The sequence below is a fragment of the Symphalangus syndactylus genome, chromosome 11 (genome assembly GCF_028878055.3).
Source record: "Symphalangus syndactylus isolate Jambi chromosome 11, NHGRI_mSymSyn1-v2.1_pri, whole genome shotgun sequence".
NCBI classification, from domain to species: Eukaryota; Metazoa; Chordata; class Mammalia; order Primates; family Hylobatidae; genus Symphalangus; species Symphalangus syndactylus.
Window position 1 is genome coordinate 102,560,951 of NC_072433.2, and position 72,089 is coordinate 102,633,039.

A 72,089-nucleotide genomic window follows, 5' to 3' on the forward strand; every position below is an offset into this window, starting at 1 on the left:
CATGCCCAAACAGATGCTCCTGCCACTCTGAGGACCTGTGATTGCAAACAGTGGTGGCCTGATCTGCTCTCACAGGCTTTGGGCCCTTTGGGCAGGGAATCCCAGGATTCTGGGTACCCAGAGTATAGTCTGGGAGGATAGTCTAGAGAATATGGACTCTAGGTGAGCAGAGGTGAAGCCAGAAGAGAACACAGTGGGGCCCTCTACAGCCCACGGGGGCCCTCCTGTCCGGGTCTAAAGAAGATCCTGCCTACAGCAAAGGTCTGTCACACAGCAAAACTCACTGGGGCTGCATGGAACCACACTACTGGCATGAATGTCTACTGTTAGCATTGCAACAATGGGACACCACTCTCTCAAGAGGCCACGTACAGGTGGCATCATCCAATGGCCAAGCGCAAGTCACCTGTCTCCCCCAGGCTATTCTAGGCAAGAAAAGGCTTCAACCAGGCCCTTGGGCTTCCTCCCAGGACCATGACACAGAGTACAAAAGAAAATTAGGGTGCTATAAACCAGGATGATTCACTGGATAACCCTAAAGCATCAAACATTTATAGCTGTCCCTTAAGACTCCACTACTTTTTTTTTTTTTTTTTTTTTTAAATGGAGTTCAGGCTGGTCTTAAACTCCTGGGCTCAAATGATCCTCCCAGCTTAGCATCCCAAAGTGCTGGGATTACAGGCTTGAGCCACCTCGCCAGGCCTTCTGTTACTCTTCTTAATAGCTGTTTATTCTGAGCTAGATCTGGAAACATGACCATTGTCAAATACACCTAAGAAACAAATCTCTAGTTAATGTCAATTTGTGTGTGTGTGTGTGTGTGTGCGTTGGGTGGCGGGATGGGATATACCCATCCGTAAGATCACAGGACAAAAAAAACCATTTATTTTATTTAATTATTGTTGGCATTGATCTACCTTCCTACTTTTACTCATGTTCCTCATCCCACCTCAAAGATCTCTACTTGCTTGGAAGTTGTAAGTAAGCAAGAAGACAGTCATGCACCATGTAACGACATTTCAGTCAATGACAGACCATATATATTACAGTGGTCCTATAAGGTTATAATACCGTATTTGACTGTACTTTTTCTATGTTTAGATACATTTAGATACACAAACACTTACAATTGTGTTATGACTGCCTATAGTATTTAGTATAGTAATCTGCCTTACAGCATATAGCCTAGCTGTGTAGTACTTACACCATCTAGGATTGTGTAAGTACACGCTATGGTGTTTGCACAACAATGAAATTGCCTAACTACACATTTCTTAGAATGTATTCCTGCTGTTAAGCAATACATGACTGTACTAAGAAAGGTATCATAGACTATTAGATCAAAAATTCCTCTGATGGCATGAGACTCCAAGAGTCCTTTGAATAGGCAAAGAGGAAAACCCCACTTCTAGGATCAAATTGTGCTGGAGTGGGACGAGAAACAGACTCTTCCACAATGGCCCTCTCCTGAAAATAACCATCCTGGACACATGTTCAAGAGTTAAGTCACGGAGGGAAGCGACAGACAATAATTTGGAGCATCACAGAATCCTCACTGTATTAGTTTGCTCAGGTTATAACAAAATACCACAGAATGGGTGGTTTAAATGACAGACATTCATTTTCTTCCAGTTCTGGAGGCTGAAAGTCTAAGATGAAGGTGCCAGATGATTCTGTTAATGAGGGCTATCATCTCAGAAAGGGAGAGAGAGAGAGAGTTCTCTGATTTATCTTCTTATAAGGAAATGAATTCTATGGGATCAGGACACAACCCTTAGGATCTCATTTAACATTAATTACTTCCTTAGAGAGCCCATCTCCAAAAATAACTACACTGGAGGTTAAGACATCATATAGACATCATAGTAGGAATTTGTGGAGGGGACACAAACATTAAATCCATAACACTCACTAAACAGCCAGGGACCTTAAATTTTATGTTTATTCTCTTATTTATTAAAAGTGAGGGGTCCAGGCATTAATTGCACACACATAAAAAATCATTGAATGAAAGCTTTACACACAGATGCACATACAAGAGGAGGGGATAAAAACCCATCCTTTAGAAGCATAGAAAGCTATGTGTGCTGACTTACAATACTGTAATGACAAAAACATATTATTAAATGAGAAAAGCAAGTTGCCGAACATTGTGATGGATATGGTACCGACTGTGTAAAAGTAAGGAGGAATTATATATACATCCATACTTACATATGTCTGAACTATCTCGGAAGGGATATATGAGCAAACTGATAGATGTGGTGGCAGGGACTGATGGTTGGGGACTGGGAATGTAGGGACACTTTTCATCAATTTCCCTTGTGCAGTTTTTCCTGAAGGAAGTGTTGTGGAAGCAAACGAAAGTTGAGGTGCACTAGTTTATAATGTTCTCCCGCAGATCCACCAAAGAATGGAACATGTACAGGTATTATCTCTTCAAAATTTTTAAAGGGAAAAATAGAGAAATACATTGTGCAATTAAGCCAATAGGGAAGTAAGCTACAATGCAGTTAACAGCTATACCTAAACCCTCTCAGAGGACACAAGCCTTTTACCCCACTCTCGTAGAAGCAAAGTCTTAGGCAGATGAGATAGTTTTAAAGAAGTCACTGGGAAATCTATACTTAATTGAAGCCTGGAACTTGCTTCTGGAATTTGTTTCCTTTGTTTCTCTTGCTTCCTGTTTATTTCTTAAGTAATGGAAGCACAAGAATCAGCAACATTATTTTCTAACCTTTGGAGAAATAACTAAATGTGGGCAAAGGAGATCCTAAGAAGCCCAGAGTCAAAATGTCATCATAAACTTTTCGGTGCAAAGTTGTTGGGAGAAGCACAAGAAGAAGCACCAAATGTTTTAGTCAGCATTTTGGAAATTTCTGAAACATGCTTGTAAGTGTAGAAGAACAGATCTAAACAGAAAGGAAATTTGAAAGCATAGCAAAGGTGAACAAGGACCATTATGAAAGAGGAATGAAAATTCATATTTTTCCCAAAGGAGAAAGAAACAAAAAATCAAAATAATTGTGCCGCTGACCAAATACTAGTTTGTAACTGAAAAACAAAGTTGTAGGAATTTCAGTGACATTCTTCATGTATCTAAATAAATACATTTTTAACTAGTAAAAAGGTAAAAAGATGATACCTGCTGTTTGAAAAAACAGTGGAATCCTCCAACATTGTTTGAATAATTGTTTTAAAAGATTTGCTTTTATCTGTTGAAAATATGAGTTGAGGAACTAAAGCACACTTGGTGCTTAGCCCTAGAATACGTTCAGGGAGGAAAGCAATCTTTCAGAATGCCAAAATGGTAACAGACAGGAATGGCCTAACTTCCATTATCACACTTGATCTTGAGGTTCCTCCAGGATCCCTGGCTTGCTAACTGATTTCTAGCAATTGCCACGTTAAGCAAGAACTAGGGGATTTTTGAGTTCAGTATTAGCATACAGGTACCTTTTCTCTCAAAAGAAATCTACCCTGGTGCATCAGCCCTCATCATTACACAGAAAAAGAATGTGAGTACAGAGAAAAATGGGAAACAAGCATAAAGCAGAACTAGAGATGCTTCCTGAAGAGTACGCCTTCCAGAAGGAAAGAGGAGGAGGGGGCAGCAACCTCTTTCTGACACACATGTGTGCAGGCACCTTATAAGCATCGTCTGATTTAATCCTTTCAACAACTCAATGAGGCAGGCACTGTTATTGTCCCTATCTTTCCAATGAGGAATTGGGAAACCCTGGCCCAAAGCTGCTCAGCTTTGAGGGCGTGTAAATTGCTATGTTGAGCAGAGGTGAGAAAGGAGTGCTGATGGGGATTGGGGGAGCTCAAAATCTCGCGCTTGCTCATAAGCTCACTTCTATTGGGGTCAACCTAATTTCACACATGGCCTGTATTCTCTTGTGCTAAAATTAATTTGTAAGATTGTCCTACATTTTTCTTCAGAGAGTGACTCAATTTGAAGGCACTTCGTCACCAGGGCACAAACATCTTTTCTAAGTGGGTACTGTTTCTGCTAATTAAGGAAGAGCAAACACTGGAACAAGCCAAGAGGGCAGTCTCTGACTCACCCTCTTTGGCTTCATCTGTGAAAATGGACTCAGGGGATTCAAAAGAAGAGAAATGATAAAAAGCAGGGCCAGGCACGACCCTTCAGCTTGTTGGAAAACATTTGAACGTGGCTTCTGTCTGACCCAGAAATAACATTTCTACAACTGAAATCTGTTTAGACAGTCATCAAAAATATCTCTGCCTCTTCTGTCTCCCAAAGTGCCTCTAGAGCCACGGCAAATCTCAACTCAGATATTCTAGAACACCTCCTCCCATTGGCAAAGGAGGACCAAAGCTCTCTAATTTTAGGGTCTAACAGTTGGCATGCAATTAAAACTATATTTATTATGGGCCTCAGAGGAGAATAATTTATTTATGGGTAAATTAGAATCATTGCAATATAAACATGCTCCCACGGATCAGGAATTCGCTATGCTCAACTAGGGACCATAAGAACTCTGCCACTTTTACAATATGGAGCTTATTGTTTCAAAACAAGCAAAAGATCAGACATCTCTAATCCATTTTTTAACATCAGTCTCAAATGCTGCAGTAAGGCTCCAGTCAATACTATCCATATTTTAGCATTGATCATGATTTGAGGTATTTGATCTTAAGAAACTATGGGAAAAAAAAAGAAAGACAGGAAAATGTTCTTCTTCCTGAAAAGAAATTATATTGGTATTAAAGTTCAGACTGAGGGTATTTTTGGTTTCATTTGGTTTTGGCTTTGAAAACTTTGCTGACCAGAGATTTAGACTGAGATAAATGAGTCTAATTATGCTGGTTTATTTTGTGTCATGAATTTGCTAAAATAAACTAAAGGAAAACATATCTTATATTTAAACAAGGAAAAATAGAAAAATAAATAAGATTGCTCTCCTGAGAAGAGGGTTACTATAATACTTCTGTCTGCCAGTTCAGCATCACTGTTAATTTTCTCTTTAGGAGTTTTCCATCATTCTGAGAGCATGTCCCCACCTCCTACAGTGCAGCTTTATAAAAAGATATAAAGCATATAGAAAACACACAAAAGCATGTGTTGCTCCCAGCTCTTCAAAACCATATCACAATGTTCTATGTGAGGTAAGTTATTTCTTTTCTTCAACTTATTTTTGTGTTCTGCTGTAGGAAAAAAGTCTAAAACATACAGCTAGGATTTCGTTGTGTAACTCTGTTATTTGACCTATTTTTCCCAGATTGAGGGCTTAAAATTTTTGTAACCTGTGACTATGTTCTCTGGGTTATGTATTTATGCTCCTTTTCCTGCCCCCCACCCCTCACCACACTATCACGAATTGACCCTGGCATAAGTACTTACACATGATCTCTAACTATACTCTTTTGTGGTCAAACCCACTCCACAGAAAGAGAAATGAAGAGCTGAAAATTATCCCTAGCACCTCTCCTAAATGAGGACACAGTCACCTTCCCCGTGGGTCAGTCTTCAGTAAAGCACCTATTGGTTTTTCACGGAAACATTCATTACTACATAAAATAATATCATTTATTTATTCATTTACTTGTTACTGTCTGTCTCCTTTCACTGAAACATGCATTGTATGAACTTAAGAAACTTGTTTTTCTAATTCATTCCTATATCCCCAGCCCCCAGAAGACAGCCTGGCACATAATAGGGATTCAATAAATGTTTGCTGAAGGAATGAATTCCCCCAACGACTTTCAGAGTGCAAACAGTGGATCTATTAAGTGAATCCTTAAAGGTATCACTCGAGGATTTTTAGAATCATCTCGATAGAAGGAATCCCTTAGGTCATTCAGAGTTGGCAAACTTATTTTGTTAAAGAACCAGACAGTAAATATTTTCAGCTTTGTGGGCCAGATGGTCACTGCCTTGACTACTCAAGTCTGTCACTGCAGCATTACAGCAGCCATAGACATTATGTACATGAATAAGCAAGACTGTATCCCAACGAAATCTTATTACAAAAATAGTCAGTGGTGGAATGAAGCTTGCTGACCCCTCCTAGACCAGTGGTTTCCCAATAATTTTCTATGAATGAGTTTTACCAAGGACAATAAAAAGAAGACATAAGGATTTACTGTGAGATTTTTCATCAAGTAAGATTATTTCAACTTGAAAATTATTTTTTTTCTGAGTGTATGTTCTTTCCACTTTTTAGTCTTCGAAACATTTCTTTAGCTAAGTTATAGTGATAATAAATTGTGTATTGTTAAAAACCTTTCATGGAAAAACAAAATGTTGGCAACTTTAACAAAGTTCCAAAATACTTTGTTGAAATTTTACTATCCAACAAATTCAAACGTCTGCCAACTCCCATGGCTCTAGTCCATACATCTTATTCTACAGTCCAGTTCTTATTTGCTGTCAAGTGAGTCCTTTCTGTCTAGGGTAAACAAAGGGGTTCATGAAAAGATCTGAGAAGCTTATAGAATCTGGGAGGACCAGAGAGCTGAGCCCTAGGAGAAAGCCACCCCACACCACGTGACTGTTTTGGCAGAACACACACTCCCGCTGTCTGTGGCACTGCATCTACATTGATAAGGGCTGATGCCGGAAACGCTGCCTCGGCTGCCCCCAAAGAACAGATGGCTCTAGCACCATGCCTGTCAAAAGAACTGTTTCCCATCCCACTCCTATGCCCAGACAATGCCTTACTATACTCCACCTCCGAGTCTCACACAGAACCATCACCTTAGCTGAAGCAAGGTCGCATGCAGAACCCTCACTTCAGGGGATGTGGAAAAATGAATGTTTAGCTCTCTATCCTCTTTGAACTGGAAGCCAAGCTTAAAGATGGCTGGAATGGGTGCTAAGCAAAACAGTTTATAGCATCTTCCAAGAGAATCCTGAGGCCTAGAGCCCTTCACCTTCAAGGGAGGGGAGTTTTAGCCCAACGATGGCTAAACTACATTTTTGGGAGGAAAAAGTAGCATTTGGAAAGGTTGTCTAGTGATTGACACAACAGGAACATTTTTAGCCCATTAGTGAAAGCCACAAAAGTAGAAAAGTGAAGAGCTTCCAGATAACTCAGATCTCAAAACAACTTTGCCTGATCACTAAAGCAAAAGGTAAGAAACACACAAACAAAAACATCTCAATCATTCAAATGATTGCTTTAGTGGGTTTTTTTGTTTGTTTCTTTGTTTTTTTCACTTACAGGCACATCCTCAAACCCTGAAATTCAACAGGGTAGGATTGGGGTTGCTTCTCCTGAGTGATGAACCTTAGCTTCTGCAGGCACCTTTCAAATTTGAACAGTAATGTCAATGAAGCCACTCGCCCCTGAATCCAGAGAGGATTCTCTTTAAATAAAATAAATATGAGAAATAACATTAGCTTCTTTGTATCTATCAACATATAATTGCAGTGAGGTAAGAGCTAGAAACAATACAATTATACAGGAAACATTCCACTTACAACAAAAGTTGTTTAATGTGATTTTTCAGTAATCAGAGACTAAACACATCAAAATTTTAGTAGTGGTTATATGTGAATAGTGAAATTACAATGACATTCATTTTTGTGAAATATTAAAAAAACTGTTTATACTAAGTGTATAATCCCTTTTTAAAAGAAATTTACTTTCAAACAATATGTTAATGTATAGATATAATGCATTTATTATTTTTACCCTTCAGCAAACAATTATAGTTCTTTAAGCGCAGGATGTTATCTAAAACATATAAGCCTAAAAGTTATTTGTAATATTATCCCTTTCTCAAGCAGTTTATAATTAAATGATCAAAATTTATTAACAAATGATATCATCACAAATACTACAAAAGCATAAGTATTCTTATAAATACTAGAAACTTCATTTTTGAGGAGAAAATGTGAATGCTGGTGTGCACATGTAATTCTTGGAGGTACCAAGTTTATGATTCTGTGAGGGGATGAGGGGCTTGGGAAAGAGATGAAAGAACACTGCACTACAGAGGAGAAAAAAAAGACTTGCACACAGAGTGGTTCATGTCTGCTGAGAATCTCTGCTCAGTGGTGTCCTCAGTTTCTTACTAGAGTCCAGTGGCCAAAAATATCATTTGTGCAGATTTGTGTAACCAGTCTTCTTCAGGATTAAAAATACATTTTTAAAAGTTATAGCTACTGAATTTTCTAATGAAACAAATCAGGACAAAAGATGTTATTGCCTAGTCTGTGCAAACAGCAGATGTCTTAGTCCATTAGGGCTGCCATAACAAAAACATCATAGACCAGAGGGCTTAAACAAAAGAAATGTATTTCTCAGAGTTCTGGAGGCTGGAAGTCCAAGATCAAGGTGCCAGTATATCTGGTGTCTGGTGAGGGCCCACTTCCTTGTTTTTAGATGTGTCTTCTCACTGTGTCCTCACATGGCAGAAGGGGTGAGGGAGCTCTCTAGGGTCTTTTTTATAAGGGCACTAATCCCATTCATGAGGGCTCCACCTCATGACCCACTCATCTCTCAAAGGTCCCACCTCCAAATACCACCACAATGGGGATTTGATTTCAATATATGGATGTTGGGGGGACTTATTTAATCCACAATAGAAAGCTAAAAATACTCGGGATTTGCCAGCCATGTTCTGAACATTGGAGCCAGTCCCCTCCAGAATATTATTTATTAAGTTTTTCACTTCTTAAAGTAGAAAGAAAGCAAAGCTTTAAAGAGGTTGGGCCATGCGCTGTATTAATCTTCTTTGTTTTAATTAACACATAATAATTATATGTATTTATGAGGCATAAACTGATGTCTCAAAATATATATACATTATGTAACGATCAAATCATCATGTAGCATATCCATCACCTCAAACATTTATCATTTCTATGTGATGAGAACATTCAAAATCCTCTAAGTATTTTAAGATACACCTTAGTGTTTACTATAATCACCCTACTGTGCAATAGGATACCTAACTTATTCTTTCTAATTTTAACTTTGCACCTACTGGGCAAACTCTCTCCAATCCTTCCCTTCTCAGCCTCTGGTAACCCCTATTCTATTCACTATTTCTATGAGATCAACTTTTTAAGATCCAAAATATGAGTAAGAACATGTAGCATTTATATTTCTGTGTCTGACTTATTTCATGTAACATTATGTCCTCCAGGTTTACCCATGTTGTTACAAATGATAGGATTTCATTTTTTTAACGGCCAAATAGTATTCTGTTGTGTGCAAGTACTACATTTTCTTTATCCATTCATCTGTTTTTGAACATTTAGGTTGATTCCATATTTTGGCTATTGTGAATAGTGCTGCAATAAACATGACAGTGAGGCATCTCTTTGACATACTGATTTCATTTCCTTTGGATATATACTCAGCAGCGGGATTGCTGGATCATACGGTAGTTCTATTTTTAATTTTTTGAGGGACCTCCATACTGTTTTCCACAGTGGCTATAGTCGTTTACATTCCCACCAACTGTGTATGAGGGTTTACTTTTCTTCATATGCTTGTCAACACTTGTACCTTTTGTCTTTTTGATAATAGCCATTCTAACTATAGTGAAGTGGTATCTCATTGTGGTTTTGATTTGCATTTCCCTGATGATTAGTGATGTTGAGCATTTTTTTCATATGCATATTGGCCCTTTGCATGCCTTCTTTTGAGAAATGTCTATTCAGGTCTTTTGCTCATTTTTAATTGGATTATTTGGGACTTCCGGGGGTGGGTTTGTTGCTACTGAGTTCCTTATATATCCTGACTATTGACACCTTGTCAGATGTATAGTTTGCAGACATTTTCTCCTATTCTGTAGGTTCTCTTCACTCTGCTGATTGTTTCCTTTGCTGTGCAGAAACTTTTCAGTTTGATATATTCCCATTTGTCTAATTTTTTGCTGTTGCTTTTGGTCTTACCCAAAAAGTCATTGCCCAGTCTAGTGTCATGAAGCATTTCTCATGTGTTTTCTTCCAGGAGTTTTATAGTTTTGGGTCTTACATTTGTCTTTAATCCATTTTGAGTTGAATTTTGTATATGGTGAAAGACAGGGGTCCAGATTCATTCTTCTGCAAGTGGATATCCAATTTTCTGAGCATCATTTATTGAAGAGACTGTCCTTTCTCCATTGCGTGTTCTTGGCATCTTTGTTGAAAATCAGATTTTCTTGGCTGTAGATGCATGGATTTATTTCTGGACCTTCTATTCTGTAACCCTCTTTCTTTGGACTAACTTGAATATTCTCTTGTGGCCAATTTCCAATCAGAGATTTTTAAAGAGCAGCATCTACACAGTGTTCTGAAACCTGCTTCTCCATCAATATTGAAAACACTGGTCTTGTGGTAGCCTCTCAGGTGGGTTTATATTCAGGAGATTCATTTACAAAGAAGTAGTCTTGTTCATCAATGTCTAGGTTGCAATTTAATGACATTTTCATAAAAATAGAGTTAGTATTAGGACAAAGTTGTGTTCTGACAACAGGGTAAAAAGGAGATGTGTCACCAGGGGATAAAACTGGGACCAATGTGTGGTCATTCCAACTAAAACATTTTAGCCAGAATGGAGCTAATACTTACTTATGTATTTGGAGTTGGACCACACCCCTTTCTCCTCATATCTATTTATGTCTACTGATCTAAATGTAACCTGGAAAAAAAAGTGTGTCTACAGTTGGGTCCAGACATATACAGACAAGGCTGACAGCCTTTAGAACTTTGACAGAAGCCAGCTTGTGGGATCAGAGAGGCCTCTAAGAGTGAATTCACCACTTTGAGGCAGCCTGGCAGAGTTGGCAGCAAGACTTGCACGTCAGAGACAAGTGGTTTCAGATAAACAATATTTGAATCCATCCTGACCCAACTATGTGGGGGCATGTTTGTGCCCTGGGAAAAAATATCTTTGTAGTCCAGGACTGATAGAGCTGTCCCCAAACTCTGCAATGCTTCAGAACTGGCAAAGTCCTCTGCAGGAGTGGTGCTTCAGAGTTAACACATTCAGATGTTAATGTTAATGGGCTGTGCCCTTACTACATGCTAGAGAAGCTGAGGGCTATTCAGGCTTCATGAGCAAGACTTTTTCCTCAATATAATTGTTTAATAGAGACTCACATTAACAGAACTTTTTGTCTTATAATATAGTTACCTCCCCAGCACTGGAAGTATTTAAAGACTGAAAAGTCTTCATTGAATGGAAAGTTGGCCTAGCCAGCCTTAATGTCCCTTCCAGGCAGCTGTGCTTCTAGTTAAAATGTGGGCTTAAACGTGCCTTTTTTTTTTTCTTTTTTTTTTGCTGCCTTTGTTCAGCTCACATGCAAAGGACAAAGTGTTAAAATCGTATCAAGAAGCCAACTTCCCTTCTTCACTGTATTGCTATGATGGTTAATTTTGTTTGTCAACTTGGCTGGGCCATGGAGTGCCCACATATTTGGTCAGACATTATTGTGGGTGTTTCTGTTCTAAGTTGGGGTGTTTCGGGAAGAGATAAACATTTAAATTGGTAAATTTTAAAATGAGAGTGACATTTGAATTGCTGGAGTAAAGAAAATTGCCTTCCATAATATGAGTGGGCCTCATTCAGTCAGTTGAAGGCCTGAATAGAACAAAAAGACCAACTTGCCCCTGAGTAGGAGAAAATTTTCCAGTAGACCTGCCCTTGAACTTCATCTGTATCATTGACTCTCCTGGGTCTTGAGCCTCCTGACGTGCACTGCAGGTGTAGACTTCCCAGCCTCTACAATCCTGTGAGCCAATTCCTTATCACAAATCATATATATAATTATGGAATTATGCATGTATATCACATATGAGATCTATATCTATTTACCTATCTATCTAATCTGATCTCTTTCTTTGGAGAACTAACAGAATACAACTGCTTTCTCAGTCTCCTTTGTTAACTCTGGCTCAATTTTCCAATCTCTACTCATGCCTTTACCTCTGTCTCCGATCTTATATCCTACCACTCTCCCACCATGGCCTTTCTGCTATTCCTGGAAAATCCAAGCCTAGAAAATTCAGGCTAGTTCTCACCTCAAGCCCTTCACATTTGCTCTATCCTCTACCTGAAGCAGTATGTCCCCAGATCTTCACAATGGCTTTCTCCTTTATAGCATTCATGTCTCAGCTTAAATGTCACCTCCTCAGAGGGGCTTTCCCTGAATACACTGCCTATCCTCTTTTCTCCCCTACCTACATCCCCTTACACTGGTTTGATTTCTTCACAGCACTGACCAAGATCCTTCTGCAGAAGAGGCTGAGCCTCCAGACCATGCAAAGCTTACCTATTCTGCTACAAAGGAAATTGCTGCCTCATACCTGTTTAGCCCAGATAGCAAAGACAGAGAGACAGAGATATCCAGAAGTGCCTGCAGAAGGTAGGTTTGGGGCCTGACCCAGGTGTGCTTACTGCGTAGGGGGCAGGAGTGAATGGAGAACGCACCTATCTTAGAGCAGGCTGGCCAGAGAGACACCTGACAGGTCTAAGTCAACAAGCTTCACAGTCGGGTAATTATATCTCCTTTGGAGTAAGGAATGGAGAGAAGGGCTGGTAATGGAAGAAACTTTGTGGAAAGATAAAGGCTGGGGAACAGGGATCTGACAATTTAGGGTAATAAAAAATATTGCTTGAAGTGATTGGCTGAAAAGCAAGTAAAGTGACTAGTGTGTCTCTCAGAGATCTCCTCCAACCATAACTCAATGCTGGAAGAAAATGCAGCATCAGTGATGACATCCAACACCTTATTTTTTAATATAGAACATTGCTCACACTCTACTGGCACCTTGCCTATGACAAATAAAAGCAGGCATTGCCCCACGCCTAGCCCAACACCCCTTCTGCATGAACTTGGTTGCATAAGTTAATTATCTTCCTACTCCTCCTGCCATTCATGTCATTTACAACTTAGGTTGCTTTTCTCTTGAGTGGCTTTATTCTCCTTCTTTCTGCATCTCTGTGAATATCTTGTTTAAATTGTAGTTTCTTCATTTCAACCAAGGATGCAACATGAAAGCAACAGGCTTCATGTGCAGAATCACATGTTAAACGTGTTAAAAAAAATACTAGAGAAAAGTTGAACACCCTTTTCTTCTTTCATCTTCCAAAATGAGCTCATCCATCTCTGCATGGATCAGCCATCCAGAGATGTGAGCCTGGGCAGGGCTGGCCTAGCACTCCATACGTGAATTCACTAGGCCAGGCCCTGCCCAGGCTCACATCTCTGCTTGGCTGATTCTCCGTGTGTGTCTTGGCTGATCCCCCCAAGTGTGCCTTCTACTGTTTCTCTTGACAGCAAATCACAAGTGAAAAAGTGGCATTTTGGCAAATTTTAATTAATTTTGAACACTTCTAAAGACAAAAAAGGCAACAAAAACTGAATATGAACCTTCAAATACCGTATAGGACACATGGTTGTTTTAAACCATATAAAAAGAAAACTTGTAGGAATAATAGCAGCATATGTTTGAATGAACACTCATATCACACTGTGTCTCCCTGAGAAAGCCATGAGAACTGATGGGGCATCTAAAGTCATTTTTAAATACACAGATTCTTAACACAGTTACCTTCTAAAGTCTTAGCTATAACTAGGTATTTAAAGAGCACAGAAGTCTCTTCGAGTATTTTTTTGCAGAACAGTGAAAGTTTTTATTGAAGCAAGGATTTATTACTAAAAAGATAAAATTTAACTGTGTTTCAGTTAGGATTCTTCAGCTGCAAACATTAGAAACTAACCCCAGCTAACTTAGCAAATAATAGGACTTACTAAGGGCATGTGGTAGCAGATACTTGCTGAGGGAAAGCTGAAGAACCAGGTCTCAACAGGCACAGGAACCAGGCTGCTCTGGGAATCTAGGTAGTTGAAACCAATAGGGGGGATTTCTTCAAGATGCCATTGTTGAGTTGAATGAGTGCCAGCCATTTTTTAATGTTTGTATTACATCGAGATTCTAATCAGGAGATAGTGCATCTCATTGCCCCACCTTGATCAGTGTTAGCAGAACAACCCCACTAAGGCTGTAACCACCAGGGGAGGAATTAGTCTCAAACAAAATCATGAGGCTGTTTCAGGAAGCCAAGAACAGATGACGCTTGGATGGTGGTGGGAAGGAGAATAATTGTCCACTCTAGACCACCAGGTGACTCATTGATAAAAGTGTTTTCATCTCTGTCACGTACTTTTAAGTATTAATTTGATGACAGCATCTAACATAATACATTATGTCAATGTAATGTAACACAATATTGACTTAGCAATCCAGGATGACTTCTTTGCATGGTGAGTGTCATAAATTTATACCAGAAGGAATATCCTATGTTCCAATGAAGATACTGTCTCCCTTTCATTTTAGAGAGCAATGAAAAAGAGTGCATGCCATATATTTATTTTGGCATATATTTCTCACAGTGTATATGCCATATATTCGTGTTCTCTTTTTTTGTTTTAATACTCATGTGTATGTAAATTTCTGTACTCCTTGAAGACCCATAAGCTAAATAGTCTTACTTTTTTCACTTTTGAGCTATTAATATTATTTTGAGGAGACCCATGTACTCCAACCATAGATAGTTAAATTGTCTTAATATTTCCTATGAATCTCTAAATGGCCAATGTTTAACAAAAATTTTTTTCATTGTAGATTTCATTTTTCTGTTCCATGTTGCATTAGGCCATTCTTGCATTGCTATAAAAAAAATACCTGAAGCTGGGTAATTTATAAAGAAAAAGAGGTTCAATTGACTCACAGTTCTGCAGGTTATACCTCATGGCTCCAGTATCTGCTTCTGGCGAGGGCTTCAGGAACCTTACAATCAAGGTAGAAGGTGAAGGGGAAGCAGGCATATAACATGGCAGAAGCAGGAGCAAGAGAGAGCGAGGAGAGGTGCAACATACTTTAAACAACCAGATCTCGTGAGAACTCACTTTCACAAGGACAGCACCAAAACATTTATGAGGGATCTGCACCATGACCCAAACACCTCTCACCAGGCCCCACCTCTAATTTTGAGAATTACATTTCAACATGAGATTTGGAGGGAAGGGCTGGTAATGTAACATCGAAACAATATCACATGTGAACCAACAATCATATGCAGAGTTCCTTTATTTATGTCTTTGGATTTTCTTTAATTTTTAAGATTCTGATAGCTAAAGGAATATTTGCTCTTTCAGTAACAAAATTAATCTTTAAAAATTGTAAATATTTGACTATAAAAATTCCATTAGGACTCATGTATAAATATATACTGCCAGTGACTGCTGGCTGCTGTGGTTCAAAGAATGAAAATGACTGGATTATCATAAGCAGGACAGGGTTTTGTTTTATAACTATTAAGAAAGTGACAAGTTGCCAAGCATTTGTCTAGAGCCCCTGATTCCTCGTCTTCCCCTCACACTCCTCATTTAATCCACCAGCAATCCTTTAGGAACTACCTACAAGTGTTAGCCTATGTTTTTCCACTTCTTCCCATTTCCACAGCTAACACCCTAGTCCCAGTCTCCTGCTTCTTACCTACAGCAAGAGCCCTCTAAAGGTTTCAAAGCTTCTACTTGCAACAACTGATTCTCCAGGCAGCAGCCAGTTATGCTTTAATAACATGGAGTATGTCAGTTCCAGGTCAGAACCATCTCAGCTTTCCATCACACCCAGAATACAACCCTAGCTCCTCCACATGGCCAACAAGACCTGATATAATGCACCTGTCAACCTCTTCCACACCTGTGCTATGTCCTTGCCATTCCTTGAATGAGTAAGAGAGCCCATCTCAGACCCTTATGCTTGCTCTTCTCTCTGCCTTCCACACTGTATCTCCGGAAGACTGCACAGCTTGCTCCTTTCTACCTCTCAGATCTCAGTTCTAACAGCAGATCCTTGGAGAGGCCTCCGAAATCAGTCACCTCTATATTGCCACTCCAGTCCCATTCTCACTCACTCTTCATCCCTCTACATTGGGATTTTCTGCAGCACACATAATCTGACATTCTTTTTGCATGCTTCTCTTTCATGGGAAGATAAGATTCATGAGAACAAGAACTTTGTCTTAATTGCTGCTGATTCTCCAGCCCTGTAATGTCACCTATCACATAGTATACTCTCAATTAATACTTGTCGAATGAGTTTTTCTACTTCCGAATACAATATCTATTCCCATGAGGTATTTATCAACAGTTACCATAATGGAGAAGACTGATACGAGTGCCACAGAGGTGAGGGTGAAAGTCTAAAAACGTGGTGGTACAGAAACACAATGAGAAGAGACCCTGAAGATCCATAGCCTTTCAGATAACCTACACTGTACCAGACAATATTATTACTGAAAGACTGTCAGTAATTCCCTACTCTGTGTACCTTACAGATCTTTGGCAAGAATGCATATTCACCTGAGGGTGTAGGACCTTAGAGGACAAAAAGTGACGAGGAAGTGCCCATTCTGAGGCAGACAAAGGAAACCAGAAATCTAGGCCTGTGTTTTGACATTAAATAATTTGCCCAATCTCGTCTGCAGTTATGATCTAACTCTGACCCTACTTCGTCTCTGAAAACAGACACAGACACATGATAAGTGTAGTGGCAAGAACTTTGCACTTGGAGTCAGAGAGTGCAGGCTTGATGTTATGAGTTCTGACACTTAGTAACCTTGTGACTTTGGTCACGTTTCAGGTGAATGTATTCCCTCATCTGTAAAATGGAAATAATGCACCTCCTTCACAAGTTATCATGGAGAGTCCATGAGATGTGGCTGTGAGGGAGCCCAGCCTGATGCTTATACGGAAGTGCTCAGGGTATATTCATTTCCTTCCATCCTTCAAACTCTGTAGCTCTTTGCTTTTCATCCATCGAACACAAAATAATGATTTGGCAGGCCATATAGGCTTCTAGAGCATCAATATACAGGCTTTAAAGGTTTGTTTTCTGAGCTTCACATAACCAAATGTATTACATCTAATCAGCCAGAGATGCAGTCTTCTTTGGCTAGAAACAGCCTCAGATCTTGAAAATACATTGCCTTCACTGCATTTTATTCTCAGTGCATCACTAAAATGACAAGCTGCTTTCCTCAGAATGTATCAGGAATTCTGTTTCTTAGCAACACTCCTCCCACAGGCAATAAAAGACAGAACATAATTCCTTTGAGCATTAGGAGTCTGCTCATAATACTGAAAATGTGGCCAATTTCCCCTTATATGCAGAATTAGAAATCAGTTCTCCATGTTTGAAAGACAATACAATTGAGACCCTTCAAAGTACAGCTTTTGAAAAGTTTAGCAAATTTCTTATTCTAGGGCCTGCTATTTCAAGGCTTATTTTTAATGATGTTACAGAATTTTACTGTATTAGGTCATGATTCAAAATTAAGAATGAAGCATTTCTAATTCTAAGTTCTTTCCTCCTACTACCTCTCAAATTCATCTTTTGAGAAAGTGTATCAACATACTCATTTTGACTATCAGCTGCACTCTTCAGTTTTGTATTCCAGATTTCAAAAAATACAATTTTATTTTTAGTTGAGATGGGGTCTCACTCTGTCATCCAAGCTGGATTGCAATGGCATGATCACAGCTCCCTATAGCCTCAACCTCGCAGGCTCAGGCAATCCTCCTACCTCAGCATCCTGTGTAGGTGGGACTACAGGCTTGCGACACCATACCCAGCTAATTTTTAAATTTTTTTGTAGAGATAGGGTCTTGCTATGTTACCCAGGCTGGTCTTGAACCTCTTGGCTCAAGGGATCCTCCTGCCTCGGTCTCCCAAAGCGTTCAGATTACAGGCATGAGCCACTGCATCCAGCCTACATTTTTAATCAAGTATAAAATAAGCTCATTATAAAGTTTGTTTAAAGGTTAAAATCCAAATACATCTAGTATTTATGATGTATTAATGATTCACTTTTCCATCAAATAATAATACTATTACATTTATTTAGAAATTATGTGCCAGGTACTCTACTTAGCCTTTTAAATGCTTTATTTGCTCCTCATAAAAACCTTGTGAGAAAAGTATTAATTCTCATTAGCCATGGAACTGAGACTTAGAATAGTCAATTAACTAGGTCAAGGCCACACAACTAGTAAATAGAGAGCCAAGTAAATAATATATTAATCTTTACTCTCCAATATTTATTTGTTTCCTTTTTGTCTTTATTTTGTGCTCTGCTCATCACTATCTTTGACCTAGTTTGTTGAATCTAATTGAATGAATAAAACCACATGTAACTTTACACTTCTAGAAAAGGTGATATTCAGTAGTTTCCCAAGGAAATTGGAATATATCCAAAATTAATACTTAATCCTTTTACACCGTCATTATATGTTGCAAAGATCCAGAATTAACACTTAATCCTTTTACACTGTTATTGTTGGTTGCAAAGAAGGTATGTTGAATGAATTCAACGTAGTAAAAAAGTTTCAGTGAGCTATGAGTTATTTCAGATCAGGTTCTCGTCACCAGAGCCAAACTATTTTTCCTATGTTTGATAATAGGGTGATTTATCCCATCTTCTCTGTGTCTGCAATTTTGTCATGTCCTGTGGATAACTAGGTGACTAGCAAGCAAAACAAATTTGGTCACAGTTATTTAAAGTGTGTTGTCATCTGATGAATCTAGTTTTTTCTTAGACACCTGACACTTGATGGCTTGCATGTTTTATGATTAAAAACAGTCTTGCCATTATAATTTAATAAGCCACTCCTTAACTTCAACACGAGCACCCCAGCAAATGCACTATCTGTTACGCTGTTGGCACAATCCAACAAAGTGCATTATCATTTAGCTTTATATTAAGTAGTGTCTTGGGAGAGATCTCTCTCTCTTTCCATATATATAAAATATATGAGTATGTATATATAGGTATTTCTTTATATATTTACATGTATGTATATATTAAATGAAGCGTCTTAAGGATAAAAATATAATAGATATTTAAAAGAGTGCTTATGATGAAAGAATATATTAAGTACACATTTCTTCCTTTAGCTACCTTGGGGTAGTAGTCCATTGCTAGAGGCATATGACATTATTTTAAAGGGCCATTAAACATTAAATGATTCATATTTAAGCAAATAAGAATATAAATAAAAGTTGTACTTTATACACTAAAATAACACGAGTGAATTTTTCTAGCAAATTAAAGGAAATGCACTATACAAATTCTTAACCTCCTTGTACCCTGGACCTTGCAGGAAGATTTATTTGAGTTAGGACTACAGTCTGTGACTACAAAATGAAGACAGGCTCAATGGCTCAAAAGGTTCTCAGTCCCAAATCTTGGCCTCATTACAGGTTGCTCTAAGCAACTTTGTTTTCTGTTGTGGCAGAGGAATGACACTGTTCACTTTCAGAACTGAATTCCATGGGCACACCCAAGGTCACATATGATTCTCAGCACAATTATAATTCTATACTTTTCTGATCTATTAACAAAGTGTAATTAAACTTTAGGGAAAATATCAATATAAGAATGTTCTTAAATCAACTCTGATTTATAAAACAGCAACTCCCTTAATACTTGGTACTTATGATCCAGCATAGTTTGAAATGACAGTGGTGGATTAGCTTAGTACAGACTATTCTCCCATTCCAAACACGTGGAAAAGCTAGATACATGCACAAAAAAATTATTTAAGTAAATGGCAAAGCTTGAAGGGAAAATCTGTAAATCTCAAAAATGAAGAGGGTTATTCAAAGTCAGAATAGTAAGTGTATGAGAAAATACCAACTTTAGTGGGGATGAGACCATCTAATGGCTAGGGACTGAGGGTTTAGCACCTACAGAAGGCATCTCCTTGAGTCTCAGTTAAACAGAAGCTGAAACTTATTTGAAATTGAATTTCACATAATTGCAGGAACTCTGAAAAGACTATTCCTTGCGTAAAGGGGGCCAAGAAAACTTTAGTTTTCAAGTCCAGGGACACAGCAAGAAACTTCCATTGTCTGCCCATTACTCTGGGTTGGGTTAAAAACCAAATGCTCCCATTAAAAACTGGAACTTTAACCCTGCACTTGGTACACTGAATCCAAATTAACTCCATCATCTTCATATAAAATGCCCAAGATGGAAATTTAATATAAGAAGCTGATTCTGGAATTGCTGGGGCCCTGATTACTGTGATGGAATTCTCCCAAAGCCCTGGGCTTACAGATTTTCTCTTGGAGAAATGCTAACTGCTGTGCATACCTACAAAAATATAGTGACAATCTACATGAGACAAGTATCCATCCAGCAGTGAGCAGCACTACAAAAGGAGGATCAGCACTCTAAGAACTTGAGGTAGCGTAACCAAAGGAGACCAGAAAGTAGGGAAGTTTTAAATGATATGTAGAAACTGAAAACAAACAAACAAAAAAATGGTAAACTTGTAAAGAAGAAATAGAACTTCTAAAAATAAAAATACAGACATAGAAATTTAAAAAGTAATAAATGTTAGCAGACAAGATAGGAAGTAATATCATTTGTGAATAGAAGATTTAAGAAAATTAGAAACCAAGTACAGAGAGATAGAAGATATGTGAAAAATTAAGACACAAAGAATGGATTGGAAAAGTCTAACCATATGCCTAACAGAAGTTTCAGAAAGAAAGAATAAAAAGAGAGTCCATAGAAAGATATAATGAGGAATAATTTTCCAGAACTAAAAAGAAAGACATGAGTCCACAGATTAAAGAATCATACTGTGGACACAAGCAGAATAAATAGATAAATCAAAAACAAGTTTCACCATAAACTGAAAAATGCCAAAGACAGAGAGAGAATATCTAAAAGATCATCAGAAAAAAAGATTACTCACAATGGAGCAAAGAATGACTGAACTCACTAGCATTAGAGGGCAAAAAACAATAGATTAGTATCTTCAGATTAGTATCTGAGGGAAAAGTAGCTCCTGGGGCTGCACCATGGCATCCATGGGGACCCTCGCCTTCAGTGAATATGGGCACTCTTTCCTCATCATCAAGGATCAGGACCACAAGTCCTGTCTTATGGGACTGAGGCCCTTAAGTCTCATATAGTGGCAGAAAAGGCTGTAGCAAATATGACGAGAACATCACTTGGGCCAAATGGGCTTGATAAGATGATGGTGGATAACGATGGTGATATGACTGTAACTAATGATGGGGCCCCATCTTAAGCACGATGGATGTCGATCATCAGATTGCTAAGCTGATGGCAGAACTGTCCAAGCCTCAGGATGATGAAATTGGACTTGGAACCACAGGAGTGGTAGTCCTGGATGGTGCCTTGTTAGAAGAAGCCAAGCAGTTGCTAGACTGAGGCATTCACCCAATCAGAATAGCTGATGGTTATGAGCAGGCTGCCAGCATTGTTGTTGAACACCTGGACAAGATCAGTAATAGTGTCCTTGGTGACATAAAGGACACTGAACCCCTGATTCCGACTGCAAAAACCACGCTGGGCTCTGAAGTGGTCAAAGTTGGCACCAACAAATGGCTGAGATTGCTGTGAATGCTGTCCTCACTGTAGCAGATATGGAGCGGAGTGATACTGACTTCGAGCTCGTCAACGTAGAAGGCAAAGTGGGCGGGAGGCTGGAGGACAGAAAACTGATTAAGGGCGTGATTGTGGACAGGGATTTCCAGTCACCTATAGGTGCCGAAAAAAGTGAAAGATGCTAAGATTGCAATTCTCACATGTCCATTTGAACCACCCAAGCCAAAAACAAAGCATAAGCTGGATGTGACCTCCATAGATAATAAAGCTCTTCAGAAATATGAAAAGGAGAAATTTGAAGAGATGATTCAACAAATTAAAAAGACTGGTGCTAACCTAGCAATTTGTCAGTGGGGCTTTGATGATGAAGCAAATCACTTATTTCTTCAGAAAAACTTGCCTGTGGTTCGCTGTATAGGGGGACTTGAAATTGAACTGATTGCCATCTCAACAAGAGGGCGGATTGTCCCAGGTTCTCAGAGCTCACGGCCGAGATGCTGGGCTTTACCGGTCTTGTACAGGAGATCTCATTTGGGACAAATAAGGATAAAATGCTGGTCATCGAGCAGTGTAAGAACTCCAGAGCTGTAACCATTTTTATTAGAGGAGGAAATAAGATGATCATTGAGGAGGTGAAACGATCCCTTCACGAATGCTTTGTGTGTCATCAGCAACCTCATCCGCGATAATCGTGTGGCATACGGAGGAGGGTTTGCTGAGATATCCTATGCTCTGGCAGTTAGCCAAGAGGCGGATAAGTGCCCCACCTTAGACCAGTACACCATAAGAGCGTTTGCCGACGCTCTGGGGTCGCCCCATGGCGCTTTCTGAAAACAGTGGCATGAATCCCATCCAGACAATGACAAAAGTCCGAGCCAGACAAGTGAAGACGAACCCTGCTCTCGGTACTGACTGTTTGCACAAGGGGACAAATGATATGAAGCAACAGCATGTCAGAAATCTTGATTGGCAAAAAGCAACAGATATCTTTCACAACACAAATGGCTAAAATGATTTTGAAGATTGACGACATTCATAAGCCTGGAGAATCTGAAGAATAAAGACACTGAGAATACTATGTAGTAAGATCCACTACTGTGATTAAATGGATGTCTTGTGAGGCATCTACAATTATTTATTATATCCGTTTTCAGACACTGTAGATACTATAATAAAAATAGCCGTTCGGTAACCATAGTTTGACTTGTTCAAAGCTCTGTAATTGTAGGGGTACTATCTCAACAGCTTTTGTATTCATTATATTAAAGGAATCTCCTTAAACAACAACCACAACAAAAATTGAGGGAAAAGCTGTCTGAGTGAGACAAATGTAGTTTAACATACACAGTATCCACTTTCTCCTACCCTCAAAAGAAGAATATTAACAGAAGTAGCTTAGGACGAAGAAAACGTTTCCCAAAAGGAAGGAATGGGTTGCAAGTAATGAATAGTGCTATCAATAAAACTGGTAAATAAGTACGACTGAGCACAAACTAAAACAGTAACAACAAAATGAGGATGGGAGGAGGATGAAAACCAAGGTGAAACAAACATCTGTGATCTATAACAACGTGAAAAATTAGGGCAAGATGATAGGAGTTAAACCATTCCAAGGTCTGTGTTCTGTTAAGCCTGTATGCATGTTGTCTTAGTTTCCTAGGGCTGTTAAAACCAATTATCACAAACTTGGTGGTTTAAGTAAAACAATAAATGTATTCTCTCACAGTTGTGGAGGCCAGAAGTCCAAAACCAACACGTTAACAGGGTAAATTCCTTCTGGAGGCTGAGGAAGAATCCGTTTCATGAATCCCCTGGCTTCTGGTGGCTGCCGGCAATCCTTGGCGTTCCTTAACTGGTAGCTAGGACTCCAATCTTTGCCTCTGTCTTCACGTGGCTTGCCCCTTTGTGAGATTGCCTTCATGTGCCTTCTCCTTTTCTGCCTCTTACAAGGAACCTCATCATTGGATTTAGAGCCCACTCTAATCCAGGATGATCTAATCTTGAGATCCTTACCTTAATTATGTCTGGAAAGACCCTTACCCCAAATAAGGTTGTATTCTAAGGTTCTGGGTGGACATATTTTTTAAGGACCACAAGTCAACCCAGTGTTCATGTTAAAAATGTAAAAGTAGCTACTAAAAAGGTTTTTCTAAAAAGTAGAATATATACATTCTAAACAAACAGAAATAGAAATCTCCCTGAAGGTAGGAAAGAAGAAATAAAAGCATGGTGAATCATAAACCAATGTCCAAATAAATTAGAAATGATTTTACATGGAAACAAGTTAAAATGCAATTGTTAAAAGACAAATTCAGATTAAAAACAAGACCCACACACACCATTGCGTCTCTAAATATTCACAGATGTGTTTCATTCCCTTTAATACCTTCTTCAGTGCCTTAGCTTAGCAAGATAGAAGTACATTTTCATTTGTGTCCTCAAATCATTTTCACCTGTGACATTAAGCGCAGCCTACAGAGGTTACAGAGTAGAAAAAAGGAAAAAAGTCCCTTTCAAGCCAGATTTCTCCTTTTCAGGTGGTAGCCAATGAGTTAATGTTTCTGGATCAGCTTTAAAATTTTTTATTTTTGAAGTACTTTTAGATGGCTTAAAACATTAGTAAAAGGTTAAAGCCATAGGATTTATTTTTCATCCCCCAATCATCTTTATTCTTCTGCCAATTTCATGTCTTAATTACCAAAAAAATTCTTTGAAATTCCTGACTACAAAGAATAACTCTTTTTACCAAACCTGTAGACTATGACTGATTTTCAATCATGGTGAGCACGAATTCTGAATGCACAACATGAGTCAGTTTTAATGAGTTCAAAATTTCTTTTAAAAAGTCATTTGCAAACATACACACATGCACATCCAAACGGTAGCTCCTACAATTTTATCTAAGAAAAATTATGAGTTTCAAAATAAGATACAAAATACAAATTTTGAGCACAATGATGTAAAAAAGATGAAGAAAATTTCATCAATGGACTAAATGGACTTTTCCCCTAACCCCCATGTTGATGAAAAGATGCAATAGCCAGCTAGCCCTAAACAATGTGAACTCTGTTTGTTTGTTTTAAGTGGACAATGAATATAGAAGCAATTTTAATTCAAGACCTACTCCAATTCTTATTAAACCTAAAAGTCAGACTAATTCTTTGCCCTTCAAAATGTAGTTGAAAATTAGCTTTGTTTGCCTCCCCCAAAATATTGCTCTCTTCAATGGCAGGATTCTATAATTCATCTTTATATACTTGACTCACTGCATAGTGCTTGATGGTCAATAAATTTGTTGAATGTGCAAATTTACACAATAAATTCCCTCAAAACTGATTTCCCTTAGGTCATAAAGACACTTTCTCCCACACTTTCACAACATTAGTAGGCCAGAAGTGTTTATGTTCTGACAATCTGACCCCACATTATTCTCTGGACAAAGTAGTTCAGGCCTGAAGAAAAGTCAGTACATTCAATCCACAGCCCTATGAGGTATTATGAAAGTGACCAGCAATTCTAACTCTTATTTTGGTTTTTAGAACAAATTAAGGTATTTTATTATTTAAACATGGAGAATAATTTTAATAAATTATTTCCTTTTATTAAATAAGTTACTTTTAAATAAAATGTAAAAGATAATTAAAAGACATTATTTGTAAGGCCTTACTCAAAATGACAGGAGACAAATTTCACAAGTTGAAAACTTTGGATTCTATTTTAGTAATCACTGCTACATTTTAAAAATGAACTAGAGCTAGGCACAATGACTAAGTTTGAGAACAGCCTGAACAACATAGCAAGACTCCATCTCAAAAAAAAAAAAAAAAAAATTAACGAGGCATGGTGGCACATGCCTGTAGTCCCAGCAACTTGGGACTTGAACCCAGGAGTTAAAGGCTGCAGTGAGCCAAGGTGCCATTGCACTCCAGGCTGGGTGACACAGTGAGACTACAACTCAAAAAAAAAAAAAAAAAAAAAAAAAAATTATAAAGTGAGCTAGAAAGTCAAGTAAAAGCAGGGAAAAGATACTAGAGTTAGACTTGTTGAACAATTGGGTGAGACATAAAAAAGAGAACAATTTTAAGTGATAACAGACTCTATTTTAACTGCCTCTTATACATTTCCTTGTTTTGATGGAGGCAAGCTATAGCTGGTAATCAGAATCTTACGTCTCTCTCTTTGCTACCTATTGAAAAACAGTCATTTAAGAAAATTTTTGTTGGGAGAAAAAAGTTGCTGCCTTAAGTAACTTTGGAATATGTTTGGACTGGATACTGCAAGGTTAAAGATGAAAAGAAGTGTACTCCAGTAGGTAAACTTATTATACATATTCTAGGTTAGCAATTCCGCAACCACTTTATTGTGTAGTAGGGCTGAAAAAAATAGGGGCATAAATTATAGATAATGAAAGTTAAGTTTCTCACCGGCAGAGAAAGAAGTTACAAACAAACAAAGGGGAAAAGCTAGAATGAATCCTATGGTGCTGGATTAGGAGGTACAGATATCCATATAGACTCATTTTTAAATATATACAGAAATATACAGAAATCATTACAGATATGTGTGTATGTTAGTAAACATTCAGGTATTTCCTAGCTCAGTTCACTGAGGTCTAGAAGCCATGACATCCCAGTAACAATAAGCGCATTCAGCACTCAAATCTTGTTTTGTAAATACCATCATCCAATAAAAGGAACAGGGCTCTTTGGAGAAACGAATGATTCTAGGGCTGGGCAGAGAAAATAGAAGATGAGCCTGGGGCATCGTGGTAGTGCCAGAAAGTAAAAGCTAAAAAGAAAAAAAATGGGAGCATGTCAAAAAGATATGGCTCCCAATGGCCAAAGCTGGCACAATTTGAGCAACAAAACAAATAATTACAGTACTGGATAGTACGGCCGAAAAAATAAAATACGTATCTACAAGTCTACACTGAAAAATGAGTGACTAAATTGATCTCCCCTACATTAGAATTCCAAATAATGTATGTAGATACCCCTCCCAAGAAAATGGAGCTTAACTCCTCTCCGTGAGTACTGTTGGACTTAGTGACTTGCTTCCACAGAATAGAATATGAAATGAGAAAACAGTAACTTTATAATGGAGAAACCTGGCACATATCATTTTAACCAAGTGATTGAGGTTAAACTTAGCAGTGATAAGTCATGTCGATATCATGTACCTATCGATATGAGAAAGTTACCTCACTTCTGTGGTATTCTTCCATGGAAAACTATAATCCCAGTATAGTCATGAGAAAATATCAGACAAACCCACATTAAGGGATGTTCTACCAAATGTCTAACCAGTACTCTTTAAAAATGTCAAAATCTGTAAAAACAAGGAAAGACTGATAAACTGTTCGAGTAAGGAGGCATAATGATTAAATACAATGTAGTGTCTTAGATTGGGTCCAAAACCAGAAAAAGGGCATTGGTAGAAAAACTGGTGAAACCCAAATAGTCTGTAGTTTAGTTAATAGTGTTGTACCAATGTTGACATATTAGTTCTGACAAATGTTCCATGCTTAAACTATTAACATTAGGGGAAAATGAATGGTGAATGTAGGAACTCTTAACTTTGCAACTTTTCTGTAAGTCTAAAATTACTCCAAGGTTTTTTAAAGTTTTGGAGTAAAGAAATCCAAACATTCTACAACTCTTACTAATTTGTGTATTTTATCTGTAAAATAAAAAATAATTTTCATAATTCAAATATATCAACATGTTCAAAGTCAGTGATACAGGAAGAGAACTAAATACAGCCATGGGTTTCAGTCAACATTAGACTGCTCATACAATAGTGGTCCTCTAAGATTATAATGGAGCTGAAAAATTCCTATCACCTAGTATTTATTACACTACACATTTTATGATTATTTTAGAGTATACTACTACTGATTTTTTTTAAAAAGTTAACTGCAAAAACTTCCTCAGGCAGGTCCCTCAGGATGTATTCCAGAAGAAGGCATTGTTAACCTAGGAAATGACAGCTCCCTATGTTATTGTCCCTGAAGACCTTCCAGTGGGACAAGATGTGGAAATGGAAGACAGTGATATTGATGATCCTGACCTTGTGTGGGCTGAGGCTAACGTGTGTGTTTGTATCTGTCTTTGACAAAGTTCAACTAGGAAAAAAAATTAATAATAGAAAAAAGCTTATAAAAATATGTCTTTGTACAGCTGTACAATGTGTTTTAACTGATTAAAAAAAGTTAAAAAGGTAAAGTTCATAAAGTAAAAAAGTTATAATCAGCTAATTATCAAAGAATTTATTATAAATGTAGTATAGCTGTGTAGTCCAATGTTTATAAAGTCTACGATAATGCATAACATTCTAGGCCTTCACATTAACTCATCACTTCCTCACCAACTGACCCAGAGCAACTTCCAGTCCTGCAAGTTCTACTCATGGTAAGTCCCCCATTTTTTTTTTCTTTTAAACAATATTTTTACTGTACTTTTTCTATGTTTAGATACACAAATACTTACCATTGTGTTCCAATTGCCCAAAATATTCAGTAACTTGCTATACAGGTTGGTAGAGTAAGAGCAATGGGCTATACGATATAGCCTAGGAGTGTAGTGTAGTAGTGTAGACCATCCAGGTTTAAGTACATTTTATGATGGTCTCACAATGACAAAATCACCTAAAGGACACATCTCAGTACATTATCCTAGGCATTAAGTGACACAAAATAGTACAAAATACTAGTTTACTTTTAAGATGATCATCAGAAAGGTTTAAGTGCATTTTACAAATTCTGTATAACTAAAGCTTGCATCATTTCTGTAAAAAGTTACAGTTTTAGATGAGTAGAAGCTATTCTACCATCAGCTACTGAAGAGGTAAGTAGAAAGATATTGTTGCCTAGTGGCATACAATGCAGGCTTATTTTTTGTGTGTGTGAAAGATTACTCTGAAAGAGCATGAGGAATATGCCTAATTTTCCCTCAACTTTCCATTATATAATACCGATCACGCTTATTTAAATTCATTCGTGACCTAATTCCATTTTCATAATTTACCAAATTTTAGCTACTACTACTTTAAGAATTTTTGTCTTGAAAAAACTTAAGATTCAACACGGGGAAAAGAAAAAAGGAAAACATACATAAGATACTAGGTTTTAGAACAACTATGTACTACTACAAGTATCTTTTATAGTTGTATAATCTACAATTATAAGGATGAAAAGATATTAAAAATAGATACCAATCCTAGGGTTTTCAATTTTTTCAAGGTAGGGAACTGTATTATTTCACTTTTGAAATCAGATGTCCATATATTAGAAAAATCAATTAAATTGACATAATTATATAAAGCTGTAATTTTATGAGATAAAACCTTATTTAAAAGAGCTTTACAAAAAAACATGCAATAAAGTAACACAGAACCCAGGAATCAGTGACTTCACTTAACTCCCACAGCCCCAAACTTCTCAACAAAGAACGTTCTACCCACTAATACAGAGATTAAAAAAAAAAGAAATAAAGTATCTTGAAGAAATAAGAGTATCTTGAGGACATACTAAGACTTTTTCTTATTTAGAGCCTTAAACATACAATATTCTTTTACTTATAAATTTGGTAAGAGTCCTCTTAAATATTGGTGGTGGTAGTGCAGACAACCATAGAACCACAAGACCAAGGGTAAAGAAGACTAATGTTTGAAAGGGCCCGGTCAAAGGAAGACAAAGCCTATACTTGTCATAAATAAGGGATACTAACAATTCAAAAGGGAAAAACCTATAAAACTGGAGATTTCCATTTATGCTTGGAGTTTAGAAATTACAGCCAATTCATTTTCTGACTCAACTAGAGCTTTTTGTATTAGGCAAGTTAAACATAAAAAAAAAAGGACTACTTAGATTTTACAAATGAAAAGTGATGGAAAACAAATGTATAAAACTTGCATTCATAATATTTATGATATACTTCTGATCACAGCAAACCGATTAAAAAACAAGAATTAAAGGCATCCCTTCTCTTATGCAGTTGACAACAAAAGTCTCCCTATATCTTTAGTTTCTGTGATCTCTACTAGGAAAAAAATTTAGAATAAACTGTACATAAATCATAGTTACATAGAAGTATTAACAATAAATGCTATCTTTTCAGTTTTAACTGGCCACAAATTATCAATTAGGTTTTTCTGAAACAGGAGTTTACTATCATTTGCATTAGGATAATACCAATCAAGTATTAGGAGTTAATAAGAATACACTTAAATTTGGTGCAAATTTAATTTTATTAAACCTTACAATGAATGTTGTGGCATATGATTTTCCATTGTGTGACAATTTATTAGCTGGCATCCGAATACAGCACTTCTTTTGAAAAAATACACAATGGGAACTGACAAAAGGGAGAGAAACTAGTTGTTTAGTGACACATAAGGGCAAAAAAAAAAAAAAAGAAAAAGAAAAAAAGAAAATGATGATGACCAATTAGTTTGTTTCTTTAGTATCTAACTCTAAAATGGTTAAAGTTCTAGGCAATAATGCTGCTGTTACAGTGTAAAAGAGTATGTCATTATCTCATCCAGCCTGCACAATTCTAAGAAAAATTACAAAAATTATCATACCTGTAAATTCAGCCTAAGGTTTCTGTTGGGCAATATGATTTTTAAAGAGCTACTTTTCCCATATAACCTAAACAATTTTCCCAAATCATAGTAGACTGGGGTCTCTATACACATTAAGGTTGTCACTTTACAAGTGAGCTATCACTTAACTTCAAATTCATAATGGGCACCAAATTATCTTTGATTCGGGTTTATGCCTGTCAGATTTATGAATAAGGAAAATAACTATTTTTAAGTCTATAACCCATTTGTCTTTATAAAGCAGACTGGCATCTGAGTAAAATGACCATTTCTTTTATAGAAATGATCAAAACAGTGGAACATCTAAAATTCAGGAGGCCCCAAAAGGGCATTTTCATAGAAATGTTAATAACTCACACATTAACTCCAGTCAATAACACCATGCTACAGTGTACAGTTTAGTTAGACTCACATGAGTGTAATTGGTTCATTATTAAATTTACTCATCTGTGGTTCAAAAAATAACACAAATTTAACTATTTTATTATAATCCATCTCATAATTTTGAGAATACTTTCTGACAAAGGCTTTATCAGTGTCACATTTATGAAACAATTTTCCCAAAAAGAAAATAAAATCAGGGACAATTTTGAGCTATTAAATTAACTGGTTTTTCAAAACCTCCCAATGGCATTTGTGGAGATGGCAGAGAAGGGAGAAATGTATTCTAAGTGAAATAAGTCGAAATAAGTCATTTCAGTTATCAAGACTCAGTTCTAAGTTATCTATTTTTAGTGGTGCAAAAATGCTATTTAAAGAAATCCTTACTTTACACAGGAGTTGCACAATTCAAATTCAGCTGCAAAACAGTGAGATGTGCCTCACTCTAAGAGCATGTAAGCCCTCCCACCCAGCCCCCAAAGAGGAGGAGGAAATACTAAATCAAGTAAAAATTCAATTGTCATGTTATCCTCAAATTATCGAGATCAACTAATGTAATTTACTATAATGGCAAAGTTTTCCTTTATGAAAATAATAGCTTATTCATATATAATTCTTATATCACAAAGAGGCAGATGATTTCAAGATACTGACATTTGATACTTCTAGAATATTGGTCTAAATCACAAAGTATTTTTAATATATGTGACAGTTCAAATATTTCATCAAATTTTCCCACAATAAGAGATAGTAAAACCTCTTCATCAAAAAGTTGGAGAGTGTTCATTTATATCCAATTTACCTTTTCTTAATGGTGAAATCAAATTTACAACCTAGCAAATGAGTAAGAATATCTTTTAAAAATTAAATCTCAATTATTTAACCAAAAAGTCTAATGTTCTCTTGTTTATTTACTACTCTTCATTGCAAGGTTTTTACTGACTAAAGATGATGACAAACCTAATGTGACTGTTTACATTGATGACTCCTTAAATAGTGTAACATTAACCCTCAGAATAAAATGTCAACACAAAAATCCAAGTAAGAGTGATCCAGCTCATTAAACTCACAGGTAAACTGAGTTTTCCTCAAATCAATAAGGAGCTTTTTATTCAGAACAACTTCATTAAGACATTTGCAGGGCAAATATGCCATCATAAATTTTATTCTGAATTACAATAAAGTGCTGAATGATAACTACCTGAATCTTTTTTAGTACTTTTCACTTATCTTAAAAGAGCCCTTTCTGTGGCATTAGTAAATCTGTGAGACAGAGAGAAAGAGAAAGAAAGAAAGAAAGAAAGAAAGAAAGAAAGAAAGAAAGAGAGAGAAAGTGAGAGAAAGAAAAGAAGAAAGGAAGAGAAAAGAAAAAGCTAACTTCCAGTAAGGGAACAGGAAGCACTGCAACCTTTCATGTTTAACTAGGGTGACAAATAATTGAGACGAAAGTAATCAAAGTAATTCATGCAAGTTATTTTTAAAGGTATACATAGGCTTGAAGAAAGAAAGAACACTGTTACTGACCTTTGATATTATGGCAGTAAATTGCGTACTAAAATACCTTAATTATCCTAGATGCCTAGATCTGGCTTGGCAAGCATCATGCCACTGACATGCTTTAGCTCTTTTTGTAACTAAAAGTGATTTGCAGTTCAATTACTGAATATTTCAATGTGACTCATTAAGCTGTGTGATAAACTTTGAAGTTAAATTTAAGCAAATTCTCTACACCTAATCACACCATCAGCACAAGCAGGACAATGCTGGAGCAGCATGAAAGGTGGGTCACTTTAAAAAGATTCTTCCTTTTACTGCATGATATATTAAGATGACAGACCTAAATTTCAACTGGGTTAATGAGTTAGAATAGATCTGTTTCCCAAATTTAGCACACAATAATTTCAGTGGATTAGAGAAAGAAACCTCAGATGTGAAGAAAATGAAGAAAAAAACAAATAAAAAAGCTTGAGCTAAAATAGCTAACCTGCAGCTCTAAAAATTGTCATGCTACAGAGTACTTTCAAAAAATTAAGTTTGAAACAAACATAAGAAAACAGTGTTTTGAGTTGAAGTTGACCAACTGCTGCATAGAAAATATGCTAACATACAACAGTCAAGTTTAAGCCTGTGCATAGAGAAGATAAAGCACTTATGGTAACTGCAAATGGTAACGAGTCCTTAAAGTTTATACAACGTAGTATGGGTCCATAAGGAAAAAACTGTAGTAGAAATGGTTAGGACAAAAAATAAAGTAGAAACAGGGGGGAAACTTGAGAAGAGAAGAAAGAAGCAAGAAAAAAAGACTTTCAATTGTATAAAATTCACAAACCAGTAAAGTATAAAGACACCATGGAAAAATGGTTAACTCTGCCCCAAACACCCAACAGCAAACAAAACCAGAATGAATAAGCCTTTGGCGGACGATTTTAGAAATTTGAATGTTACATTTCTCAATAATTCACAAACAATATATTATATGGTATATTTATATTAAATATTGGGAAACCAATGTTGTAAATTTGATGCTTATAATGCTTTAGCCAATGAGAGCACGATGATATCAATCAAGCTAAATGAATGCTGGTGTTATCACAACAGTGCTCATTTATGAAACAACTGTTACCAATTCGTGCTTTAACAGTGCTAAAATACAGTCAAGTTATCATCTATGAAGGGAAACAAAGGTCTCTAGCTTTTCTGGGATATGCCCTTTATAATATATTCTATGATTCACTATGACACGAGCAGCAAGACACTGCAATGTGGTATGATTTATAGGCTGGATTAAATTTTTAGCTATTTCCTTCTCATCCAGCAAGTCACTAGCAGTTTGTTTGTGCAAGTTTGTGGCATCAAAATGTGCACCTGATTTAATAAGGAGATTCATGATGTCTGGATGGTTGTTAAGAGCAGCGATATGCAGGGGACTGTTGTCATCCGAGTCTCTGACGTTCACATCAGCACCACATTCTATCAGTATCGCAGTAACTTGTAGAGATGGAAATTTACAAACAGGGTACCGCCCTACACATGTAGTATTCTTGTCCACAGCCAGATGAAGAGGGCTAAAGTTATTCTTTCCCCTTGGATGCAGCTTAAGAAACCTGTATATAGTCTGCTTTTTGAAATGGTCCTGTTCTAGAGTACAAGGAACTTTCTCTAACAGGCAAATTAAGTGCAAAATAATAGAAAGGGCCTTATTTAACTGTAATGGGTCAGCTGGACACTGAGTTTGTTTGATAGCTCGCTCTATTTCAAGGACGCTTTTGCAAAGTATGCCCATAAGATCATCAAATGTAACAGTAGTACCCAGCAGACCTTTAGCCCTATCCTGTAGCATAAAGGAGAATAGTTCTGCAAAAGATAATAAGCTGCTGGCGGTCATTGGGCTTAAAGGATCCAAATTGCTCTGCTGCATATCCAAAGCATACTTCCATAGGTTGATGCATCGTTTGAAATTTCCAGAGTCTGCATAGACAGCGCCTCTATATCTAATATAGTAGGAGGTATCAGGATGAGAAGGACCAAGAATACGTTCTCTGATTAATAGTGCCTGCATTCTCATCTCATCAGGATCAGCAATAAGACCTTCTAGCTCTTCTGCACTGTTCACCTCCTTGGCATAATCATAAGCCATTATTAGTGTCTGTGGAACTGGTTTACTAATAATATTAGTCCTATCACTGTACCTCATGTTCATTGCCTTTTTCCAGTATTTCAAAGCCCCAAGCAGATCTCTTTTTTTGTCTACAAATGTAGCTCCCAGAAGCTCTAGAGCATTAATACGTTCTGTCTTGCTGGTCTGTGCATGGTGTGTCAGAAAATCCACAATATTTGTGTGACCAGTCACACTTGCTGAGAGAAGGGGAGTCATTCCATAACCATCCTTTTCCATCTTGGCACAATACATAAGAAGCATCTTCATGATGTCCAAACTTCCAGATTCTGCACAATCATGCAATGCAGTATTACCTTAAAGAGAGAGAGAAAAAAAGAAATAACATACATTGAGGGACCAAAATATAATGTAATATGTATATGCACTTTAGAACCTAAAGAAAAGCAGACAGCTTTAAGCTCCTAAGTAGGACATACTTGGTTTACAAACGAGAAAAAAAATTCCCCCAGTACCTAAAACTAGTATCTGATATTAAACTTATTGAATAAATGACATGACCAAATTAGGTATAAAAAGACATCCAAAGTCATCAGAAGAAATTCAAACTAATCCATGGTCTCTTGGTATTTTTCATTAATGTTTTAAAGTGCATATTTTATTATCTAAAAATGGATAGAATACAAATAACCAGCTATTCACCATTTTACTGACAAGTCACTTAACTTCCAGGTCAGTTTCCACATTTATAAACAAGGAATTGGTCTTTTTTTTTCTTTAGAGACCAGGTCTTGCTATGTTGCCCAGGCTGGTTTTAAACTCCTGGGCTCAAGCAATGCTCCTGCCTTAGTCTCCCAAAGTGCTGGGATTGCAGGTGTGAGCCACAATGCCCGGCCAGACTGGTCTTTAATACATCTAAGATTCTTCATTTTGACTCTAATAGTAGTCAGAAATTATTTTTTCAATATTTATTTCTGATTGCCAAGTTGAATTTCAACTGTCTTAGCCAAAATTCTTGGTAACAAAGGACTTTCCCCAAAAAGCTCTCATAAGAAAAACAAATCCGTAGAATCTGAAAAATATGTGGGTGGTTCAATATGAACTTTAAAAGGAGATATCTGAAGTGTCCTTTCATAATGGATTATTTCCTATTATAATTTAACTTTTTAAACATTCTTTATAGCTGTACTAAATGTTCTAACACTGTCCTTTTCTTCCCACACACAGATTAAAACTGACAACACGCACTGGCACATTAGTAAAAGCCTGTATGAAACATATTAAGACATCGGAAACACCAGGTATTTTAGCTAAGTTTAATGATAAACATTTTACTAATCGTCAAAATAGGACTTATCATGCCGACCTCTGGTATTCACATACAATGTTTGCATAAAATTTCAACAGTCAGTCATTTTAGGCATGTCTGTAGAAAACAGGTAGCATGGCAGGCTGAGACTGCTATCCTTAGAAAGACCTTCTTGCAAGGTTGGACCTTTGGCTGGTAGCTGGGAACTTGGCTGGTAAACAGTTCTCTATACTGATCTAAAACTTTCCCTAAATGATAAGGGTGTCTCACTGTATCTAAACTGTTTGTACGAACAATGCAGTTTATGCTGAATGTCTGGTTTCCTTCTGGGAGTCTAAAATTTTGGGTGTGAGCTAGGCAAAGGGTACCTACATGACCAGCCCTAATAAAAACCTTGAGCACTGGGTCTGTCATGGGTTTCCCTTGGTAGAAACATGACACATATGTATTTACATTACTGGGGAAGAATATGCTCTATGTGACCCCTCACAAGAGGAACAAAGCACAAAAACACCTACACAAAGATTTCTCTACATCTCACCTGCGCCTTTACCCCTCATAATTCAGCTGCATGTCCTTATGACATTACAGTAATAAACCTTACCTATGAGTACAGTTGTATGGTGAGTTACTTCCAAATTTGGGGGTGGCTTTGGGGATGCCCAACATAGCATGTGTACCAGAAAGTATTTTAAACCTGAATACTTCAAATAAATCTACTTTGTAACTAAAGTTAAAAAAAAACAAGTTATTATATGAAATATTGAGTCTTTCCACAAGTTTATCCTGTTTAGTCTTCTATGGTATCTACAAGGACTATATAATTATTCTGACCCAAGATTTCAATGGTCTACAATGAAAGTGATAAAATGTTTTAACAATGAGTAAGCTAACCAAGCACTGAAAGAGCCCAGAACTTCTATCGATGTTCATTTGTTTAAAATAATTTCAATTAAACATGACTACTATACCAAGTATATTTTAAACACTCTTTTGTATTGAGGACCTCTACTATTCCCCATGTTCTTCTAAGAAATAGGCAATATAAGAGAAATCTGAATATAAAGAAATGGCTTAGATGGCACTTTTCTCTATTCAGAGTAGCACAAAATCAAGAATAAAATGTAGCAAAAGCTGGCCAGGCGCGGTGGCTCATGCCTGTAATCCCAGCACTTTGGGAGGCTGAGGTGGGCAGATTATGAAGTCAAGAGATCAAGACCATCTTGGCCAACATGGTAAAACCCTGTCTCTACTATAAACACGAAAATTAGCTGGGCGTCGTGGCACGCGCCTGTAGTCCCAGCTACTTGGGAGGCTGAGGCAGGAGAATTGCTTGAACCTGGGAGGTGGAGGTTGCAGTAAGCAGAGATCGTGCCACTGCACTCCAGCCTGGTGACAAAGAGAGACTTCGTCTCAGAAAAAAAAAAAAAAGGTAGCAAAAGCCAATTTAATGAACTATATTTCTGTATTTATTGAAAAAATACAAAATATATTTATTTTGAATACACCCACATACCAGGAGAAAAAAAGTAGCTTTAAAAAAACAAACAATAAGGAAGACTTTCACATCCAGTAATGGCAGAGATACCTGTAATGCGATCACCCTCCCACTAACAACTAAAAAAGCTGAAAATTTTATTTTTAAAAATCTGCTTGACAGGATTTAAGACATAACAAGGGGACAATATGCAGGAGAAGAAAAAACTAGAGAGGTCAAGTCCAGAATTCGAGGCAGCTTTCCCACAGTGGCCTCCACCAATTCTGGAAGAGCTAGCTGAAAAACTGAGCAGAACTTCTGACAGCCTTGCAGGGATAGAGGGAAGAGTGGAGCCTACAGCCTACTAAGAAAGGAACTTAGAAAATTCCCCACACTTTGGGTTAAAACTCCAACTTTAACCCTAGGGAGTTAAAGTTAACTGCAAATAGACTAGCTATCACAAAAAACTTAAATCTAATTTAAGATCATCTCATTAATAATTTAAAATAATCCAGGATTGCTAGTATACATAATTAAAAGCCAGAAACAAATATAAATACTATTTAGAGGAAGATATTATCATACTAGGGTTCAAATTATTTATATTTTTCATAGGTAATGCTTGGTATCCAATCAAAAATAATGAAAAGAAAATAAGGAACCATAACACAAAAAACAATGGAAATAAAGAGCTGACAGAAAAGCCCAACAGGAGACCCAGATAATGCAGTTTATCAACACAGATTTTCAAATAATAACTATGCTTAGCATATTCAAGGAGTTTTTTAAAATTGAGAATTCAACAGAAAACTGGAAACTAAAAATTCAAGTAGACATTCTAGAACTGAAAAACTCGGTGGGTGGCTTTAAAAGTGGATTTACACACAGCTGAATAGAGAATTAGTAACTGGAAGATAAGTCAGATGAAAATATACAGAAAGAAGCAGGGAGTGGTAAAAGAACAGAAAAGATGGAGACTATAAGAGAAAGAGGGAACAATGTCAGAATATTGTTAATACTCAAAACCAGAATTCTAGAGCAAAAAAATGGGTCCCAAAGCAATATTTAAGAAAAGATAAAGTCCAAGAATTTTCAGAAGCTGATGAAAGCTTAAACTGCAAATTCAGTAGGTTTTACAAACTCCAAGAAGGATAAATAAAAAGAAAAACACATTGACATACAACACAGCAAAACTGCTGAAAACTAAGACAAAGAGAAAAATCTTAAAACAAGAGAATGAATGGAAATTAACTATAAAAGAGCAACAATCTGACAGCAAAGTTTTCACCAGGAACAACAGAAACTAGGCGACATTAAATGATATTTAAAAGCACGACAGAAAAGTAACTGCCAACTTAGAATTCTACACCCATATCAAGAATAAATGTCAAATAAAGAACCCTTCCAGGAATAAAGAAATGAAAGGGAAAAAATTAAGATATTTATTACCAGCAGATCTAAATACTATATGGTGTTCTTTAGGCAGAAGATGAGTCACGTGGAAGCCTGGATATAGGCAAAAAACATCAACAAAAAGGGTAAATTTGTGAGTACATCTAAATAAATACTGATTTTAAAAATAATATCTTGTAGGGCTTGAAATACATACATAGAAATAAAACACTTGACAGCAATACCACGAAATTAAGGAGGGTAATTGGTGTTAACGTGTTCTAAGATCTTTTTCTCGTAAAGATATAAAATTAGAAATTTATGTTAGCCTTTGATAAGTCAAAGTAATGCTATCTAGAATAACTACTAAAATAATAGAGGGTATGTACATAACTACATTTTCTCTAACATATAGAAAAAATGAAATAATAATCCAAAAGGTGGCAAAAAAGAAGACCAAGGAACACAAAACAAGCAGGACAAATAAAAATCAGAAAAGTACCCAGGAGACGAAAATCCAAAAATATCAGTAATTACATTAAATGTAAGTAAACTAAATGTTTAATTTAAACATTTAAAAGACAAAAACTGTCAGACTGAAGATACAAAGAAAAGACAAAAACTTAAAAGACAAAAACTGTCAGACTGAAGATACAAAGAAAACTCAAGACACACTGCCTACAAGACAAACCTTAAATATATGGGTAGAAAATGATCTTTAGAAGTGAAAGGTTGGGAAAAAATACCCTTTGCAAAAACTAAATATTAAGAAGCTGTCTGCTATTAAAATATGAAAGTAGACTTTAATGCAAAATACATAATTAGCGAAAAAAGGAAATATTTTATAATGTTAAAAACTCAAAATATACAGACATAATAATTTTAAACTTGTTTTCACCTAATAACATAGAATTAAGTTACCTAAAGTAAAAATCGACAGAACTACTAGGAAAGCAAACAAATCTGCAAACATTAGTACATCTAAACATATCTTTCTCAGTTTAGAAGACCAAAACCAGTAAGGATAAAGATTTGAACATTACCAACTTGATTTAACTGGCATAAATAAAAGAACATGGCACTCAACAACCACAGAAAACAATTTTGCCCCCAGGGATACAGGGAGCATATCCAAATACTGACCATATTCTCGGCCGTAAGGCAAGTCTCAACAAATGTCAAGGGACTGAAGTCACTGAGTATGTTCTAAGTCCACTTATGAATGAAGTTAGATATCCAAAACAAAAAGATAACTAGAAAAATCTGTCTATTTGAATTTTTAATACTCACTTGCTTCATCAGTCAAAGAAGCAAGCCCAATGAAAATCAGAAAATTTTTTTAACTGGGTGATCATAAAAACACTAAATAACAAATTAGATAAAAAGAAAGGCTTATTTTTTAAATAGCTAAGTTTCCATCTAAAGAAGTTACAAGAAAAAACAGTAAATTAAAGAAAGTAGAAGCAAACAGTAAAAAAAAAAAAAAATTAATGAAAAAAGGGATAAGTATGCGAATACAGCATTTTTTTATATTCCTACATTTTATTTAACTGTTACCCCCTTTTAATCTTATATTAATAACTTTGCAAGGTAGAGATGATAAACTCATTCTACATACAAATAGAAAAGAGGATTTAGTGGGAAAACATAAACTCCTGTCTCCCAACTGCCAATTCAGTGTACTACTCATTTCTAAGGTCATATTTTAAATGCCAGTCATATTAAACCTCAATGAATAAATTATATCTAATATAAAACCAAACGTCATAATAGAACTTCAACCAATCACATCACTTTCCAACTCAAAAAGTTTTCACACTTTCTCTACGGAAAAGCAGACAATCTTTGACATGGCCTTCAAAATTCTACATCATTGATTCTCAAGGCACTATCTGTGTGGAGAAAGCAATGAGGAAGAAATCTATAGTTTCAGAAAACATTATGTACAGTAAAGTTTAATATTGGATATTCAAGGATATGTATTTTAAAAGACTAACAAATATTTCCCTACCTTATCTCTTTAGCTTCATTTCTCATTATCTCTGGAATGAATGATTCACTGTGCATCTAACTCAGGGACTGGCAAACTTTTCCGGTAAAAGGCCAGATAGCATTTTAGGTTTCCAGACTATAAAGTCTCTATTGTAACCACTAAACTCCGCCAAATACCATGAAATATGCTATAGGTAGTATGTTAAATTAATGGATATGGCTGTTTCCCAACAAAACTTTTACTTATGTACTCTAAAATTTGATTTTCATGTAATTTTCATGTGTCATAAAATATTTTTCATTTGATTTCTTTCTCAACCATTACAAAAATGTAAAAACCTTTCTTAGCTCTCAGGCAGTACTGAAATGGGATGGGCTGGATTTGAACTCTGGGCCATAGTTTGCCAAACCTGCTCTAACCCAGAAGACATTGTCTGCATCTCCCACACACAAGGGAGAAATTCTGCTTATGCTTCACATTATTCCATCCTAAGTACTTCTCCCAGCACCAGGAACAAACAGCCCTGTTCACTTCCACCTCTGTGCCTCTGTTCTTGATTTTCCTATAAAGCACTTCCTTCTTTACCATTTTAACTTTTTGTCCTTCAAATTTCACGAGAAATTTCAACTGCTTAAAGAGGTTTTCTTGGTTTTATCATATCAATTTTATCATTGTGAGAATGCCTGGTGAATATATGAGTCATCCTAATAACTATTCACATAACATCTACTATTATAATACCTTACACTAGTATAATGCTACTGATTCACAAATAAGTTCTTATCTAAACAGTCTATTCTTAAAGTATACAGATCCTATATTATATTTCTTTTATATCCCAGAAGCAACTAGCACCCTGCTAAAGCTAAGGTAGATTCTAAATTTTTAATATTTGATATCACAAAAAGTAATTCAAGCTTAGCTTTTGCAGACAAAATAAGTTCAAAAAGTAATATCCTAGCAGGAGATCTTTTTAATTACTCTAACAGGTTAAGTGTATAACCACTACACTTTTCTGCCCTGGAAGGCCCTAAAGTTAAGTTTTTTAATTACAGCCTAGAGCATTACTTACAACTTAGAAAACAGAGGGAAAAAAAAAAAAAAAACGCATGATCTTAAGCAATTATAACTTTTATGTCATTTCTCCAAGTCTTTTTATACAGTATGCTTTGACAAAGTTATAATCAGTATATATATAACTGTTTCCTGCTTTTCACCTACATCTTGGGCATTCTGTCATGTGTTATTATATCGTCTGCATAGTTTCTGTAACTACACAGATTCACAGATTCTACATAATCCTTCTTAATGGTTTTATGGTGAAAGTTCAAGCAAGGGAGTAAGTCATACTTTACATAAACATTACCCCATGACAGACATCTGCACTGCTTCAGAATTTTTACTATTAAAATTAATGCTTAAAAAACTATAAGGACATATAACAGAGCAGTGATTGGCAAGGGCTGGGGGCTGGGAGAGGGGTTTAATGCAAAGGAGCATGAAGGACATTTTTGTTCTTACCTTTAATAAATGAGTAGTATATGTTTGTCAAAAATTACATTAATGTACACTAAAAAGTATGAATTTTATTGCATGTAAATAAGTCAATAAACAAATGACAAAAAAACTTAACGCCTACCTAAAATAGAATCACAAATGTGTGATGGTTTAATACACATCTTCAATTCACTACCAATGGGATTATAAAAACTGTTTAAAGTTCCACTTTATAGTATTCTTTCTACTACTAAAATTAACTTTTTAATTTCTATTACCTCTATTTCTTGGTAAATAGAATATTTTCTCATATCTTTTATGACATATCTATGTTTCAGTTTCTGAGATTAATCTGGCTTTCTATGTATAAGCACTTTATAAAATGATAACCAGTTTGTTAAATTTACTGTAAATATTCTGCTTTGTCAGTTTTTTCAAGTGTTAGATATGCTATAAGTATTAAATGTAATTTTTTGTGAAAAAGTATAACAAGCCAAATTTAAAAAGTGAGTTACGAGGGTCTTGTGACTAGTATGTACTGTTACATGCCAAAAATCATTAAAATCATATTTTCTTTTTTGCTAGTTAATATAATTGATTTAAAGTTTTGGTGCATAACAATATATGGCAAGTACTATAGATTTAGCTGAAGAATTTTCTCTGGGTTACATAGGCCCTTTAAAAACATTCCCATAAGACAGTGATTGTACTTCCCAATGATTTTCCATCTCCACATCATGTCTTCTTTTTGCATTCTCAGAATGAGAAAGACAATGAAAAATAAAACACAAAGTTCAAAAATAAATACTACCAGGCATCTGAGATGAAATTAAGGATATGCAGCAATGAAATTTAATGAATTTACCTTTGGCTAAAGAAAAAAAAGGAAGAGAAAAAGAAAAACATATTATATTAAACAATTCTCAATGCCTGATTAAGAAAAAGTTCATTTGGAGAAAAAAAATATTCTGGCACTGAATTCATAAAAAAAATTTTCATGATTTCTCAAAAGACATGTTTGTTAAATGGGCATTTCTTAGAAATCAGGTTAATGGCACAACATTAAGTATTAATTCTGTTAAAGCACTTCTCTAGAAAGCTAAAATAGTATGATATGAATACATTAATTTTCAAATTCATAATTTAACACAAAAACAATGCTAAGAAAATCTGGAAGAATGAAAAGTGCCATTTTCACTGGGATGCTTCTAGGATGAATATTAAGGTCAGGAAACTATGGTAAGTGCTCGTGCATTAAAGGGTGGTAGTATTCCTCAAGAAGCATCTGAAGTGTCAATCTTCACTGCTGTTAATTTTAAAGACACTTGTAATCTTTTAATAGCAGGTGAGTAAGACATTAAAAATTCATGTTCAACTGTGAAGCTTAGGTGCCTAGGAATAGAATCAATATTTTTTTCAAATTAGGTAACCCAAAAACATAGCTGTATTTTGAGGAAGAGCTAGTTAGAGGCCTAAGAATTATCTGGGTCCAAACCAAATGTTTTGAGTTTGATAACGGCAAGTGATTGTTACCAACCAACCACCTAAATCATAAAGGAGCTTCAACATAACATATATATATCTCAATTTGGACAAAATTACCAAGATTCACCAGGATCAAGTCAGTTTCTAAACCACCCTCATGGAGTAGACAGAATTTACTGCTCTTTTCAAAAAAACAAAAATGTCCTCCTAAGGACTGCAAAATATTTAACAAACACAAAATGTCTTTAATTTAAATTGCTTTTTCTAGCAATAACAACTCAGTAGATTCTGCTGTTTGTAAATTCCTCATGTATTTCAAGCTTTGTGTGTGTGTTTAGCATAAGTCAAATAAAGCTGTGCTTCTCAAACTTTCATGTATAAAATCACCAGAGAATCATAATAAAATGCAGATTTTTTTTTTTTTTTTTTTTTTGAGACGGAGTCTCGCTCTGTCGCCCAGGCTGGCGCATCTCGGCTCACTGCAAGCTCCGCCTCCCGGGTTCACGCCATTCTCCTGCCTCAGCCTCTCCAAGTAGCTGGGACTACAGGCGCCCGCCACCACGCCCGACTAATTTTTTTGTATTTTTAGTAGAGACGGGGTTTCATCGTGGTCTCGATCTCCTGACCTCGTGATCCGCCCGCCTCGGCCTCCCAAAGTGCTGGGATTACAAGCGTGAGCCACCGCGCCCGGCCAAAATGCAGATTTTGATTCAGATCATCTGGGCTGGATCCAAGTGATACCTATGCTGCTGGTCCTTGAGTAGCAAGAAAATAGAGAAGGAATCTTATTTTCTTGTTTGCTATATAGATACTTGCCACATAGCCAATATATCTAATAGCAATATCAAGTCATATGAACATAAATTTAAAAGGAGGGCTAGGTCACAGCCTGTTTTACACCATATAGAAATAAAATTGTATCATTCCTCTTCACTCTAAATTTAACCATATGCCAAAGCAGGAATGGGTTGTGTTTTACAACTAGATTACAAAGATTCATCCATGGAAAAATTCCTGCATAGTAAATGGCATAGTATCAGTAAATCCTGCAGTCTATTCCTAACAATTTTCTTAAGTAAGACATTATGTAAGTGACACACAAATTTCCTTAAAAATTAGTTTGTAAAATAAAAATCCAAATTGGTATAAACACCACCATCAAAAAAGTTAAAAAAAAAACCACACAGAATGGGAGAAAATATTTGCAAATGCTGTATCTGATAAAAGACATACATAGGAATATATAAACAACTCTTACAGTTCAGTAATACAAAGATAACCCAGTTATAAAACATGCAAAGGTTAATGAAGAAACTCCTCCAAAGAAAATAGAGACAGAGAGAGCCAATAACCACATGAATTAAGTACATGAAAAAAATGCTCAACGTCATTAGCCATAGGAGAAATATCAATCAAAATCACAATGAGATATCACTACACACTTCCTAAAATGGCTATATTAAAAAAGATGAAGAAGAAGAAGAAGTGTTGGACAGGGTGTGGAGAAACTGGAACTCTTCTTACATTGCTGACAGGAATGTAAACTGCTACAACTGCTTTGAAAAACAGTTTAACGGTTCCTGTTAAAAGAGTTACCATACAACCCAACAATGCCACTCCTAGGTATATGCCTGAGAGAAATGAAAACATATATATCCAGAGAAGAACTTCTCCATGAATAGCTAAAAAGTATAAACAACCCAAATGCCCATCAGCTGCTGAATGAATAAAAGTGACATATCTATTTCAATGGAATATTATTCTGCAATACAAAGAAAAGCACTGATACATGCTACAAAATGGATGAACCTTGAAAACATTACACTAAGCAAACAAGACAACTCACAAAAGACTACATATTATATGATTCCATTTAAATTAAATGTCCAGAACAGGCAAACTTAAGACAGAAAGGAGATTACTGGTTGCCTAAGACTAGTGCAGTTTCAGGGGAATGAGGAGGGATAGGAGGGAGTGACTGTTAATGGATATGAGATTTTTTCGGGGGTGATGAAAAGCTGGTAGTTGTGATGGTTGTATAACCCCATGAACATACTAAAAAGCCATTGAATTGTATACACTTTAAGTGATTTCGTGAATTTTATCTCAATAAAGCTGTTTTAAAAATCCAATTAAAATAAAAGTATTGAAAGTATAAGTTTTGACTGATAGAAGCAGCAATTAGAGGGTCTTTTATTATAATAGTTTTATTTGGAAAGACACAAAAACAATCCTCATCTCTCTTTCTTCAGCCTACTATGCTTGGCACCAACCCATTCCTTTCTCAACTTTGTAGCTGGGGTTGGGCTGAGTACAGAGGTGGTCCACTTGTAAGATGAGGATAGGGTGTGTGGTTCAATTGCACAATAATGCTGATTCCAAGTATGTTATTCCCTGAATAACTAATAAATGTGGGTTGATGGAGGAGGTAAGAAGAGATAAAAAGAAAAAAACAACTTAGGGTATCAAAGGAGCACTAGAAGAAGGATTCTCTGCTTAGGATGTTTCCCTTCCCCATGTGTAGTCTATCATGAGAGATACTCAACAACAGAAGTTCAAAAAAAAAGGAAATAAAAAAAAGAAGATAAATTGTGCCCTCCCTTCATTAATTCTTAGAGTAAGGCACTAAGCAAAGAACAAACAGAAATTTAACAATAAAGGTCCTTGAGCTTACGACAAAGTTAAATGCTAAAAAATATCCGCATCCAAAGAGGTAAGATCCATTCTTATAATCTGAGGGAGATGAGGAATTGCATTTGAAATGAGTCCTGATGTTAAGTAGAATTTTCAAGGCTAAGAGCAATGGAGCTAAGGGATGAGGACTAAAAACAACTACGTATAAAAAACTCATCTAATGACAGAAAACCTCAACATTATAATTCCCTGTCCTCTAGTTCACAGACTCCTTATTCAATCACAGCTCTTCCCAAAGGGAGGAAAAAAAGAAGGAAGACATGTTTTGATCAGATTTGCATCCACGTGACTTTTTCATCTGGGTCTCTCCCTATCTCCTCCACTTCTATCTTCCATCACATATATTCCTGATGCCTCAACAGCATAAATCTATGTAATGCCCTGGGTTTCCTGAATTTTATTTCAAACAAACATATTTTATCAATCAATGAAAATCTGATAAAAAATGAACCAGTGAAGGAACTACATTGTACCCGAAGGCCAGTAAGTGAAACGTAATTTCTATCTTAAGCTCATGTTACTGCCAAGACAATATGAACAGCAGGAGTGCTCAGGATCTACTCATTCTCACCAAATTGTTCAATTCTGTGAGGATTCACAGTTCAAAATCCAATCTCCAGGGACAAAGGACCACATGGATATTTCCCTATTGGACTCAATTTGCACACCATCTATAGCTTAGTTTATCCAACTAAGATACTAATTCTTCCCAAGGACACAGAAAAGTGTGCCAGGGGATACAACAGGGAAAAGAATGAACACGGAGCAACTTGCAGGAGTAACTTCATAATTTGGGATTAAAGTGTTAATGAATTCAACTAGTAAGTTATTTAAACATTATTACTCAATCAAAATAAATATAGATATATTATAGAGTATAATTTTACGTCCCTCCCTTCCCCCTTTTATTTTTCTCTGCAAGTGGGTATGCTGAGGTAACCAACAACTGAGAAGAGTTTTTCAAAGTCAAGAAGGAAAAGAGAACTTCAGCTTTCAACACTCAGATAGTACTAAAGTATACTAAAATAACCTAGAATGACAGCAATCATTATCTTAGTCAACCTGAATACCAACAGTTTTTAGTTTACAAGGGAGATTTTCTCATTTGAGATTCTTGGGCATTTACAGTTGGGAATTAAGTAAGATTTTTCTTTAGCATTTCCTTGACTAAAATACATCTATACTCTAAATGCCTATTCTATGAGAGAGAAATAATATAAAGCCTTGGATTTGCTTTAAACTACTATAGAAAACAAAAGGAAAGTAGAAACTTTTTTTTAAACTTTAGCAAATGGATAATTGTTGAAGTAAGATGATGAATACACAGTGGTTCAATTTATTCTCTCTGTGTAAGTTAGAAAATTTCCATAATGAAAAGGCAAATAATCTGTCTGAACTAGTTCTCTCAAACCCTTTTAATGCTAGCAATCCTTGCCACATGCCTACATGGATTTCTCCCTTTTCTGAAACCCTATATTCTACCTGTGCTACTCATTTTTGTCCTACTACTGTCTTACTTTGTTACTTCAAGTCTTAATGCATGTATTTATTTCCCTATAGAAAGGCCTATAAAACATAGTGCTTGCCATCAAGGAGCTTATAATCTTTCCTCTCTTAAATCCAACATGTCCACTCAAGCTCATTTAGGGCCAGATACTCTTCCTAATGCATGGAGTAAAAACACCAGGTCTTTAGCCTCAAAGACTATGTAGTAGAATGCAGTTAGATGTCACAATGTTGTAGTAGAATGCAGTTAGGTAAGTTTCTCTGAAAACAAACAAGCAAACAAACAAACCACTCCAGTAAGTTAGTCCTCTGCTGAAAAACTTTCACTGGCATGAAAAATAAAATCCAACTCCTGTACCTAGATTAAATGTCCTTTAAAATCCAGCCCTGAGTGCCTTTTAGTTCAAATATGTCTACTTTCCAATTCCTGGACCCTCCGAGCATTTTCTTCAAAGTGCCTTTCCTTATGCCATTTCCTAAACCTGCAAAACTGCCAAAACCCTTCTACAGATCTACATCCCAACAAACTTTCTGCAGATCTAAACCCCAACCTGTCCATAGATCTAAACTCCAAAATTCAAAGCCCTGTTTAATTTCTACTTTCTCCATGAAGCATTCCTAGTAAGTACACTCACTCTAAAATCCTATAGCATGGATTGCTTATACTATTCCTTCAGAAGTTAAAAATGTGACATCTCATATCTTCTCATAACTTCCAAAATGTCCCACAGAATGACTTGCCTAAAGAAAGTGCATGTTAATTACCTTATTACCAATTTACTTAATTACTTTGGGTATCTAAACTGACTGATGAATGAGGACAGAATGTCTTCTAGAGCCAGTCTCCAAATCTGAGCCTACAGAATTTTCTATTGGTCTGTAGTACTCAATCAAGAACTTTTAGCTGCCCAATTTCTGTTAGAATTAGGGTGTAAAAGTGGAATTGAAGAGGACTTCACTTTGGATCTGCAAAGTTCTAAGTCCAAACAAAAACAACCCCAAAACACAAACAAACCAAAGAACCAAAGGAGGCCAAAGATGACTATAACCATGAAGCGCTGAGATCACTGTGATAGCTCTGAGAAGGATTCCCCTAATCACTACAGATTTACAGTCTAGATTCTTAAATAGGAAACAACTCCTGTCTCAAAACTCAATTGCTATGACTGTTAAACTAAAGAGGTATTCCTAAATATATCAGAGATCTTCTCCCCTTTTGGAATGCCACGGGAAAAAAAGAAAACCATTGTCCCCTCAGGTTGTAAGTTGTTGGAGATAAAGTATTTCCAAATATCTAATAGAAGAAAGCACTACTGTTGCACTTACCATACTGTAGTTTAAGTATCTGCTTATGAACCTGTCTCTCCAATCAAACCATGAGCTCCTCAAGAGCAGGGAATCAAGGACTGGCTATCTTGTCTTATTGCTCTTTGTATATCCTAAGCCTAACAGCCTGGCACACTGAGGGACTCAACAACTGTTCTCTCAATTAGTGAATTCCACCTCAGGTTAAAACATGTTCAAAATGCCAATAGCCTGTTAAAAAGAAATGAAAAGAGGTTAAATAATATGTTCAAATATCAACCACCTGTTTAAAAGTAATGGAATGTAGAAGTCACATGCATTTTATCTTTAAGCAGACCAAGCACGATGTACTGACATTTTCTTTCCTCAGAACCATTTCCAGTGAATGACACACAAAATGTCCTAAGGAATTATTCTATTTTAACTCTAGTCTTATTAACCTTTTCTACTTTTTGAATGGAGCTAAAAAAGTGGGGGAAAATCCTCTCTTGCTGCTAAATCACATCCTTCTCCAGTGTCCCTGCCTTAGTTTCAATTGGTTCCTGCTTTTATTACCATTAACCTATAGAAAAAAATCCAGAACCAATGAGAGAACGAGTAGTGAAGCTTCAGGATCAGAGTGGAGGAGGATGCACATGTACTTTAATCTGCCCCCAACATTCACGAAGAATCACTATGGAAATTAAAAGATACCATGAAAATGTAAAAATTCTGCACAAGAAGTGACAATATCTATATGCATGTGTATGTGTATAAAGTTGAGGTTACGAGAAAACAATTTTTGGTATTAAATTGTTTTCTCATGTTATATGTAGTTTTTTTAAAGACATACATATTAGATACTGATACTGGGGAAAAAAAATGACTTAGAATTAGTTTGGCCAAAAGAGAGAACAGACATACCCTCACATATAAGGCTAAAAGATGATAGTGGTGATAAAGAGAACACTGTTTTGAAAGAGCTCGGATGTAATCAGGTTAAATAGTGTTCACAGCTTCTCAGGAGAAAATGCTGAAAAAATCTGAGCTATTTGTATTAGAGTTCTCCTATATACTATATCTCCAGAAGTATATAAAGAAGCTTTGAAAAATATAAGGGAAGTAACACCAGTTCTCATCTCTCCAATAACATAGGAGTTTAAAACATATCCCAATTTGACTTAAATATGAGTTTATCAATAATATCTACATCAAGCTGATGAATAAAAAGCCCAAAACAAAGAAACAAAAAATTCAACAAACCTAAACAAGCAGCCATGATTTCAAACCATTCCCAATATTAACATGGTTAGTTCAGCAGTAATCTGTTGTCTTAAAACAAGCATTCTTCAAAAGAATCATAATTGTTTGGAGAAAAAAAAAAAGCCATGCTGTCATTTGATCTACCAAGCCACCTCTAAAGATAATCAGGAACAAATGAAAACACTTACTAGAAAGAATGTTTACAGAAACATTTTTTATCATACTGAAAAACTGGAAGCAACATAAAACTCCATCAGTAGAAGAGTATGCAGCTATTGAAATTAAAGAGCTATAATTGGTAATATTAAAGATAACATTTATTAAGCTAAAAAACAAGTTATAGAACAGCATATAAAACTGCATACATATATCAGTATGCAAAATTCAAAAATATCTTTGGAAGCATTATCCCTGAGTACTGGGATTTTGTGGGATTTTTACATTTCCTCTGGAAAAAAAAATTCAGAAAAATCACAATGATCTTGTATCATTTTTATAAAAGATCACACGATCTACAGCAAATATGCTCAGTAACTAACTATACAGTGCCCCATAATTGTGTGGTTTAACCTTTCTGAAAGGCAGACACTATCACAACGGCAAATGTACATTCACTTTGATAAAGCAATTCTAAACACAGGTATTTATACTACATTTATTCTCACCCAAGTGTGAAAAGACAACATTTTTGTTCAAGAATGTTCACACCAGCATTGTTTATATTAGCAAAGTACTGGATGTGACCTAAATATCAACCAATAGAGAATAGATAAATTATGTACATTCATACAATGAAATACTGTATAGCCATGAAACAGAATGAGGTAGCTATGTGTGTTGGAGTTGAATGACATCCAAGGTTAGAAAAATAAATAAATATAGAAAAGTATGTAATCAACCACTAGACGGAGGGCTACACTTGTCTATGCTTGTACATAGACAAGTATGCTTGTATTTGCATAGACCAGCTCTAAAAGGACACATAAAAAACTGTAAATAGTGGTTGTCATTGCATTAGAGATCTACAAATCAGGAATAAGACTTTTTATTCAAATGTAAACCAACAATGTAAACCAATTTACACTGTTTGATTTTTTTTAACATGTCTATATGCTACTTTTAAATTTTAATAGCTTTTAAAAATTAGGTAGTGAATTATTTTGCTGTCATATAAATAGATTCGTGTAAGGGAAGTTAAGGTTTTCAAGTATCAAAATTACGCTATCAAGGCAGTTGCTCTTAAGGGTTAAATTCTCAACTACTTTTTGCTGCTTTTAGTTTATTACAATCAACGAAAATTATACACAATCGTAAACGGGAGCCCTTCTTCTGGACAAAGGTGTTTACACTGTTGCTAGCCAACAAATCCACATCTGTTTAATCTAGTCCTTGTTTTTCACTCTCAGTATTGAAGCAGTTTTAAAAATGTGTTTTCTCCCTTGCTATATTTAATGCATGTTCTTATAAAAGGATTATCTATTGACTACAAACAAATATAGTATAAGGGAACAGATTTTCTCCTTTCCACTGATATTAATCCTTCCAGGTCAGTTTGGCCTAGACTTCTCTCACAGAAAAAGTGAAATGACTGCCTAGAACAAACAAGACCATGACTCAATAAATATAGTAATTTCTACTCCAAGGTTGTTCTAAAAAAACAAAACAAAACAAAAAGCTAAGAAAATGTATTACACTTAACCATATTCCCAAGTAGATTAAGCATAAGCCTAAAGGCTCAGATCAGCTACCACTAACATGCTCTGTAACTTTGGGGAACCCATTTCCCAAGAATTTTAAGTTACTCCAAATAAGAGAGAAAATACTGCTTAACAGAGTAACAGAAGTCTTTTATCACACTTTTTCAATGTATTACCAAACATCAGAGAACACTCAACAAAGTCACACTGGAAGACTTACCTAATCAAAACAGGTGTGTCAATGCTGGTTTACTCAACACCAGTGCTTATAATTATATATCAAACTTCCTGAAAATAAGTGGTAGACACTTAGAAAAACAAAGAAGCTGAACTCACCTTTGACACTTTTTCTATTAACATCTGCCCCCTTTTCAAGTAAATACTGAGCAATCTCTTTATGTCCTTTGTAACAAGAAATCATCAAGCACGTATGCCCATGTCGGTTTGACACTTCCAAATCAGCTTTGTGTTCTACAAGGTACTTCACTATTTCCAAATGGCCATCGAAACACGCAGCTCGAAGAGGAGTTGAATTGGTTAAAGTCGTGTTGTTGACAGATGCTCCATGATTTAACAAGGACTGGACCACCTTCAGATGTCCTGCTGCAGAAGCGGCCCATAAAGGGGGAGCCCCCTCAATGGTTTCGCCATCAAAATTGACGGAGCCCCCAACTTCTATGGAGGCACTGCATTGCTCTAGGAGGAATTCCACCATGTCAAGGTGCCCATACCTGGCGGCCATCAAGAGTGGCGTGGCCCCATTTGTTTTTTCAGAGATCAAGGAGGAAACCTCCTCTTTGGATTTGCTTGCCAACAATTTGGTGAGAAGCCGGAGTTTGCCATCCCGAGCTGCGTTAAATACTGCTGTCTTTAGATCCATTTATGTCCAGTTAAGAGGCTGTGCTTTATTTATCTTTCAAAGCAGAGCTCCAGTTTAACTCTATCGACACAGGCAAGAGTCACAGGAACCAAAGTTCAATGTTAATTGCTGCACCCCAGAACGGATACACAACCACGAAGAGTGTGTTCTGTCCTACTGCTTTCCAACATCTGACAACCAGGGCACCAAACTAGAGAAAGAAAAAAAAAGTAGCAGCATTTAATTTTCTACAGAAGAAGGCAAAACACTTCTTAATTTCCACTTCTGTGGGAAGAAAGGAATAAAAGCTATACTTCAGGCACTACTCCATCCCACACACACCCCCCACCCCCAAAGAAAAGGTGGTAAAGAAAAATACAGAAGTGTACACAGAGACCCAAATGTTCTGGTCGCAGGCAGTCTCCTCCATGTGCGGAAAATTTAAACACTACAGGCAGCCCGTTTTCTCGCCTCCAGCTCTAACCAGCCAAGCTTTGTTCTAGTTTTGCTTTGCACACGCCCAGGGAGAGTACAACCGAAAGAGGCAGGAGACTCGGGTTCAGAAATGTTTCTTTCTTGCAACTGCAGGAGAGCTGGCCAAGGGCGCCAGGCTGGAAGGCCTCACTGAGGCCGGGTTTCGAGAAGGAACAAAAAGGTTGGACACACCAAACCCCGGCTAAGGCCAAAACTCTGCCCGGAAAGATTCTCTTTCCTTTAAAACTACTCACGGCTCTCAGGAAATCCGCCTGCCTTTTAGTCATTAACTTCGCCCGCCCCATTTTGATCACCCCCCACCCCCCGCCAAGGGATGATCCGCAGGTTCCTCAAACCACAGTCGCCCCAACACAACCTTCCCCTCTTCCTATTCCGGACAACGGCAGCCCCCTCCCCAATCTCCTCCATCGATCACAACCCCCTCCCGATGGGCCAAGCCTGTGGCCTCCAGCCCGCTGCCCGCCTTCGTCTCCCCCGGCGCCCTCCTTCCCGCCCAGGCCTTCCGCGGGCACCTCAGGCCCCGGCCCGAGCCCTGACAGGCCGCCGCCACTACCTGCCCGGGGACTAGTCCTCCCCGCCGCCGCTGGTCACTCGGGCTTTGGCCGTCCCCTTCAAAGGGAAACCGTTGTCCCCGCCGCCGCCCGGGCCGCCCTGCTCCGCCTGCGGCCGCACAGCTCCTCCATGGCCCGCGCCCCACAGGAATGAATCCGGCCGCGCTGTTCGCCCCGCCCCGCCACCCGAGCTACCTCCCGCCCTCTCAGTCGGCTCGGGCTGCAGCGGCTGCAGCGACTGCTGCGGCGGATGGTGTAATGGGCTGCGAGCCGGGGGCCGGACAAACCTGAGCTTCACATCACTGACTGTGCCGCCACGCCATTGGGCCGGGCGAGGGCGGCGGCCGCGGCCAGCAACCGCCTAGGGGCGGGGCGGGGCGTCGCGGCCGGGGCGGGGCGACGGGGAGGGGGCGGGGCCTGAGCTACTGGGAGGACGTGCCTGCGTGCAACGTGCCGGGGGGCGGGGCGCTGCGAGGGGGCGGATCTGCGCCCATCGAAGCGGCCCGAGGCAGCTGGAGTTCTGAGATCTTGCTGGCTCTTCTCCTCTCGGATTTTCGGGGTGCTCCCTTAGGGAATCTTTCGGTCCCATCTCAGAGACCCAGAAGGGAAGTGTATTAGTCTGTTTTCACGCTGCTGGTAAAGACATACCCGAGATTGGGTAATTTATAAAGATAAAAAGCTTTAATGGACTCGGAGTTCCACGTGACTGGGGAGACCTCACAATCAAGCCAGAAGGGGAAAGGCACGTCTTACCTGGGAGCAGGCAAGAGAGGAAAATCAGAGCCAAGCAAAGAGGGAAACCCCATATAAAACAATCAGCTCTCGTGAGACTTATTACCACCAGAGCAGCATGGGGGAAACAGCCTTCTTGATTCAATTATCTCCCATTAGGTCCCTCTCACAATACGTGGGAATCATGGGAGCTAAAATTCAAATTTGGGTGCGGACCAGTATTACCCTTACACACGAGAAGGCTCTCGGACTAGTCTTCTGTCCTTACTCTGGTGGGCCCTGGAAGTTACCAAGCTCGTAATTACACCTCAGAACACACACAGAGGAAACCGAAATTTCAGAAAATGAGATTAGTTTTGGAGGCTGCCAAACGTGACTCTCTTTTTAAAGTAGCCTGTAAAAAATATAAAGGCTATGAGGAATGGTAAACCCCAAGAGCAATGTAAAGTCAATGAGGTCAAGTTCTTGAGCTCTGAATAATTAACTGGGAAATAAAGCTAAAAAGGTTATATATATGAATGAAAAGAATTACTTCTTCACACAGTGGTTGATAAACCTCTGGAATTTATGATGCTAAGACCTAGGTTGCGTTAAACTAGGATGAAAAAGTTTAAATGTGTTTGGGGAATAACGCCCGTAATGAATCCTGATGAGAAAACAGAATTTTTGAAAATGGACCTTCAAGAGTGAATTGGACCTTCAATCACTTTGTTTGAGGGAAATTGAGCTCACATAATTCCTTAGTACCACTAAGAGAAATAGAATATTACAGTAGGCAGTCTGACCCTCAGCATATGTAATCAATAACGTTATCTTAGAAGTCATGCCGCACCAAAAACATTTATAAAAAATCACAACTTCATTTTTGTATATTGTGTTCAGAAGTTTATGTAGTTTTGCATAATTGAAATAATTTTCATACAACTATTTATTTTGCTTTTCCTTTCTACACTCTAAACATTTGTTATGTTTTTACAGTCTTAATAATTTTTAAGTATAGCATAGTATTTCCCTTAGGTAGTCAGTATTAGACTACACTTAACATCAGATTCCCAAAACTGAAGTTAAGGTAATTGCCACTGAGAAGCAAATATAGAAGAATAGAGTATAAAGGATAAGATCGACCATCCATAAAAATTAACCAACCAAGAGGATGGACTGTTTTATCCCCAGCATATGTCGCAGTTCTATACTCTCCCAGGGTACAGATATTAGTGTACAGTGTCCCAATCAAGTCCTAACCTGAGCTGACCTGTCTGTCTCATCTAATTCAATAAGATGTAAACATTCACATCAGCCATCTTCAAACTGAGCTCTGTATCCCCCATGGGATTGTTAAGGGCTAGATGGACACTTAGTTTAAAGGCTACCAATTTCTGCTGTGGCTCACGCCTGTAATCCCAGAACTTTCGGAGGCTGAGACAGGCAGATTTATTGAACCCAAGAGGTCGAGACCAGCCTGGACAACATGGTGAAATCCCAACTCCACACACAAGCACACACACATGCACGCACACACACACGAAATTAGTCGGGCATGGCATGCAGGAGGCTGAGGTGGCAGGATCACCTGAGCTGAGCTGGGGAGATCAAGGCTATAGTGAGCCGTGATCACACTACTCCGCTGCAGCCTGGGCCACAGAAGGAAACTCTGTCAAAAAAAAAAAAAAAAGGCTACCAGTTTCTGAATCTTCGATTTACACCTATGTTCTTTCCTAAAATTGATCTGCTGGTAAAGGAATATCGTCAAGGTGTGTCATTTCCCAAATCTTTCACAATAGCTGTATATTTCCCAGTTTGTAAAAGGAAAGACATTTGAGAATCTTACAGGCATTGCTCTGGGTTATAAAAGCCTCAGCAATCTTTGCCAATTCTTTATAAATTTAAAACTCTGGGCTATATTAGAAAGTGTATAATTCTAATGACTGGGTAACAAATTCTTTTGCAAGTCAAATGATTTCCAAATAATTGCTTTGAACAAAGTATGACCTAAAGATCACTGATATCGATTAGAAGTTCAAAGAATTAAGTGACATTGATATAATGACAAAACTCCTTATAGACCCAACTACTATTTTTGTTTTTAAGACAAGGTCTTTCTCTGTTGCCCAGGCTGGAGTACAGTGGCACAATCTCAGCTCACTGTAGCCTTGACCTCTTGGGCTCAAGTGATCCTCCCATCTCAGCCTCCCAAGTAGCTGGGACAATAGGCATGCACTACTACATCTGGCAATTTTTTTTTTTTGTAAAGACAGCGTTTCACCATGTTACCCAGGTGAGTGTCGAACTCCCAAGCTCAAGCAATCCACCTGCCTCCCCTCCCAAAGTGCTGGGACTACACGTGTGTGCCACTACACCCAGCCTCCATCTACTTATTAATGTGAAAACATTTTCTCAGAATTTATAAAAATGAAAAATTAAGAAAACATTGAATCTAAACTTTGTCTCATTCCAGTAAGAAGTAGTATTTAACAATAAATGTGTGCACTTAATTGTAAAACATCACATTTAATAATCAAAAAATTTAAATTTTCCGTTGTTTTGAATACTTGAGAATTACTAATAAATACAATGATGCCTCAGTCTAGAAGAAAATGAGCACTTACAGTCTTTAGTCATAAGAAACTTAAAATTTCTACTTATATATATTTCTTTGTGTGTGTGTGTGTGTGTGTGTGTGTATATATATATTTTTTTTTTGTTACAGAGTTTTCCCTCTTGTCACCCAGGCTGGAGTGCAATGGCATGATCACGACTCACTGCAACCTCTGCCTCCCAGGTTCAAGCAATTCTCCCTGCCTCAGCCTCCTGAGTAGCTGGGATTACAGGTGCCTGCCACCACGCCCAGTTAATTTTTGTATTTTTTAGTAGAGACGGGGTTTCGCCATGTTGGCCAGGCTGGTCTTGAACTCCTGACCTCAGGTGATCCACCCACCTTGGTCTCCCAAAATGCTGGGATAACAGGCATGAGCCACTGTGCCTGGCCTTTATATGTATTTTCATTGCAGAGAAATATAATAGAGTGATTCATAAAACACATTCAGCTAGGCATAGTGGCTCACGCCTGTAATCCCAGCATTTTGGGAGGCCCAGGCAGGATGATTGCTTAAGCCCAGAAGTTCAAGACCAGACTGGGCAACAGAGTGAGACCCTGTCTCTGCAAAAAACTTAAAAATTAGCCAAGCATGGAAGTACATGCTTGCAGTTCTGGCTACTCCAGAGGCTGAGGTGGGAGGATCACTTGAGCCTGGGAGGTTGAGGCTTCAGTGAGCTGTGACTGCACCACTGCACTCTAGCCTAGGTAACAGAGTGAGATACTGTCTCTAAAACAAAAACAAAAAACATATTCAAACATAAAAGTACATTAATTAGGATATATTCCTGAGGAATGGGATGTGGAATGGAATTATAAATGCGAAGAGAAAATAAATTATGTAAAAGTAAAATATCCTATAGGTAAATAATAATTTGTTCATATATTTTTTAAATGGTTGATGGTAAGCATAACTGCTATGATATTTAGATTTCATTGGATTCATTTAAAAGTATGACTGTTTTATTTGAAAATGTTAATTCTTACATTATGCGGAAAATGGCAACCTTTGCAAATACTTAAACTTATGATGAAAAATTTTAGGTGACAATTGAAAAATGTGTAGGAGGGTAGATAGCATCTCATGTGCATGAGTAAAAATGTTTGAAGACTTAGTTGAAATGTTTGGAGACTTATTCCAACCCCCTATTGGAGGTCATTTCCATTTCTAAAGAACATTTGTTCTTCCAATCTTTAATTTTTTTTTCTTAAATAGAAAATCAACTAAATTTCCTTTTATATAGACTTCACATTGTGTTTCTAAATGCCCACCTCTTATCTACCTTCCATCAATGGGAAGGACAACTTTTTTGTTTGGTTTGGTTGGTTTGCTTTGGATTGGTTTGGTTATTAAGACTTTGATGTCTGGTTAAATCGGCAATTATTGTCTTCCTGAAAGCCACAGAATGCTATTGGGGCATAACAAGAAGGCTCATTTTTTTTTTTTTTTTTTTTTGAGACGGAGTCTCGCTCTTTCACCCAGGCTGGAGTGCAGTGGCGCGATCTCGGCTCACTGCAAGCTCTCCACCTCCCGGGTTCACGCCATACTCCTGCCTCAGCCTCTCTGAATAGCTGGGACTACAGGCGCCCGCCACCACGCCCGGCTAATTTTTTTTTTTTGTATTTTTAGTAGAGACGGGGTTTCACCGTGGTCTCGATTTCCTGACCTCGTGATCCGCCCGCCTCGGCCTCCCAAAGTGCTGGGATTACAAGCGTGAGCCACCGCGCCCGGCCAAGAAGGCTCATTTTTAAGGAGTCTGTAGGTGGGAGCCAAAGACTGGAAAAGGGGAAAGGGACCAGAGATAGCCTCTGAATTACCCATTCAGGTAAGTGCCCAGCGATGACAGACAAAAAGGGGAACCACTTCCGGGAGCCAAGGTGAATACTCAGGCTTCCCCGGTGGGGTAGCAGAGTGTTACTTGCATCCAGAGCATTTGCCTAGGCCCAAGGCTTTATAATGTAAGCCCAGAGGAGACATTACCCCTTACCTGAAAGGGTGATGGGGAGGAGGAATTGGATCAGCAAAAAGGGGACACCCTAATTATAGAACAATGAACATTTTCAGGCCTATAAGTTGTTTTCTTCTCACATATTGCCTTGGGATAAATTTCCAAGAGTTGGATTCCAGAATGTCTTTTTGGCTTTTCATATACATTGTTATACTATTTCCTAGAAGACTTAGACCAATCTGTCACCACCAGCAAGGCACTATTGACTTCACCAAACATTGAACCCACTTGATATTATATTCTTTGAAAATTATTGCTAGCTTTGTATGTGTAAAATGATACCGCCAAGTTTCCCAAATTTACCTGGCTACCCTTAGGATTTTTTGGTCTGTGCAATATCCTTGAATTAGTAGTATTCCTTCTGGGGATTGTCAAACATTTAATTCCTGCCAGTCTATATTTAAACCAGAAACCTCAGTGAAACAGTCTGCTTGCATGGTTTTGGTATACTTTGTTAACTTGTTCTAATTTGAGAAACGGCCAGGATGAATTTTTTTTAAATCTCTAGTTTTTAGTAACTAACTGGGCATAGTTCTATTTAGAAAAGTATGAAAATAATCTACTTTCATGAATTTAAAAGTTATACAAAAATAGCATAGCAAGGTGTATGATCCTTGTGCTATTTAGAAATGTCTTTCTCATATAAGTCCACTTTATTTACACCGATAATTTGCTCAAGGTGAGATATTTTAATTGACATAAATTCATTCACCACCTTAAAAATTATGGAATCCTGGAATCCCAGCACTTTGGGAGCTCTAGGCTGTCAGATTGCTTGAGCTCAGAAGTTCAAGACCAGTCTGGGCAATATAGCAAAACTCCATTTCTACAAAAAATACAAAAATTAGGCAGGCATGGTGGTGCGCACCTGTAGTCCCAGCTACTCAGGAGGGTGAGGTGAGAGGATGGCTTGAGTCTGGGAAGCGGAGGTTGCAGTGAGCCGAGATTGTGCCACTACTACACTCCAGCCTGAGTGACAGAGCCAGACCCTGTCTAAAAACAAAACAAAACAACAACAAAAAAACCAATAAAACAAAGTTATGGAATCCTATTATGTACTATGTTAGATGCTGGATGAATATGATATAATCTCTACTTTTGAGGAATTGATGGTCTATAGGAGAAATGTAGCTATAAACAGATGAAAACAAAATATGTGTATAAACAACAGTGAGAGCCCAAAGAACAGAGCTGCTAACTCTGCTTGAGCAAATCTGGGAAGGAGGTGAAGGTTAAATGGAATTTTAAAGGATTAGTAGGAGGAGGCCTAGCCAAAAGTCAGCAGGAGGGGGGTGGGAGGGGGCACCATCCAGAATGCTGGAGCTGAGAGAACATGTGAGATGTTCCCTTCTTTCTTCCCACTTCCCCCGTGCCAGGGAGAGAGTGGTGCCCTAAGCCACCCTCTGAATGCCCAAAAATCCCTACTCCCCTCACTCAAAGTGTATCCTAATATTAACACAGCATTTCCTATTTCTGCAGCTCAACCAGCTTTCATATTTTCTTCATGCAGCTTCTCTCTTGCAGGTTTTAGGAGGAGTGAGACCCCACTTAAGATTATTAACTTAAAGCAAGAATACTTCCTTGGGGTACTAGCATTTTAAAAAGGAAACTTGTGAACCCAAATTAATTTTAAAATTGTAGAAATATGCAGGCAAGAATTCTTTTAGCAGGGAGATTTCCAGGTTCCCTTTGGGTAGTTTGGTCTCATCTTTACTTCTCTGAATGAAGCAAGATAAGGAAACAGCAACTCAGTCACCAAATTCTGTTCATTTTCTCTTGGCCCAGTCTCCCTCTATAGTATGGGGTAATCATTTCACTTATCACATGATTACAAGCTAGAAATCTTATGTCATTATAAAATTATCCATTTATTTCCTTCGTTATCTTATTTCCTGAAGTTGTCAGGGCCCTAACTCTAGCTCTCTAGCCACACCCTAGGTGACGAACTCTGGTCCTGAGTTCTCCATCACCACCCAGACTGATGTCAGATGGGGCCAGGTTCTTCTCAGTTTTCAACACACGCGACCCCACCCAAAGTCACTGGATCCACGCTCTATTAGAGAGGGATGAGTCAGATCTCTACTAACCCAGTAGTCTGTCTAGGTCTCCACACAGAACAAGGACTCTCTATCGTCTCCCATACCTGGGTCAAGGGCACTCCTACCTCCTCTCCCAGGCCCGGGGAGAATGCCTCAGACTCCACTGCAATGCCCCTGTTGGCCAGGACTAGACACTCGAATGATCTTCTGGTGCTTTCCTCTTTCAGAACTCACAAAACAAACTTTGATTTTACAGCCTCACTCTCTAGGTGTCTTCACATCCTGGCACCAGTTCCCGACTATATCAAAGCTGCCTTCTCACACACACACCAAAACCATCCCCACACAAGAGCTCCCAGCCACCTCCTCAGATGCTTAGCTTGAAGGCCCTCTTCCCCCTATTTGAATAGGAACGAATCACTATGGATGATTCTCTCTTTCCCAAGGTGATTACTCCAAACTCCAGAGCTGCTTCAGCACCCCCCAAAGTGCTCTCTGGTCTAGGAACCTCATGCTATTCATCCTCCCAGTGGAATTTACTATGTTCTAGTGTGGAATTCTGTGAGGACCAGCTCCACCACATTTCCCATCTGCCTGACTTTCTGGGCATCTAGTGACTGTGTCCACTGACTCTGTGCCTCCCACTCCATCTTTAGGTCTTTCCTACACAGGCACAGAGTGTTCCACTGCTGCCATTCTCTGAAGAGGCCAGTGCCTCAGCAAGGTCACTTTCCCCAGCGCCAATCCAACCTGTTTTGGCTTCTTTCTCCTGCTGCCAGTTGGCACTTCCAATAAGTCTTGCCCATATCCCAGCCCTGAACTCAGTCCTGACAGTAGGGACCTTCACTTTGACTCTTTCTTGTTTGAGCCAGCCATGAACCCATCTTCAAACTCCCAATACTTATGATTGGAAACCCCCTGGCCAGTTGTTGCCTGACTTGTAACTGGGGCTACTGTATCTCTTAATAATGACTCCCCTTTGGCTCTTCCACTGGCATTATTCTCTGCACCTAGACTAGTTCTTCAAAGCTTGTCCCATTGTAGTGGGTAGGTCTCATGCCAAGTCTTGGCCTCTCTTCCTGCCACATGTGGCCATACATACAATCAAATCTTGAGTTACAACTGCTAGTCAGAGGGGATAAGCCCCTTAGTGTATGTTCTGTGAGTTCAGTGCTATTGTGGAGCATGCCTGAGGACCCATCTGAAGACTTTCATTAGTGTTAGGTCTGTGCTACCTAAGGTTCTCCCCATGAGAAGCATAGATCAGATCCTCAGAAGCAGGCTGGCAGATGTGTCCTTGACAATGAGTACTGCTGTATATTTATCCTCTTTAAGCTCAGTACCGTCAATCAGTTTTCCATGATTTATTTTATTTTGGCTAACTCAGTTTACTGTTATTTATTTTAACTAATAAGCGTTTTCCCTTGTGCTTCAGACAAGCTTCAATTCCTTAGTCAGAGGCACCCAGTCCAAGCATACCTAAAACAGCCCTCACCTTCCACGTCCTTATTGAAAGTAACCCTCTGATTAGCCATTTGTGGAGGGCAGGCATATTTCTTTCATCTATTCATTTAGTCAGTCGCTTATTCTTTCAACACATATTTATTGCTGACTGTGTGCAATGCACAGTGCTGAGTGAGCCTGGAAATACAGGATGCATTAGTAAGATTGTGTCATCTGTGACCTCCTAGAAAATCCAAAGAACCTCCTCTGGGCTGGGGCGTGGTGGAGAGGAAGGCTTTCTAGAGACAGTAATGATTGAGCAAATGCCTGAAGAATAGGTAGGTGTTTTCACAGGTGAAAGTTGCAGGCAGACAGAAATGCTTAGAAGCATTCATTCTGGATAAGAAGAGAAGGGTTGGCTGCTGAAGAACTGAAAGAAATCTCACATGGCTTTAAAATAACCCACAATAGGGGTTCAGTGAAAAATGAAGAGTTTTGAAGGAGGCGGATTGGGGAGAATCTTAGGAAGTCATGTGAAATAATTTGAACTTGATGCTATGGTCATAAAACTTTCCTCAGGTGGAACCCAAATCTGGGCACAGGGGGCAAGGCCGGGCCCAGCTTCTGCTAACCTGGAGGGGGGCCAAGTCAAAGTCAGCATCTGGTTGTCCTGAGAACAAGCTGGACATGATGCGGAAAACTGTCCAGCTAAGTCCCTCACTCCTCAGGCAAAGGGACCCCAGACTCTCACGGTGTCCCTTATCTGGATCTCTACCTGGATCTCATGTTCTGCCTTCTGGATCACTGAGTAAAAGAAGTAATTTGCTCATGTTCTACCTCTACCTTAAAAACAAAAACAACAAAACAAAAAACATAAACACAGACAAAAAACAGAACACTCCTAAATTCTAATTCAGTGCATCTATTCAGTAGGTTCTGGGGCTGGAATCCCTTATTTTCCCTTCCCAGAAGGGTCCTGCCTATTAGGGCTCTGCCTTATCTAACTTCAGAATAAAAAATAATGCCTACAGTTGTTTGTTTTGATAAAATCACGAGCTTGGGTCCCTCAGTCACAATCATATACAGGCCCCACTCATGGTTCCTGAGGTAAAATAAAGTTGCTATGCCCTGAAGGAGAGGCCAAGGTGGGCAGACTGCTTGAGCTCAGGAGTTCAAGACCAGCTTAGACAACATGACGAGGCCCCGTGTCTCCAAAAAAATACAAAATTAGTTGGGCGTGGTGGTGTGCACCTGTAGTCCCAGCAACTTGAGAGGCTGAGGTGGGAGCCTGGGAGGTGGAGGTTGCAGTGGCCCGTGACCACACCACTGCACTCCAGCCTGTGTGATACAGCCAGACCCTGTCTCAAAAAAAAAAAAAAAAAAAAGGAAGAAAAGAAAAGAAAATGTCAGTTGTGTTGGAAAAGAAAATGTTTTGAGCAGTACCTTAGTTCTGTGGCTAGAGAGAGGAGAAAGAGCAATGTAATTTCCAGAAAACTTTTCTGGAGGACTAGATTAATGGAAGTGTGGAGTCACCTAAACTGTTGTTGGCTCTTAAGTTGGTTTTGGTTTTGTTATCATTGTTGTTGTTGTTCTTGGAGTAGTTATAAGGTTTGAAGGATTTAGGGGAGAAGTCAAAGGCCTTGCTTCGGTGAAAAATTATGTGACCCTTACCTTCATATGAGAATATTAGGCTGAGAGCTACAGTCTCCCCAGTTGATCCTTTGCTCTGTCTACAACCTGTTCATCTCTATTTATGTCTTGGGAGGCAAAATGGTGAAAACTGTGCTTTTTACATTTTCCACAGGCTGACAGCAATCTCACACTCAATCTTGTACCTATCATCAGCAGGACACTGACAGTGATGATAATGATGCTAAACAACCACCAATATTGACACTATTTTTAAGAACCCATTGTTTTCCAGGTCCTATACCTTATTTTACATTCCTAGCTATTCTAAGAAATATGCATTTTTAAACTGTTTGTAGAGGAAAACTGTTAGGACATACATGCAAGGTTTCTGTTGTTCCATTTCAAAGAAAAATGTCTACATGTGGACTCAAGGTGGGGGTGGGCCCTGCCAATTTCCCAGCCTCTGTATCTCCCTTGTTATAACTGGATGCCACATATTGCCCTGCCTACTTCCTCCACTCCCCATAGCTGCCATTGTGCCCTTTACTTCCTCTTTCAGGATACTTGTGATGCTTTATCTATTTCCTTTATGCAACTGGAAGGCCCAGGAGGGCAGGGATCATGTTTGGATGTTCAATTCTGAGTCACCATAATTCAGCAGAGTGTGTGGCACACAGGTTGTCCTCAGTGAATATTTGCATAGTGAAAATGAATGAGTGGATATGGAGACTCAGTCCACCTCTGTGTCAGGTACAAGTTGGACTTTGAATAGGAAGATTCAGCCTTTCCCCTAGTTTCCAGGCCAAACTAGATACAGGGAGACAGGTTCAAATGTCTTTAGTGCACTCATCAGGCCAGCACCTCTAGAACAGCAGGACCCCCAACCTCAAGGAAGGAATGTATGAGCTGAGATCTGAATGTGGAATACCTTGTGCAAAGACCTAAAGAAGAAAGGGGCATGGCAATTCAGAGCTAGCAATGACAGCTCTTGTGCTGACCATGGGTTGCCAAATTGTTTCTCTGTTTCCTTTGTTGCTAATTAGTATTATAGTTTGCTGCTAATAATAGCAGTGAGCATTTATTTAGTGTTTCTGCGTGAAAGAGGCTGTGCAAAAAAGGTTTAGTATTGCTACGTTAATTTTTGTAACAGACATTGTAAATACTTCTATACAGATGGAGAAACCGAGGGTTAGAGAAGTTGAGTAACTTAAAATCACATGGCTAGTAAGTGGCAGGGTGGAATTTGTCTGACTTTAGGCAGTCTGGGCCAGAATGTAGGTGCTACATTGCCTCCCTAATATATTTCCTCAGTAATGGGTCTGCTGTCTCCAATTTGCCATTCTCCGTACCCCCTCAGTCCCTAGGTCCTGGGGCTGAGCTGCTATGTACAGTTGTCTCCCTGAAGGACTCCCACCTATTTGGGACCTGGCCGGCAGCTTATAGCTTGCAGGACCACATCCCCATCACTGGAGAAACACCAGCAAAAATGGGCCCCACCCCCTTGGTCTTGTTTTCTATCCTGAGCAGTTTGCTCTAACTTGCTTCCAACCTGCTTTCTTCTCCCATTCCTGACTGCTGGACACCTAATCCCTAGATTCACTGCCCATTTGTAGACTTATTTGCCCTTCAGATCTGATATGTGACCAGATTCCACTGGATCATTTGTGGATGGCTCATGTCGATTATGGTTTGCACTTACCCCTTTTCTTTTGCTGTTTCCAGCTTCTTTGAGTAAACACTTCATCTGGGAAATCCCATCCTCTGAACCCTGCCCGCTATGATAGGCTCCATGAGGATGTTCATGGCAAAATCAACATAACCAAAGGAGAGATGGAATCATGGCATGGTCTGAGCCCCTAGATCCCACCATGTCAGAGGTCAAATATCCCCTGGCCAGTGCCACTGTGTTGCTTGCCTCCAGAATCACTGAACCGTTCTCCCTGGAGTTAGGCAACATGCTAACCCTGTCCTAGCCTCTCGGATATGTGAGCAAACACATCCCTCTTCCAACGCTTTTTGTTTTTTGTTTAGGCCAATTTGAATTGGATTCCATTCATTGCTATCAAAAGATTTCTGACAAACAGTAAACAAACATAATATATACAAAGTGAGGTCAGGACTAGGAAGAAGAAACACATATGCTTTCGAGGGTGTGCAACAGAAGCCCTGACCTATTCTAAGGGGTCAACATGGGCTGCTTTGAGAAAGTGTCACTTGATGTGAAAGCTAGAGGAGGAGCAGTTAATTAGGAAGTGAGTAGAGCAGGGAGGAGGAGTCCAGGTAGAAGTAAACACTGTTTACTAAGGACATATCTTGAAGTGAGAAAAAAAACACTGTTTACTAAGGACATGCCTTGAAGTGAGAAAAAAAACTCAGTGCAATGTTAAAGCAAATAGAAAGCCAACATGTGTGGAGTATTGTGAATAAGAGGGAGATGTGGACCCCCCAAGCTAGAGGCAGGTAGGAACCAGACCATGCAGTCCACAGAACTCTGTAATCATGGAGTATCCAGACTAGTGATGAATGCAAAGTGTTTTTCACTTGGCAGAGAAATAACTTGGTGGTGAATATAGGAGTGACAGGCGGTGCCAGGTGACCGAGTTTTTCAGACGGTCCCATCAACCCTTCCAGACTGAGGCATTAGCCTCCTAACAGGCCTTCCTACAACTGCTCTTGCCTCATTAACCAAATTTCCCCCAGCTACCCAGAGAGAAAGGCACATATGTCATGAGGTTCCTTTAGATTCAGCAGCTTCTCCCTGCTCTTAGGGAAAAGTTTACAAATATTCATGTGGTTTCCAAAGCCCTCCAGGCTCTGGCCTGCACCTGCCCCACATCCTTGATTCGTACCTCTCTCCTCCCTGACAACTCCTCGCTGCCTTATTGTTTTTGCTTTCTGCCTGCATGTCAGACTCTGGCTGGTTCCTCAGCTTCAGGCCCCACACACACTCTTTTCCTGGCCGATGTTTACCTTGCCACGCTGCCACTAGGCCTCCACTTAAATGCCCCTCATACTTCCCCTAACCCTGAGGACTAAGTTGGGTCCTAGTTTATTCTCATAGTCCTCAGTCTCCTCGCTGTTTTCATGCCTCATTCACTATCTGTGAATCTGTGAGCTCTGTGGGTCCTTTCCTGTCTCTCAGGGCCGGGCAGTCGTAATGCCAGGAACCTAGCAATAGCTGTCACATTTCTTTTGTTATTCTGTGCGCTCTGGGAGGTGGGGGTGGGGGAGTGGTGAGAGGAAGATAAAGGAAGAAAGATTTACAACAGTTTTTATGTACTGTTCATGGAGACTGTTTTTTTGTTTTGTTTTGTTTTTATTGTCAGGAAGTATGTGCATGAACAAAGAATTTTGAGAATGAATTCTTCCAAAGAGATGGACATAGGTCATTTCTGGACCTTTCAATGTTAAATGCTGTGTTTTCCTTGCCTCCAGGCCCTAACTGTGTCCCTGCCATGTTTCTGTCATGTTCTTAAGGCCACTGAGTTTAGGTAGTTAACACATCATGCCAGGTGATAAGAGCACAGGCTTTAGAAGCAGATAATTCAGTTCAACACACATGTATTGCCTGCAGCAGGTTCAGAATAAGACAGAGTCCCACCCCTCATGACCTCACAGTCTGGTGTGGATGACAGACGCATAAACAGGCAATTTCAATTTACTGGGTAAACAATGAGAAAAGTACGCAGAATGCTACAAAGGCAACCACCACTTCCTAATTGTGTGTCCTTGGGCAAATAATTACCTCTCTCAGAGCCCCAGTTTCCTCAACTTTCAAATAGGGCTAAAGGTTCCTACTGCCAAAGTTTTTTTTTTTTCCCCTCCGAACTGAATGAGATAACATTTGTAAAACAAATAACACAGTGTTTTACACACAGGAGGCACTTGATAAATGGTATCCATTAGATTATCTAGTAAGGTCAGAATCTGGAGTACTTATTATATTTATGCTGGCTAAATTTGTGTGATTCTCTCACCAAAAACTGAATTTTCACATAACCCTATGCACTGTAGTAATTGTAACAACAACCCACTATGATCCTTGCCCTTGTTCACAGGAGAGACTGGACAAGAAATGATGACTATGTTAGCAGAAATCCATGAGTACTACTCATATAATGCTTCAGAGAACATTCTGTGCTGACAGCATGCCAGGGCCATTGTTTTAATATACAAAGAACAAAATGTCCACATTATCACTGTAACTTCTTCTATCATCTTCTTCTCACTTCTGTTCACTAGTCCATTTTTTATTCTCTTGCTAACCTTATCTCTGGCTGGCTGTTCCAACAATGTTAACCCCTCTATTCAGAAATCAAAGATTTCCTCTGAATCAAAATCAGACACATAACTATGTTCTAGGCTTCAAGTACTAGGTCGCCTTTACCTTTGCTCCCCGTCTGCGTAATTCATTAAAGATTTTCTCTCTCTCTCTTTTAATTGATATATAAATAGTTGCACATAATTTGGGGGTACATATGATATTTTGATATATCTATAAAATGTGTAATGACTAAATCAGGCTAATCGGGATATTCATCACCACAAACATTTATCATTTATTTGTACTGAGAACATTATAGTTCTTTTCTTCTAGTTATTTGGATATATGCAATAAATTATTGTTAACTGCAGTCTTTTCTCTCTCTCTTTGGTCATGTCAGCCTTCTTATGACTTTGTCCAAGATAGCTTTACATAGAAGCTGTATCCAAGGGTGCATGATTTAAATGCCACTCCCAAAATTCCCCCGAAGAGTCTTCCATGTGCTGCACATTTTACCTAGATTAAGTCTTAGGGATCCCTTTCATATTAAGATCCATTTTATATTAAGAAATTGACTACCAAAGTGATATCTGGTTGGCTTTTTCTTATTGATGACACTTAACTATTCTTAGAGAAAACTTAGCTTGAAAAAATGCTAATAGATTTTGTTTAAAAAAATTATTGTGAACTTTTTTCTCAGTTCTTTGATTTCTTCATGCTTAATTTTTGAGATCATCATCTATGAGATCACCATTACCAATGGAGGCGCCATAGTTTTAGAAGTCAACACTTATGAGATCACTGCTAGAGAATAACCAACGGACTTATTCATAATCTGGCATCTGGTGGTTGATATTGTCATGCTTAAAAATTGCAATGCCATTTCATTAGCTTTATAAACATTTGAGTTTTATCATACTTGTCACTATATCATGTGTTTCTATGTATCTGCCATAAATTCTTTAAGATATATGAAACGTGGGCTACACAAAAAATAGAATCATTGCTATAGTAGGCAGAATTCTAAGAATGGCCCCCAGTAACCCTCTCCAGAAGGCAGAACCAAGAGCCTGGGTGGGGAAAGCCAAGAGCCTAGAGAATGAAGCAGAGAGTCAGGGATAATTATTCCCAAGCTTTGAAATCCAATGGAGTTGGTACAGCTACATGCCAAAACTTCTTTGGACTGATAAGTTATTTGTACCTTCTTTTTTGAATTGGAATGCCTATAACTGTCATCTTATGCCTGTCCCACTATTGTATGTTGAGAGTGTGGGACAGGTAACTTGTCTCTTTAGTTTCATAGGTCCATGAATAATGAGGAATTGTGCCCAGAATTAATTATACCCAGGAGCCTCATCAACACCTGGTTTAGATGATGATATTTTGGACTTTTGAGCTGATCATGTTTAGATGAGAATTTTGGACTTTGAACTGATGATATAGAGGGAAAATACCCTTGGGAAACTTGAGGGGCATGTGTTTTGCATGTGTCATAGGTGTGGATCATTGGGGGTAAGGGGGTGGAGAGTAGCAGTCAGAATTCTGCCCCAATGACTCTCAACCTTGTACAATTTTCTTGCTTTTGAGTGTGGCAGGAACCTGTAAATATGAAATATCAGCCCAATGAGTATGTTATGTTATATGTCAAAAGGTGAATAATCCAACTAGACTCACAAAATTTAATTGCATGAGCCTTTTAAAAACAAAGAGTTTTCCCTGGCCCGTGGCAGCAGAGGGATAAATAAAGTTAGAGGGATTCAAACTCAAGGGAGATTCTCTTACTGGACTCAAAGCCTTCTGTTACTGTCATGGTGCAAGAGGGCCTATGAAAAGGAATGGCCTCCAGGTGTAGAAAGTAATCCCCAGCTGATGGCAAGGAAACAGGGACCTCAGTCCTACAATCACAAGAAACTGAATTATGCCAACAACTTGAAGGAGCTTTGAAGCACAATGATTACTCTTTAGTTGAGCCAACAGTGGAGAATATAACCCACTAACACTTCTTGACAGCTAATAAATGGCTGTCATTTTAAGCCACTAAGTTTGTAACAATTTATTATAAAGCAAGAGAAAACTAATACAATTCCTAAATATTTATTATTTAATGTGAGTATGTCCCATGTAAGTGGAAGTCAATTACTATTCAAATCATCAGTTGCTCATTGTCTTATTAGTTATGATGAATCAACCACTAACAATTCACATATCTCAGCTTTAAAACACAATCAAATCAAACACTTATATTTTCCTTGAACTCCCAACAGAAATTCTACTTCATTATATTAATCACAGCAATGCAACTGAAACAAACTAGAGTTGTATAGGCAATAAATTTCATGAGAAACTTAGATAGAACAAGACAGGACAAGAATGGTTGGTGCAGATAGAAGAGGGGTTGGCAGGCACTGCAAGTCATGTGGGTAGGGCAGGCAGGCTGTAGGTAAGCCCAAGAGAAGATGCAGCCTAAGAAGACTAGCATCCAGGACTCAGGCTCTAGATAAGAGGTCCAGGAAACAGACTTAGGGCACCAGCAACAAGAAGGGACTTGAAGCCAGGTCTATTAGTCTGTTTTCATGCTGCTGATAAAGATATAGCAGAGACTGGGTAATTTATAAGGAACATAGTTTAATGGACTCACAGTTCCATGTGACTGGGGAGGTCTCACAGTCATGGCAGAAGACAAAGGCACATCTTACATGGCAGCAGACAAGAGAGAAAGAGAACCAAGTGAAAAGTGTTTCCTGTTATAAAACCATCAGATCTCTTGAGATTTATTCACTACCATGAGAACAGTATGGGGGAAACCACCCCCCATGATTCAATTATCTCCCGCCGGGTCCCTCCCACAACACATGGGAGTTATGGGAGCTACAGTTCAAGATGAGATTTGGGTGGGGACACCACCAAACCCTATCATCAGGCCACCTCAAACTGATCTCAGTATGTTGAAAGATTAGTCTTGAAAGGAGGAACATATAACCCACTTTGCAGGGAGTTCAACAGGTAGTGCTTTAAATAATTCCTTTTCCTATAGAGTAATGTTTTCTAAAGTGTGGTTCGTGTATTAGTTGTATCAGCATGACCTAGGAAATAGGAAATTCTCTAGCCTAACTGAGACTTAAGGAATCAGAAACCCTTAGGGGTGGGGCTCAGCAAGCTGTGTCTTAGTACACCCTCTGTGTCATTTTGATATGCAATAAAGTTTGAGAACCACAGCAAGCATTTTCACCTTTACCTTCTACTGATAAGCATCTTGAGATCCACAGAAACAAGTCATTAGCCTAGATAGAGCTCCCTCTGTGTTCACACTAGAGCCTATCAGGACACATGGAGGGGAGCAACAGCCTCCCAATGTTGCTTATCTTGCTTATCATCCTGGGTATATCATAAAGCAGAGAGCGTTTTCTGCCTATCTTGGGTCAGTGGTTCCATTTATCATCTAAGTATTACCTTAATTTTTTTTTCAGAAATGTCATTTACTAAAATACTTTTATTGTGTCTCCTTGACTTTTTCCTATGTAGTTTTATTTTTCAGCTAGTAATCCAGAAACTTATTGCAGCTCCTTTTATCCCTAAACTTATGTCTACATGGTTTATTATCAGTTTTTAACTGGCCACATGGCATTCGAATATTTCTAGACCTGAAAGACAACTGAAGTTCATTTATGACTTATTATCTGTACATTAAGATGCTATTAACATGATCTTTTAAAATCTTTTTAAAAATATATAAATATGAATAGATACTAAGAGAAACCCAGGACAGTCAAAATATTTTTTTAATTTAATTTACGTTTTTTTCCTTCATGAACAGTCATATTGCAAAAAAATGACTTTTTAAAAAAGTAAATATAACTGGGATTTCATTGCCAA

General features: G+C 38.0%; 1 protein-coding gene and 1 pseudogene across 2 annotated transcripts; one reads left to right on the forward strand and one right to left on the reverse strand.

Annotated features, from left to right (window-relative positions):
- Positions 1 to 20,848: 20,848 nt before the first annotated feature.
- On the forward strand, positions 20,849 to 22,478 carry LOC129493422 (T-complex protein 1 subunit epsilon-like; annotated as a pseudogene).
- A 7,151-nt stretch (positions 22,479 to 29,629) lies between these two features.
- On the reverse strand, positions 29,630 to 53,873 carry FEM1C (fem-1 homolog C). Of its 2 annotated transcripts, none has more exons than XM_063612926.1 (3): positions 53,792 to 53,873; positions 51,936 to 52,669; positions 29,630 to 34,358 (listed from the first exon to the last, which is right to left on the reverse strand). In XM_063612926.1, the coding sequence occupies exons 2-3, from the start codon at positions 52,477 to 52,479 to the stop codon at positions 33,049 to 33,051; spliced, it is 1,854 nt and encodes a 617-aa protein (XP_063468996.1). In that variant the 5' UTR covers positions 52,480 to 52,669; positions 53,792 to 53,873; the 3' UTR covers positions 29,630 to 33,048. The 2 variants fall into 2 exon arrangements, with proteins under 2 accessions (XP_063468996.1, XP_055154603.1); XM_055298628.2 differs by having other exon boundaries at positions 53,507 to 53,873.
- Positions 53,874 to 72,089: the final 18,216 nt, after the last annotated feature.

Excerpts from the sequence above, each read along its gene's own strand:
- FEM1C (XM_063612926.1), bottom strand. The coding sequence starts at position 52,479 with ATGGATCTAAAGACAGCAGTATTTAACGCAGCTCGGGATGGCAAACTC. Across the intron at positions 34,359-51,935 it reads TAATAGAAAAAGTGTCAAAG|GTAATACTGCATTGCATGAT; the intron begins GTGAGTTCAGCT and ends TCTCTCTTTAAG.